Consider the following 72,089-nt stretch of genomic DNA (forward strand, 5'->3'; position numbering starts at 1 on the left):
CCTTTCCCTCAAAACAAGGTGACTTAGGGTAAAGCACATTTTCACAAGACTTCCCATAATTGAGAAGACATCTGTTAAACTGCAGGTGTCTTCTTTGTCTATCTCTTGTCTACTTGATAATAGATGATCTAATTTGTGTCTCTACACCGTTTCCTCCTTTATGTAGGTGACAGAGATAGAGTGATACCATCCTTCAACTAAAAGGAAAAATGACTTCTCTGCAAAATGTGACTGTACATCCCATCACGTTAAATGATCAATCATGAAGTTTTACAAACTTGCTTTGCAGCTCTTTTGTTATGATGTTATGATCCCAGTACGTATTCAGTGTAGATTTCTCACGCTTTTCATAATACATCTCCTGAATACATAGGGATCCGAGTGGTTCTTTCAGAACCCCAGTTGTGAACAAACTGCCTCATATACTGTGAGGACTTCATGTGCAAAATAAATCTGTCCTCCCCTCTCAGTTTCTTCTTCTTTCTCCTTTCCCATTCCTTTTTCTTTCACTGCTTGATTGCCACTTTGATTGCAAAGTGACCAAAAACCATTAACATGCAATGAAGGCATTCTTGATGAATTCTAAATTCTCTCTCTCACACACACCTGCACACGGTTGTATGTGAAAGCATAGTCTCCTATCCCTTTTAGACAATATAAGGGGTACTGGGGTTTAGAAATCAGGTTTTTGCTAGGCTTTTGTTGTAGTTCTTACATAGTGTTTATATGAGGGTGATTCTGCCACAAAATTATTTGCAAATGCTTATCTTATTGGGAATGGGGATATGTGGGGAGGGGAGATTTGGAGCCAATTTGTAATAAGCAAGAGCAGATTGACCCAGATTAAAAGATACAATTAGTCTGTCTGAACAGTAAACCTGAAAAGTACTACTTAGAACAAGTTATTGTTTTATGACAAAAGGAGACATCCTGGCAGAACAATAAAGCCAGTGCCACAGATAAGAACCTTGCAATTTACTCAAAACACTAAGGAAAAACCAGTTCAGAGATATAACAATCCCTCAAAAATAAAAAGATACACAAATGTTATCAGGATGAAGTTAAGTTCAATTACATGTACAAACTACAAATATTATACATACACGTTTAAATATACCAATATGAGTCTGTTTCTATATTGCATGAAGGATACCTTCCAACAGGGTTCACTATCTTTCCAGATAACTGTATCCCTTTTCAGAGTCTGATTTGTCTTGCGTACCCCAAGATTCAATTCACTCAAAACTATTTGCTTACTAAATCAGAAATAGAAATACAAAAGGGTTGTAGCACACAATTACTGACAAATTGGGGACTTTCTCATTTTGTCTGTATGAACTTCTAGTTTGCACTACTATACTAGTGATTTTGATGGAGCCTGTTGTAAAACTAGTCAAATATCTAGATGAGTTGATATATCCCTCTGCATACTCCTGGTTGAGAACCACGGCCTTACAGCAGTCTGAGAGCAAAATCCTGGTCAATTAAAGTCAATAATGAAACATCCATAGAGTTCAATGGGATCAGGAACAAATACATAGGTAAAGAACAAATTTCTTGTGGCAGGGACCACATCTTTCATGTTTGTAAAGAATCAAGCACACTCTTGGCAGTTAGGGTATGTCTACACTACAGCACTAATTTGAACTAACTTAATTCGAAATAAGATAATCTGAATTAGTGCATCTAGACCTAAAAACTAATTCGAATTAGCATTTTGCTAATTCGAAATAGCATGTCCACATTGAGTGGATCCTGAACCGAAGTTAAGGCTGGCTGGAACCAGTGCCGGCAGGGCATCAGGTTAGGACTTAGAGTGTGGAGCTGCTGCCTCATGCTAGCGGAGGGCTGTGCTTAAAGGGACCCGACCCCCACCCCGGACAGACAGTTCTCAGGGTTCCACGCTTGCTTGTCTACCTCGATGAGGGACAGCAAAGCAGTCCTGTCTTGGAGTGCCCTGAATGCCCACACTCAGCACATCACAGCACTCGGCCATCAGCCCGGCTGCACTTGCTGCAGGCTGCCATCTTGGTGTGTGTGTGTGTGTGTGTGTGTGTGTGTGTTAATCGGGGGGCTGTCAGGATCCAGGAGGCCCTTCAGGAGATCTTCCACCCCGAGGAGCCCACAGAGCCACCCCAGTCCTCCCCAATGGGGGGCTCGTGCCTCACCCCCTCCACTTATCCCTCCCTAGTCCCCCTTTCTGATGTAAAAAATAAAGGACATGTGTGTTCAAAAATAGAAACTCTCTTTATTTAACAAAACTGGGGGGGGGGGGAAGCGGTATTAACCTCTGGGGAGACTGGGAAAAGGAGGTGGGAGAAGGGAACAGAGAGGGTGGGAGAGGGGAGGAGGGAAACCTGGGAGGAGGGAGCTGGAAGGGGGAAACCAGGGGAAGGAGGAGGAGGGGAAGTATAAAACTATGGTACACCATATTTCAGTACTGTGTACAAATGTGGTCTCCTCACCTCAAAAGAGATATTGTGGCCTTGGAAAGGGTTCAGAAAAGGGCAACTAAAATGATTAGGTTTGGAACAGGTCTCATATGAAGAGAGGCTAAAGAGACTGGGACTTTTCAGCTTAGAAAAGAGGAGACTGAGGGGAGATATGATAGAGGTATATAAAATTATGAGTGGAGTGGAGAGGGTGAATAAAGAAAAGTCCTCCATTAGTTCCCATAATATAAGGACTAGAGGACATCAAATGAAATTAATGGGCACCAGGTTTAAAACTAATAAGCGGAAGTTCTTCACACAGCACATAGTCAACCTGTGGAACTCCTTGCCACAGGAGGCTGTGAAGGCTAGAACTATAACAGAGTTTAAAGAGAAGTTAGATAAATTCATGGAGGTTGGGTCCATGGAGTGCTTTTAGCCAGGGGGTATGAATGGTGTCCCTGGCCTGTTTGTGGAAGGCTGGAGATGGATAGCACGAGACAAATCGCTTGGTCATTGTCTTTGGGCCATCCCCTCCGGGGTACCTGGTGCTGGCCACTGTTGGCAGACAGGCTACTGGGCTAGATGGACCTTTGGTCTGACCCAGTACGGCCATTCTTATGTTCTAAGCTCTGGGCTCAGGTTCGGGGGTCTCACTGGACCAACTTGATTTTCATGCAAACCCGCTCCTATATATCTACTGTATATTCATACCCTCTGTATCCTGATGCCACCACCTTCTAGTTCTTTATTAACTCTCTAGCCTGCTAAATGTGGTCAAGGGAAGGGATTAGGGTCATCCTAGACTAGAGGCCCAAACTCTGCCTCTCTTGCTCAGACCTGAAGGCTCAGTTTGACCATTGAGGCCTATTTTGCTATGTCATATAACCTATCATGTGGAAGAACTCCAGTAAAAAAATATCTCCTCCCTGTCCTACCTTTGGGTGGAAGTCCACAGTTCTCCTCTCAGACAAGCATCTGGACAGTATGCTGGGTATCAATCATTCTTACCTAGAAGGACTGTCTGACTGTTTTTTTTTTGTAGTTCTTCCTTTTGGGAAGCTGTAACCATTGGTATACCGGGACCAGATAGCCTTCAGAAAACCAAAGTATTGCTTATTTTAACACTAGGGACAAAGCATTGAGAGGAAAAAAATGTTGTTTTAAATCTGTCTCTCTTACCGAAAGGCTTATCATCCAATGATGGCAACATGGGCAGGCTTGGTTTCTTCAGATACCCCTAGCTTCTCTCTCAGGCTGGTTCACCTGAACAGCTATCCCAGTCTTCATAATGTTCCTTTTTAAACCATCCACTGTTCTCTCGGCATCCTGTGTCTGTGGGTCTCTTCCCGATGCAGGTCAAACCAGTTTTGTAGATTGGCTAGAGAGGAGGCAAATTTTTCCAAGTTAACTATTGTGGCGTTGTCCCTTTACACCACTCAAGTGTTTGCTTAGGAGTTGCTCATCTTGAGCCTTTTTTTCTCCTTCCTACTTGTTTTTTCCAATTGCCCCTATTGAGTGAAGCTAACATGTACATACAGTAGGTTATTACAATAAGCAGGCCAATATACAGCATTCATAAATTATTGCAGAATTACAGAAAGTGAAAGACACCTTATTTACTTGAAACTGCATGGGGGATATTAGTGGACAGAACGGAACTGGAATTTGTCCAGGATATAAAGGCAAACTGGTGAACATTAGGTATGGGATATATCACCTCCATAGCACAGGAAACCTCATTGAACCAATGTTAATGGGTAGCAGGTTTAAAACTAATAAAATAAAGTTCTTCTTCACACAGCGTGTAGTCAACGTGTGGAACTCCTTGCCAGAGGAGACTGTGAAGTCTAGGACTATAACAGATTTTAAAGAGAAGCTAGATAATTTCATGGAGGTTAGGTCCATAAAAGGCTATTAGCCAGTGGATAGAAATGGTGTCCCTGGCCTCTGTTTGTCAGAGGCTGGAGAAGGATGGCAGAAGACAAATCGCTTGATCATTGCCTTCGGTCCACCCTCTCTGGGGCACCTGATGCTGGCCACTGTTGGCAGCCAGGCTACTGGGCTAGATGGACCTTTGGTCTGACCCAGTGTGACCGTTCTTATGTCCCTGTATTGCATTACTGACTCAAATAGAGAATACTACTCATTCAATCACCAGCAAGTACTCTTTAGTCCTGTATATATGAATTCTTTATTCTGGCTGCTGCTCACAAATCCTTGTTCCTGTTAACAGGTGCCTCCTGTGATCCACTGCCAACAATGGAACTCTTATTGGGAAAATATGACTATCCCGGGGGAAAAGTTTAATCTTGATATTAAACATTTTGTTTGTTTGTCAGCCTGTCATTGGAAGCTTGAAGTAACACACAGTAATTATCAGCCTTTAAGCATGAAAAGGAATAAATGCCAGGCAGGCTCTATAGATGTTTTGTCCAGAGCACAACTTCTGCAGAACTCTTCTGTCTCAGTGCTAGGCTGGCTGCTTGCTCCTTTGGTTTAATAGCCTTGATTCAGTTGGTAACTGGATGAAAAATTGCAGCAGGTTTCCCTGTTATGATTCTTTCATGCATCTCTGTCAATGGCAGTTTACATTCTGGGATTGAGCTCGTTTGTTTCCTGTTTGCTCACAGCTTCAGGGTTTTCTTGTTTGCAGCCATGAATTTACAACCCGTTTTCTCCTCCTAGCAAACCACATCTAAAGGGATAAAGGATTATAAGGCTAATAATTTGCAGCTCGGCAACTTTAGCAGGAAGTTACAACTACTGTAAAGGGGATGATGTCTAAATACTCCTATGGAGGGAAATGAGACAGAGAGAAAGTGTGTTTTGGGTGTGTGTTTGTGGAGAGGAGCATAAAATACAGTTGAGATGATAGGCTGAGAAGAACTGTTAAATCCCCTTTTTAAAAATATGTTAAATCCCATTTTTACAGGTTCTATCCCTCAACCCCACTCTGGAAATGTTAACCCATAGTTTTAAAGTCTAAGAAATGGATTGAAAGACTCAAAAGAATTAGTGCTTTCCACGTTCTGAAGAAAAGGACACTGCTGTGTCCAGACTACAGGTTGAACCTCTTTAGTCTGGCATACGTAGGACATGACAGGTTCTAAACCAGAGGATTTGCTGAACCACAGGAGTTCAATATTGTAGTGAGTGGGTCTCTCTTTATTTTGCCAAGACAAATAAACAGAACAATGCTTGCAGTGCTGCTTAGTAATATATGACTGTACTGATACACCCTATATAAGCCTATGCCTAGCTAAGGCTTATCAGCTCTTTTCATAACAAAGTGTAAATGTTGTTACACAATTTTATTGTGTTGGCACAAGGAAATAAGCAGATAAAGCATAAAAACCATGCTTATGCTTAGCAGCATTACCAACACTTCCACTGCTTACTGGGCTCTTAGAAGACGTGTAAGGATAAATGAGAGCTAAATAACAGCATAAAACACTGAGAGTCAGGACTGGCAGTTGCAAACAAACTTTATTTGCCCATGCCCAGGTTAAGTGGGCATCCAGCTAACTAAAATCACGGATGTTGCCAGAGAAGAGAGTGCTGGCCTACAGATTATTAACTGTATAAATAAGCAGAAGCACTTAAGGCCTGGTTCAATGCTAAGTGAAGTACATGGGATTATTTTACACTTGTGCTTCAGCAGGAAATAGCTAGCTTAATCGTCAAAGACACTAGTCAATCTATCTCAATATTCTAAGTATTTATATATGCTCACTGTCTTCAATGTATTTATCAAGGTGCCTTTGAGGATAATTTCCATTGTACAGACAAAGAATTAAGAGACATAGAAAGTAAATGACTGGGGCAGAGTGAAGAACTGAATCCAAGTCTCCCAAGTCCCAGGATATTGCACATAATCACTGGACTTCCTTCCTCGCTGAATTGGAATGTCTGTTCTTTGTTCCACATAAAAAGCCTATATGAGATAAAGGAATCACTCAAGGAGTGGAAGCTGGGAGTGGTGTGAGTATGACACTGGCTTAAATTGCACGGTTCTTAAATTGCAGCAAGGGAGGTTTAAGTTGGACATTAGGAAAAAACTTCTTAGCTGTCAGGGTGGTTAAACACGGGAATAAATTGCCTAGCAAGGCTGTGGAATCACCATCACTGGACATATTTATGAACAGGGTGGATACACATCTATCAGGGATGATCTAGATGGTGCTTGGTCCTGCCATGAGGACAGAGGTCTCGGCTTGATGACCTCTGGAGGTCCCTTCCAGTTCTAGAATTCTATGATTCTATGATTCTATAAAAATAAAACCCAGGATTAGGAAGTAAGTGAAATCCACACAACACTCTTTGAATGGGGTTCCTATTTTAATGTACTTGTTTCAAGCATGGAAGAACCCTATGACCAGATTCCTACTGGCAGGGAGACAGGAAAAGGATAACCCATTTCTGCCAACTGAGCCACACCAGAGTCTTCATGAAAAACTGTTGCTAAGTATTTTTACTCTTAACAAACAGCCTTTATAATTGGGATTTCTAAATAATCCTTCTCAAAGGGGATTGCAGCTGTAATCAATTTGTGGAGGGCTGTTTTAATAAGAAACTGCTCCAATAGGATTAACTATGAGACCCTAGACCTCTTTCCCCCAGTCCTTAAATTCCTATTTGAAACATTTAGATACCCCATAAATTATTTATTGGTCTTACAAGGTGTCATTCAAGCAAAGAAAATGATGCTTGACAAGTTGAAAACCATAGCCATTTCCACCAGTTTGTTAACAGCCTCCCCCAGATGTTATGCAAGGTCTTGTTTTTGCCTTCTCCTATGAAGTCATGAATTGTATTCTCACATTATGTCAAAAGACATCCCCCAGGGAGGTTCTGAAGACTTTAACCACCCAGTTTGCTTCAGGACCTGTTCCCCCCTTCCCGCCAAATTCCTCATGGCTGGTCTGTGAATAGTGTGAGGATAGGAAGTTGAAGGGGACCAATTTTTCCTCAAAGTACATAACAATCTAGTAAAATGCTTCTTTGGATTCAGAGTGGCTAAAATAAACACCTAGAAAAAAAAATATGATGTACAAGGTTAGCCTAATACAGGTCAGCAAAAGAGAAATCCTCCCTGCTACCGTAGAAGTGCCTTGCTCCTATCCTGAAAGAAATGTTCCTTGAAATATTCCAGGCAGAATGTAATAACACAGGAAGCTACAACAGAGGGCAGGTCTACACTATGGGATAATGTTGACCTAAATTACGCAACTCCAGCTATGTGAATACCATAATGTCTCCACTGCTCAGGGTTGACTGTAGAAACTCTCCCATTACGTGTCTCATTCTGGTGGAGAACTGGAGTTGACCAAAAAGCAATTGGCAGTTGATTTAGTGGATCTTCCTATACCCACCAAATCAACCCCCTGGGGGAATTGATCGCCGCAGCACCAATTCCTCAATAAGTGTAGAAAAGCCCAGAGACTCTCTAGAAATATTGGCAATTCTCTCCATACAAGAGACACAAAGAATTCTGGTGTGAAATGTTAAAAGAGGAGACCCAAAAGGAATGTTTTTTTAAAAGGGCCAAATTGTGAGGTGTTTACATATAGTAAATCAACATACAGTTGAAGCAGTCTTCGCATAGCGATTATTTGCACCTGGGTCCATGACAGTTCATGGTTGAGAGAGTTTCATTGGGCTGTTAACTTTTAAACCTTTTGTTATTTGTGAAGGGCAGGAGACCACAGGCACCTGGAAATGAGCACTTGCAGGTAAATGGTCTCCTCTCTGAATGGATTTAAACTTTTGTGCTGCAATGCTGGTTGCCTTCTTCTAGTTGTTGGGTCCTCTCTCCCAGCAGGTTCTCATACTCTCCCCTTGACATGCCCTATCATTACTTGCCACTGTCCCTCCAGATCTTGCAGCCACAATGATTAATTCATTGAAGAATGTGTTTCTTTTTCTTCACAGACACTATGAGATTATGGATTTGATCTATCTCTACCCAACTGTGCAGCCCAGCTCTCTACCATGTGATGGTGTGCGCTAATATATCACATAAAGCAATTAAAGACAATGGTTAAACAAGGACTTCAAAGTGTGAAGTCCTGATTTATAACATTTACTGATGTCTGAGGTAGTAGCCTAGCTGTACCAGATCAGTCAGTGTTCAACAACAATGTAATAAAACTGTCTAGAGGAGCAAGCTGAATGTCTTTTTGTGGGAGTGGGATCTAATTTTGAAAGTGTACAGTTTCCACAGATGGAAGAATTGAAATGGAATCCGCTCAAAAGCACAGCAATGGGGAAAGAATAGATGCACCCAAGTAGGGTTTTTTGTCTGTTGGACTTCCTGGTAGAATTTCAAGTTCACTGAGTGTCTTTGATGTCTGTGCTTCTTAGCAGATGATTGTTGAAAACTCCTCTTCCATTTTGTTCTTGTGTGCGTGGCACAAACAAGGACAATTAGCAATACATCTTAAAAGATGTAGTAGGACTGTGTTTGTCTGTGGCAGACTTTCTGCACACTTATGAACTGGTGTTGTCTTTTTAACAGAAAATCCCTTTGTGTTAAATCATGTGAAAAAGGAGAATAAACAAGAGAAAAATATGATTAAACAAATTGTAAGGGCAAGTCATCTGCATAAACATTCTTCAGCCACCTATTTAGTCTGAATCTTTGCTCAGAAATATTATATATATTTACATTATTTAAAGTGCTACCTGACACAAATATTTGCTTGATGAAGTACTAGACAAAAGAGATAACTGTAAGATATTGGTGATGTCACTGACACACTAAAGATTATATAGTAACATAGGGAATTTGTTGTTCCCATTATTATTTCAAGGTCTAAGAATGATTTTTAGTTGCTTGGTCCAGTTAATATGTAAGATTAGGAAATTCTGCATATTGATTTCACAAAGATATCCAAATGCATAGGTATGTAATTCTTTTTCCTTTGAAGAACTCGCTCAGATAACTGGCAAAGAATGGAAGTGGCAGGAATAGTCAGCCATAGGATTATAGTAAACCCTGAAGGAAAAAATCTCTCTCTTACACAACTTCACTTGCATCTGACAACATTCTGCAAGAAATGCCTGAGAATGTAGGCACTTCTATATGTCATGATTTCCAGGAGCTGGGGAATTCATGAGGTTGGGAGGCATATACAATCCTGGTCATTTATGAACAAAGTAATATTGTGGTTTTGGGTATACACAGAGAGGTAAATGAGTTTACAAACCATAGAAAGTAATACAATTCAGCATGCGTGTGTGTGAGAATAGGAGGAAGTCTTTGTGCTGCTATGTGAAAAGGAGCATACTGGCCTAAAAACCCCTTTTTGTTTATAATTTCATAAATGAAGTCAGTAGTCTGAGACAAGCCTGTCACATCTATGGCTTTGAACAAGGGCTAGTGATGGATAACGAACCTCCTCTCCCACTTTTATCAACAAATGTCAAAAAAGGCAAACAGCAGCACTGACATCCTGCCCAAATGACCAAGAGTGTTTCATTTTCTTTGCACTTCTGTTTCCTCTGTGCCTTTAATCAGGGCTGGGGGATGTAATTGCTCTGTCTGGGCACAGCTTTAGGCATGCTGTGCAACTAACAATTAGTTTAGAGACTGTGATCTATAAATTTTGAGAAAAGAGTAAGAGGATTTGGTGAGCTTGAGCTATCCTTTCTAATGAAGAAAAATATCACACCGGAAGGGACCCAGAGTGTTATCAAAGCAACTTAATATCATCTGGTAGTGATTTGTAGACCCCGATAATCTATTGTGATCATTTGGGGGTGGGAGAGGGAGCACACGTGCTCTACTGTTTATGAGATTCCCAAATGATGGCTGCCATCTGTGCAAATGCCACTCATATCAGCCACCGTCTTCATGGCAAATGGCTCCACAAGATGGTCCGAGAGAAGGGAAGCAGTACAGGAAAGTACGGCTATTTCTTGTTTGTAAAAATAAACCAACTGAGCCAAGATGTATGCAAGGAATTTATATCAAACAGCTGCAAAAGCAAGTTGCTTTGATGGGGAGGGAGTATTGGTGATGCAGTTGGACCACACTGAAAGACATTGCTATTAATTGTAGATCTCAGATGATATATGGCACGGATTATGCCACCGCAGTGGCCCTCTCAGCTCCCAGACATGCACAAGTTTTACTGAAGATTTTAAAATCTTGTTAGTTAAGCTAGTGTAAATCCTTGGGTGGACACTCTTAAATCAGCTTACATTGACTTGGCTTAATTCACCAATTCACTAGCTAAATTGATATAAATCAGGTTTAAAATCAAATTCATAGTGTCTGCACAAGGGTTTACACCAGTTTAACCAAATAGATTTAGTGTTTGACCATGATTTTAGTTAAACCAAGGCAATTTCTGAGAGCAAAGCAGAGCAAGGGAACACTTTAATATTCAGCTTGCAATGCTCATCCCTTTTATGTGTATAGAAAAATTGCTGGGACGTGGAAATCTCTCCTGATTGCAGGTAGTCAGCTTAATCGCCTAAAAGCTATTTCCTCACGTCTCAATGAAGAAACAGTGCATCAGAAGGGATCAGTATTTCATTTTTTGGATAAAATCTCATACAATAAGAGCAAAAACAATAATATAAATAATAAACTATGGCAAGGCAAGAAACAAAATGTAATGCCATTATATTGGGTCAGCATGACAACATCAGACAACTCGAGAAAGACACACACCTACTGAGGGTGGGGAGATAAAAAAGACAAAATCCTTGTGTATGTCAAACCTGCTGAGCTAGTTCACCAGATTCAATTTGACATTGGAGCAATCCTCACTTATTTAGCTGTTAATGGGTAGGTATGTCTACAGCAACCGCTGGGAAATCCTTTTCTTTGGTCTACATGCTTGAGAATAGTTACCTTCTCTTTTCATTAAAGCTGGATGCACTTTGAAACACCTGCCTCCAGGAAAACTCTCCAGCTGATCGGTTCTAACATGAGAATTAATTCAGGCTGCTAGAGTGCATGGGCAAGGCTCCACAGAACAGTGCATAGGCATTAGGCTTTCCCATAATGTGAACTGGCAATGATTGCTCCTTTGGGAATTCTGCTCAGCTGGAATTCAAGCTGCTGTATTTGACAACAACATTTCAAGGTGTGTGTCCTTTCCCTCTAAACAAACAGGCCAAGGTACAAGAGTGCATAAAATTGTGAAGCTTGTAAAGAAAGCACAGGGCAACTAATTTGTCAGGAATTGACTCACTATCAGTTTGAGCATTGCTTGTACAGACTGGCAACAGATACAGAATTTTGCAGCTAAAGAATGACATTTAATTAATAATTTGAACTTTCAAAATGTGGTTATAGAAGCAATGAATAGAAATGTCATGATTTTGGAATGGACTCCAAATAGGGGTTAATCCTGCTTGGAGCGAAATGAGTTGTATGTGCACTAGCTATTGTATGCCTAACGTATTTAAATGGATGTACTCTCTCGGATATGGATATTAGATGTCAAAATACAAAGTGCAGTTAGTATCTCACAGGTCATGATTACACACACAAGTTGCACTGATTTAATAACTCATTTAGTCAAAATTGGTGGAACGCCTGTGTGTAGACAAGGCCAAAGATACCATACAGTTTCAGAACTCCAGAAAGCAAGTGTCCAGCCAGAGCATGTTTCTGTGAAACTCTCTTAACTCCTCCCCCAAACATTTCAAAATTCTTTGCTAAGAACATGTACCTAGGCTGTTGTTCCAAATTACAAAATCATGTGGCCTTGCTTGCAAAACAAAAAAAAAGGCCTCAATTCAAGTATCAATGTCCATCTCACACGAACTCAAGGGACTGCTGTGAAGGTGTCAGTACATTCAAAGGCTTTTGTTCTCTTCCAATTAACCAAATGTAATATCAAACCAGGTAAGTCTCAGTTAACTCCTTGTGGCCTGGTCTACACTAAAGGGGAAAGTTGACTTAAGATACAAAACTTCAGCTATGTTAATTACATAGTGGAGGCAATGTATCTTAAATCGTGTTTTCAGGTCATCCACACAACAGAAGGTTAACTGGAGCAAACACTCCCATTGTCTTCCCTTAGTCCTCATGATGAGCAGGACTACCAGCACCGAAGGGGGCACCCTCTCAGTTCAAACTAGCGGGTCTTCACTAAACCCACTAATTTGAATTCTAGGAGATCAAGCTCAGGAGGGTAGATCTTCTCTGTAGTGTAGATAAGCCCTCTGTTCGCTCCCATTTCAGATCCATTCTACACACAAGCTTGCATTGGCTTAAAATACATTCTTAAACTAGTTTAGTTGGATGAGCTTTCCAGTTGAAACATTTTTCAGGCACTGCTGACATGGCTCGTTTTAGAAACAGATATAATGAAACGCTGTGTCTCTTTGCCAGTTCCGTAACTTATCCCATTGAAGGCAATATGCTTCTTGCTTTTTATCTCTGTCCTCATCCAAACCAAAACACACTGAACTCATTCAGACACAGTACAGACCTATTTGGTCTTTTAGTGCTAATCTATGCAATAAACACTTTCCTGATATAGCTACATTGGCAAAGCCTCCTATTGAAGATGCAGCCTATAATGGCATAAGGAAATTTTTGCTTGTCATCAAATCACCTCTCAGAATAACAAAAGTTTTACTGACAAAAGGAGTCCATAAGCTAAGGGTTGTGGTGTGTGTGTGTGTGTGTGTGTGTGTATGTTCCCGGCATAACTTTGTTAATTAGGGTTGTGGTTTTTTCACACTTTTAATCAACACAGCTTTCCCAGGAACACTTTTCAGTATAGATCTGGCCTCAAAATAACATTGGCCTTGTGGCCTGGCAGATAAAGTGTTGAATAAGGCAAAGAATTTGGGCAAATAGCAGTTAGATGTTTTCCATCCCCTTTGCAATTGAAGCTGGCCATCTTGTCCTACAAGACCATTCTTTCACTACTCGTATATATATATATTTTCCACAGACGTTACCACAGACCTGCAGGCTGAAAGTTAAGGTATTCACTGGTCCACAGTTGTAATAAGTAGTTTATATTCTTTGTAAGAGCATCGATTTAGATATCTGCAGGATTGGCCCTAGCACTTCTGATACCTCAAGGAAGAATAAGTTGTAGCTAATTTATGAGGTCAGAAATAGACAATTTTTGTCAGAGGTTTTCATTAACAAAAGAGAATTGAGGGCTTAAATTCTGTCCTCAAATGTTTAAGCACATTGGTAATGGAGAGCAGAATCTGGCCTTTAATGTTTGTGATCTTCCTCACAGAAAAGAAATCAAAAGAATCTTTTCTTTTCTAATTGTACTGGCTGGCATGATAGAACCCACCTAGCATTTGTAGTGTGGCTCAGTGTATGGTACTGATGTGGTTAACACTCAGCACGTTTAAGAGAAGTAATTTTTTTTAAGGAAATAGAAAAGCCCACAATACCAAAAGCTTCTAAACCTGGCCTTGAAGACCAATCATCTGAAGATAGAGTATCTACGAAAAAAATGGTTATTTTAAATCTGTGCTACATTTGAGTAGTGACCGGTTAAATAACATGGAATGACAAGCTTAATCAGACCTATGCCTAACAGGGATACTGAAATATTTAACAGCAGAAAGTGATGCAATTGACTCTCACGCTGTCTCTCTTCTTCCTCAATTTTTTTCTTGGTCTAGTTACTGGAGACAGTGGAAAAAACTTTTGCAATTACTAACTGAGGTGTGGTCTCCAGAAATGCCAGTTCAGTGCAACAGAGAAGAATAAAGTATGCAGAATATCAAAGTTCAGGGCTGTCTGTGATTCTGTTCCAAGCTGTAGGCCTCTAGCCTCCGTTTTTCCTGGGGGTGAAATCTCATGATACTCCCACCATTTGGGGTATGTCCACACTACAGAGTTTTGTTGGAAAAATGGCCATTTTTCTGGCAAAACTTGAGGAACGTGCATATTGCAATCGCATTCTTTCGCAGGTAAACTGAAAGAACAGAGGAGTTTTTCTGAGGTTGGTAATCCACATTCTATGAGGAACAAGCCTTTTTCCAACAGAGCTCTTTCAGAAAAAGGCATGAGTGGACGGGGAGGAGGAGTTTTTCTCAAAAGAAGAGGCCTCCAGGAAATAGCACAGGTGCCCTGGTTGCCACTCCATACAAAGTAATCACAACTCTATAGTTCCTGTCTGCTGACCCCTCTTAAAGCTGCAGGCACCCTGGACAAGCCTTGTGGCAGGAAGCTGGCTTCAGAGCAGCACCTTACCACGTGGCTCTCCCTGCCATAGTCTTGCCAGCCATGGCTGAGTCTGAGATTGAGCTCTCCTCAATCCCTGTGGTCCTTGCAGGGAGCAGCCCCAGGGATCCCAGGTCCCACCCAGGGGAAGCAAGAGGTGCACACTGTCCTGCTCCGCGCTAGAGATCCTGTCTGTCCTCGAACTGTGTGGCGAGGAGGAGACCTTGCAGAATCTCCAGTCCAAGCGCAGAAATGTGGACATTTATGACCAGATGGCCGACTCCCTGGTGGAGTGTGGACACCCACCCCGGACCTTGGAACAGGACATCGTGCTATGGTCCATGCACATGCAACCACATGCAGAGGACACAGCAGGCATCCCCTGAGCATACCCGGGATCCTGCTGCCAGGCTCAGGGGAGGCCACACATGTCCTGCCCCTTGGGATGTGGGGGGGGGGGGGGCATGCCGCCACAGCTAGAAGCAGGCTAGCTACAAGGGTGCAGGCACGATGCCACACAGAGCAAGGAGTGTCACACCCAGCACATGGGCATGCCTGCCAGGCTCTGGCAGGTGGCTGAGGTGGTGTGGCTCGGTCCTCAGTTCCAGCTGGTCCAGCTGTGGAGAACACACAGAGGGAGAGGCAGTCTGTCATCCCTGCAGACACTGTCTCTGAGGCTGTGCCCTCCTCTGTGAGCAGTGACCAACAGTCTTCAGCCCAGAGGAAGGAGACGTTCCAGAAGCAAGGTGCACAGCGGGCCATACCTCACAGGAGCCCCGCTGGGAGCAGCCTGAGCCTCCCTGGGATTCATGCACACAGGTGCGGCTCGCAGGGCTGTCTGCAGGAGCAGCTGCTGTCGCGCACAGGGACCCAAAGGCACACCAGGGTGCAAGAAGAGCTTATGTCCCAGCGCATCAGTATCCTTCACGACATCCACCAGACCTTGGCACACAAGGTCCACGCAGACTTGGGGTGGTGAGACCGTGCATGGGGCCAGTTGATGCAGCTGTGTGATAACGTGTGTGCCGTCGTGTCCCGCATGATGCCATACCCGCCTGATGCCGCTGCTCCTGGCTTCCACCCTCCTGCCCCCCATGCTATGCCCATTCTCTATCTACCTGCCCCCTGCTATGCCTCTGCTCCCTCCCCATGCCATGCCCATGCCTCCTCCCCAAGTGATGCCTATGGCCCCTTCCCCTGCCCTCCCACCAACTCTGGCCCCGCTCCAACCCTCCCTTATGTCCACCTCTCTGTGCTCCCTGGACCCACCCAACCACAACTCTGATGAGGTCCCCGCACCCGGGGTGGCACATTGAACCATCCCCATCCCTGTTATGAGCCCCCCTCCTCCTGCTCTCCTTTTAAGAATGTTTCATTAATACAGACTGCATTTTTTTTAAACCAAACAGGTGTATTTATGGAGAGGTCAGGGAAAGGGCAAAGGGAGGGGTTGTGGTGGGGAAGGGATAGGGCCGCAAGTCAGAGGTCCCTAGGGAGAGTTACTGGGGTCCTTGAGAGAACCACTCCCTCAGGGCCTCCTGGATGTGCACCCCCAATTGATGGGCCTGGTGGATGGCAGCTGTCCATGGCTGCTCGAAGGCTCGCCACTTGTGGCCGGTGTCTGCCTCCCACCCTGTGAGGAAGGCTTCCCCCTTCCTCTCCACAATTTTGTGGAGGACACAACATGCCGCGACAACCTCGAGGATTTTGTGCTCACCCATGTCAAGGCGGGTCAGCAGGCACTGGAAATGTGCCATGAGGCAGCCAAAGGCGCACTCCACCTGGATGCAGGCCCAGTTCAGGTGGGCATTGAATTGGTTCCTGCTGGGATCCAGGTGGCTGGTGTATGTCTTCATCAGCCACGGCATCAGGGGGTAAGCCATGTCCCACACGATGCACAATGGCATCTGCACATCCTCAATGGCAAGTTCACGGTGGGGGGAAAATGTGCCCGCCTCCTGCTTGTGATACAGGCTGGAGTTTCTGAACACTTGGGCATCGTGTGCCCTGCCCGACTATCCAACAAAACTGTCTATAAATTGTCCCCGGTGGTCGACCAGGGCCTGCAGCACCATCGAAAAGTAGCCCTTTCAGTTAATGTACTGGGCTGCTTGATGTTCTGGTGCTCGGATCGGGATATGAGTCCTGTCAATGGCTCCGCTGCAGTTCAGGAACCCCAGGGCAGCAAATCCAGCCACGATTGCATCTAGGTCTCCCAGATGGATGAACCTCTGCAGCAGGATCGAGTTGATGGCCCTCACCACCTGCAGAAGGAGACAAAGAAACACACAAAACAGAGAATGAGAGAGGGAGTGCCTGAGCCCTTGGGAGGTGCCCAACCTGCTCCCCTCCCATTTCCCCCCCCCACCAAACACCCCAGGAGCCACCTCCTATGAGGCTGCCCCAGCAGCAGAGCTGTGTGAGGATGGGACAACACAACCCCCCCTGGATGGGACTTCTCTCCCACCCCCACAGCTCCCCCTTTCCTGAGGGTCCCCCTTAACCAACACTCTCCTTCCGCCCTGCAGGGACTGTAGCCCGAGAGTGCCTTACCTCCATCAGGAGGGCCCTGACAGTGGACTTCCCCACGCCGAACTGGTTGCCCACCAATCGGTAGCTGTTGGGGGGTGGTGAGCTTCCAAAGGGCTATTGCGACCCACTTCTCCAGGGGGATGGTGGGCCCCAGGTGGGTATCATGTCTCCAGAGGGCGGGGGGGGGCGAGCCAGGCACACAGCTCCAGAAAGGTGGCCTTCTGCATGCAGAAGTTTTGGAGCCACTGCTGGTCATCCCACTGCTCCAGGACCAGCCAGTCCCACCAGTTGGAACTGGTGTCGAGCCTCCCAAACACCTCTCCTTCGTGGGGTGCAGTTGCCAGAATGGAGTAGCCGCACCCAGGGAAAGCGTTCCCAGAATGAGCTCGGGGTCAAGCTCGTACAGGACCAGGAAGGCAGCTGGAAGAAAGCGCTGCAAAACCTGCAGCATGGCGGTGTGGGGCCATCGCATGCCCAGGGGCAGCTCCGGCCCCATGGCTCAAAGGAAAAAGCTGTGGTGTCCAAAAAAACCAGGGCAACCACAGCAGGCACTGCAAGAGCTTTGCTGTCCCTTGAAGAGGTAGCAAGCACGCAGCAGAAGCAGAGCAATGGCTGTCCACGGGGGTCCCTTTAAGTGCGTGTCTCTGAAAGGCTCTGGCACCAGCCCTTGGAAACAACTGGTTACCTAAAGCCCTGGTTGATATGGTTCCGGGTGGGCTTTTACGTGAGAGAGTGCCCAATGATTCTGGGCGCTCTCTTTCACAAAAGCTCGTCGCTTTTTCAGTGCGCTTTTGTGTGTGGACGCTCTTTTTCGGAAGAAGTTTTTTCCGATGATCTCTTCTGAAAAAAGCCTTTTCCCAAAGAAGCCTGAAGTCTAGACATAGCCTCAGTCTGGGTCCCCTGGGATTCAGCATTCTGTATACCAGCCTCTATGATTCCTCATTAATCATAGCTGGGTTCAATCCTTCCTTATAAGAGCTGTAGCCAGAGCTGCAGTACAGTGACATAAATAGTCTTGTCAAAGCACAGTATTGTTTAAACTCAAGAGGAAGAATTAAAGCAGGACAAGAAAGGGATTTTTTTTAACACACCTACGTGCATCTGTTGTACTTTAAATCTAAGTTGCTTTAGTTTATCCAGCCACTCCCACTTTTGCAGCCGGGATTCAGTCTGTTACCCCCTTATTTCTCAGACGCACAGAATTTTACCTACTCCAAAGTTCTTTGTTCCAGTTTTCCAGCCTGGATTCCCCTTTCTATTGTTCCAAACCAAGGGTGTTGAATTCAGCATAGTCAAAGGTAAACTTCAAAGGGATTACCAGCAGTTTTGTCCTTTTTTGTATTGGGATCACAATGCTCCTGCAAGATATGAAAAGCAGTTGTAAGATCTTTTTTACACATTGAACCCAGAGAGATTCAGTGATTTTTCCCAAACCTACGCAGAAGAAAAAAGCAAAAACAACAACAAAAACATTCCAGGCAGGATCTGTTGTGGCTACAGTATCATACTCCCTTTGATAGCTGACCCTTATCCTCTGTGATAGCACAACACTCATCATGCCATGAAAATATATCACTTACATCTGGGTAGAGGAAAAGAAGAATAAATAAGATTGGATCTACTATATATTTTGAAGAGTTTGTTTGTGGATTTGTTTGTGCAAAATAAAGTCATACTTCATGATTACCTATGGATACCAAATTTGCATAAATTAACTTAAATTAACTAAATGCACCACTTTTTACATGGGAAGATGCTAGGTAAAAGGTTTAAATAATTATTTTTGTTTCTCATTGGAAAAAATCATGATTATTATGATCAGAATTCATAAAAATATTTGCTAACAAAATTAAAATTGAGTCATCTATTCAACTGTCATTTTATTGCAAAGAAAATTTTTACTGTTAAAAATCACAAAATAATTCAAATTTGTTATGGAAAGAGTAATGCAAGCTTTACATAATAGGCGTTACCTTTTTGGTGTTCATATTTGTTTTGTTATTTACTTTAAGAATGCATTCACATATTATCTATTAATATTATAAATATGATAAAGAATCAGAATTGATTGTTTGACATAATTATCTGAAGATTTTGATGCACCAGTGATTTATTTCAATTTTACTTTTTATTTCAATTTTTATTTAGACCAACAGCAGTTAATTTTCTTCACTCATTAAGAGTTTCTGATTCAAATTTACTATGTATGGTAATTATTAAATTAAGTGAACAATGTGTGAAGTTGAAATCCTACAAATTTAAAACTGGTTTTACTTCCCTTTTGCAAGCATATGAATAAAAAAATTACATACATTTAATTTCTTGAACTTTCCTATAAGTGTAATCTAAAAATAGCTTTCCCCAGGCAACTATAGGCATTACCTGGTAGTTTTGAATAAATGTTAGTAAGATTTAGGGGGCCAGAATCTGTCACCCGTATTCATACCTCATTTTGTGAAAAGTTCGACTGAATTAAAGAGTAAGCACTACTTTGTATAAACTAATATGGCTATAAGTAAAAAAAAAAAAAAATCTGAATTTCTTTCCCACATGAGAATAAAGATTATATGCCCAAATGGTCAAAATCATAAATCAGGCCCTCAAAAAATTATGAGATTGGTTCAAATATTAGGAGATTTTGAAACAAGAATCTAAATGTGCCATTTTTTTATTATATTCCATCTGGCTTTCAAATCTTCATCATACACTAGGGCCCTATATTGAAACTTTTCTTTGCAACCATAAAAGCTAGCCCCTTACTTGGTTAAAAAAATGAATCTGATATCTTCACAATAACAGAATTTTGAGAGCTGAGATTTTAACCAAATCTCCCCACCCCTGTATCAACTATTGCAAGAATTGTGGACACTAGGGGTGTGTCTAGACTACAGGGTTTTTTCGAAAAAAGGGGCCTTTTTTCTAAAAATCTTCCCCTCCGTCTAGACTGCCGCCGAGTTCTTTTGAAATTAAATTGAAAAAACAAGACGGTTTTTCGACGACAGTAAACCTCATTTTACGAGGAGGAACACCTTTTTTCGAAAGTGCTCTTTTGAAAAAAGGCATTCTTGACTGCAAACAGGGCTTTTTTGAATGAGAGCATCCAGACTGCCTGTGTGCTCTCTTTCGAAAAAGCAGCTTGCTTTTTCGAAAGGAGTGGTTGCAGTCTAGACGCTCTCTTTCGAAAGAGGCTTGTAGTCTAGATGTAGCCTACGACTATTGAACAATATTTGTAGTGGGCCAAAAGACACAAGAGTGCTTACTGATTAGCACTCAAGACTCCTCTGGTTTTTGCACAAATTGGTTTTGCACAAATATTGGTAAATTGGCTAAAAGCAAAAATTAATCACAGAGATACAACTAGATCATGCTCTTATATGTATGTATATAAAAGAAAAGCAGAATATTGGAATTAAGATCTCCCCGTTGACCTGAAAGGATTATATCCCCTTATTACACCCCAAGGAAAAGAATCATAAAATATAATTGTCAACCAGATTTCCTTTTTTCCCCTCCAGCCTTTAACTTGAAGGTCATATAAGTCTTCAAAACTCCAGCATGTTCTCTACTCCTACACACTTATTTATCATCACTCATCCACAGCAATGTAAAATACCATGTTTTCCAGTCTTTTAGGACTGTGGAGATATATTCTGCCTACATTTGGATCACAGTGATTTTCACTGTGACCAGCAGATGAAAGATTTTCCAGAGTATTCCAGTGAATGACATTTTTTTCCACAAGTTATTTGTCAACCTTTCAACAGGGCACCATATTTTTCCTATTAAGCCACTTGGAGCTATCACCCAGTAGCTAGAAGAGCTTGTGGCGCTTTGCTTGAGCTCATAAAGCACAAGGCAAAGTGTTGGTAACTCAAAAATGCACATTGCTTTAAATCAAATTTATTAAACAAGTGAGGCTGGCAGGATGTGAGATGCCTACTTGCTTTAGTAGAAGGATGACTAAAATGTTCCACTGCGGCAGAGGTTACACACACTGTACACGCTGTCTGTTGGGAGGAAAAGGAATTTTCCTCTAGTCAGAAAATAAATGTGTCCCGCATAAGCAAGAAGTGGGTCCTTAGAAATAAGATCTAATGCAGAGTCCCATTCACAGCATCATTTTTTTGCATTTGTAAGGTTTGTGCCAGCAGACGAGGCAAAGTGAGCAGAGAGAAAATACAACATGCAGAAACTCTAGCACTGTCCTATTAAAAGGCTCATCACATAACATATAAGGTGATTAGGGGCCGATACATTTTGTTTTGCCAATAAAGGAACCAACTCTGCTACTTCTTGTACTTTACCACTCAAAATCAACAAATCCTCCACCTCAATCATGCTTACTCCAGCTTGCCTGTCCAGGCAGTCCATACTTGAGTGTAATGGGATTCTTACCTCTTACTCTCCTGTATAGGCAAGCAGTCCACATTTCAATAGAGCCTTTAAAAATGATATAAAAATAAATAATTAATAATAATAATAATAATAATAATAATAATAATAATAATAATACTTAGCTCTGACAGATCCATAGCTATCAAAACAAGGCAGTGTTGATTATAGCTGTTTTATACATAGGGAAACAGAGCCACAGGAAGATGAAGTGACAAACCCAATAACAAACAACAGGGCTGTAGCAGAGCTGGGAATAAACCAATATTCCTGAGTCCCCAACGTGGTCTCCCATACTCTACCATCCAGCCTGGGCACCAGAGTATACAAGATGAAAGATTCTGCCAGGCCAGGGAGGGTGCTGTGGGATTTGGGTGTGAGGGGGTGCGAGTGGGATGCTTACTTTCTGCCCCCCCTTCCAAGGACGCACGTGGCTCCATGCTCCTTGCTGCTCCCAGGCACTGTCCCCTAGTGCTATGTGAATGACAAGGAAAAGTCTCAGGGAAAGCAGCTCTGCGTGCCACACACCCCCTCCCCCGCCCCCACAGCTAGGGGGGAGAGGGAGAAACTGCACACGTAGTCACTTCTTCTTCCATACCACAAGTGTTCCTGCATTAGGCTCACCCAGAGTACAGAGATTCAAGTGTAATCTGGTGTGTTAACATGCTCAGATGGACAGTGTTTGCTGCACCACGGTGCATGGGTTAATGAGGGAAACTGCATGGCTTGCGACATACCTGATGTGTGACAAAGAGAAAACTTCACTCTCTAGGGCTGGCAACTATCACAAGCACAAAATCCACACACCATTTAGCCCAATCTTCAGCTAGCTCTGATGAAACAATACTTATTTGCACCTGCTGAGAATCTGGATCATTACTGTGTTAGACATAACAAAGTCTGGTTTCACCTTTTTCCTGTTCGCTCTCTCCTGGTCTATGCTTACAATGAAAATCAAATAAAAATTGTATTATAGCAAGCCATTATCCCCCAGGACTATATATATTTAAGCATTTCCAACCCTATGCAACATAATTAACCATTACTTGAGTTATGGATTGCAAACCGAGGGTGCCGAAGAGCTGTAATATCCAACATTTGCCAGTATAATCCACAATGAAGGAGTCTATTTTTATAGGAATAAAACAATTAAGTTTAGCATTTTTTCACTTTTTAAATTACTGCTTTTTCATGGTGTGGTTCAAGGACAAATCATGTGGGCTTGTCAATAGCACAAGGTAAGATGGAGTAGACAAACTAAACTTTCTAGCTGACTTGTAACAAGAGAGTCTGAATGCACTGGAAATTAAATGTGAGGGGTGGTTTATGGAATCTTTCAGGCATATGTCCAGGGCAAGGAGTACTGGACAGGGAGAGGGGAGGCAGTTGCTCCCTTATGAAAGAGTTTGGTCATCCTACCTGTGCTATCACACAATGATGGATGACTCTCTGGCCACAGAAGCAAGAGTGCATGCTGCATCCTCTTGCAGTAAGTTAAACTGTTATAAACATTCATCTCCACTAGTAATGTAAAGCCCAATCCTGCATTCCATGCTCAAACTAAACTCCCACTGGAATCAAGGCTTACAAAGTAATATATCAATGTAAATAATTTTGGATAGCACTGAATTCCAATGTATTTATGCTTTAATTTAAAAGTAGACCTCAACCAAAATCCCAGAACAGAACTTTTCTAAATTTTTGATAAGCACCCAAAATCGGATTCAAGTGCCACATCTTTATGACAGGCTGAACTAAAATCCTGGATTTTAGACTTTGGAATATTTGAAATTTACAGCATAAACACATTTCACTTGCAAATGAAAAATAAATTATGTAGCTAGTAAGTAAGTGATCTATACTGTTCTCAGTGTCTAAACTATAATCCTTTTTTCCTCAACCCACTCCTTCCCCACCCATTCTGCTGTGGATACAACTCTGGAATGTTTCAGCATAGCCCAGGCAAGTTGATTGATTTTGCCACATGAGGCAGTATCATACCAAAACCACAGGAAGGGGGAAAGATAGCCTTTCTGGCTATGTCTAGACTACATGGCTCCGTTGACGGAGCAATGTAAAATAGTTTATTCAGCATAGGCAAAGAAGCAGGGATTTAAATAATCCCCGCTTCATTAAAATAAACATGGCTGCCGCGCTGTGCCAATGATCAGCTGATCCGGCACAGTGGGAAAGTCTAGACGCGCTGCGGTAGACAAGGGAAGCCTTTGTCGACCGCTCCGGTATGCCTCATGAAACAAAGTTTACCAGAGTAGTCGACAAAGGCTTCCCTTGCCGACTGCGGCGCATCTGGACTGCCCCACTGTGCCGGATCAGCTCATCGTCAGCACAGCACGACGGCCATGTTTACTTTAATGAAGCAGGGATTATTTAAATCCGCGCTTCTTTGACTATTCTGAATAAACTATTTTACATGTCTCCGTCGACGGAGCCATGTAGTCTAGACATAGCCTCTGAGTTTAGTCTCCATGCTCTTCTCGAAGGGGAGGTATGAAGCAGAGTCTCCAAATTATGCAGATCCTTACTAGTTTTTCAATGGAGGGAACTCCCCCCAAAATGGAGTGGGTTATCCAGCCATGCTGTATTAGGCTCCCCTTCTTCTCTGACAGAGGCTTCTTATAGGAGGCCTGCTACTCTTGATGGGTCCCACCCAGCTGCCCCCTATTCCTCCTTCATAAAGGGTGGAGAGGGCATAGAAGTTACAGCTTTTTCTCACTTCTATAATCACTAACTCTTTCTGGATTTCCAGGATGAATGACTACCAGTTTTGGAGGAGACCGTGTCATGTAGAATGGCTGCTCCATAGCTTTTCCTCTCCTGTTCCTTTAGTCTGCCTCTTGAATCTATGAAAGGAAATATTTGTACTGGCTCCAAGCCCCAATTTCATAGGTTTAAGAGCCTTTACAGCATCCCTTTATTCCCTCCCATATCCTACATGTGAGAAATAGAGGGGAGGAGCCATATTAAGTGATCCAGTGTCATCCTCCTTCTATCAAAGGAAAATATTTAAAGTCAGTGATTGTTCTGCTCATGTAGAAATTGCAGGTCTAGTCTCTCAGTAATGTTTTCATTCAAAGAGTGATATTCTTCTCAGCTCACATAGATGAAAAGTCTGCTGTATTGACTTCTACTCTATGTTTATTCCCAATTGATTTTCATCCAGCACTTCACTAGAGAGTAGCACATTCTGTAAAAGGATGGGTGCTTTTGAAATAATTATGAATAAATAATTCACAGTTAGAACATACTGAGGTCAGACCAAAGGCCAATCTAGCCCAGTATCCTGTCTTCCAACAGTGGCCAATGTCAGATGTCCCAGAGGGAATAAACAGAACAGGTAATCATCAAGTGATCCATCCCCTCTTGTTGAAGTTTTGAACTTCACAACAACCTCTGGTCAGGAGTTCCACATGTTGTGGATTGTGTGAAGAAGTATTTCCTTTTGTTTTAAACCTGTTACCTATTAATTTCATTTGGTGACTCTAGTTCTTGTGTTATGGGAAGGAGTATATAACTCTTCTTTATTTACTTTTGCTATATTAGTCATGGTTTTATAGACCTCTATCTTATCCCTCCTTAGTCATCTCTTTTCCAAGCTGAAAAGTCCCAGTCTTGTTAACCTTTCTTCATATAGCAACTGTTCCATACCCCTGATAATTTTTGTTACCCTTCTCTGAACTTTTTGCAATGCCAATGTATCTTTTTGAGATAAGGAGACCATATCTGCATGCAGTATTCAAGATGTTGGTTTACTATGGATTTATATAAGGACAGTAAGATATTCTCTCTCTTATTCTCTATCCCTTTCGTAATGATTCCCAACACTCTTTTCTTTTTTGACTGTTGTTGCTCATTGACGGAATGTTTTCAGAGAACTATCTACAATGACTTCAAGATCTCTCTCTTGAGTGCTAACAGCTAATTTATTCCCCGTCATTTTATATGTTTGGCTGGGATTAACTTTTCCACTATGTATTACTCTGCATTTATCAACATTTAAAATCATCCGCCATTTTGTTTCCCAGTCACCTAGTTCTGTGATCCTTTTGAAGCTCTTCACAGTCAGCTGTAGACTTAATTACCTGGAGCAGGTTTTTTTTTCATCTGCAAATTTTTTCCTCTTCCCGTTTAGCCCTTTCTCCAAATAATTTATATGCATGTTGAACAGGAGTGGTCCCAGTTTTGACCTGTAGGGGCCACCACTATTTACTTTTCTCCATTCTGAAAACTATTTATTCCTACATCATTAGCCAGTTATCAATCCATTACGGACTGTTTACGTTGCTTAAGAGCCTTGGGTGATGGACTTAGTCAAAGACTTTCTGGAATGTTTCTCATCAAATCTTACACATTTTATTATTGTCCATCCTCTCCTCTTTCCTAGAACATAGAGGATCCCCATGGGATCTCTTCGTCCAGTCCATGTGCTCCTCTACACCTGTCAACTTTCCCCTAACAATTAGTTGAAAAACTGCTCAACAAACTTTTACTTTTAAGTGCCAGCAATCTGGTTCCATTTTTATTTAGATGAAGCCCATCCTTCCTGTATAGCCTCATACTTTCCACAGTTGCTAATAAATCTAACCCCCTCCTCTCTGCACCATTATACCTATACCAGGAGCTCCTTGCACTGAATGTACACTTATGCCACATGTACTTAGGACAGGTAATCATGCATGCTCCATTTGGTGCAATAAACTGGTTAGCCCTCGCCCTCGCCCCGTTACTGGTATTATGCCCGCACTTTCTTTTTTACTCCTATAGCTAATTCCTTTTTAAATAGGGTTTTATTTAAAGCATATAGGTTTGGTTTTAGTTTAGTTTTAAAAAGTTTAGAGAATGTCAAGTGTTTCTAGCTCCCTTCAAATTCCCCATCTAAACTCACTTGCAAAATTCTCCTGTTAGCTGCTCAAGTTCACTAGCTCCTCTGGGTTTTTTTATGCTGGGATTTTTAAAGCCCTGGACTTCCTAAGTAGCCCTGTCCCCCAGTTAAGGCTTGATAGATATTAAAGTGATTAGGTATCAAAGTCCCTTGAAGAAGTTCTCAGCCTTGCCTAGCTAAATCTGAATTCTCTCAAGAACAATCTGAAGTTCTCAACATACTGTTCTGGGTTGGGTTCTACATGATCTTCCTTTGGGGATCAGAGACTCCAGGCTACATCTACATTGCTCTCTCTTGCACAATAACATATGCAAATGAGGCACAGCAATGAATATCGCCCTGCCTCATTAGCATACTTAATTAGCTGCCATTTTTGCACAAGAGGCTTTTGCGCAAGAAGGAGCGGTCTACACTGCTCTTTCTTGTGCAAAAACCCCCTCTTGCGCAAGAGACATTTTGCCTGAAAATAAGCGGCAGAACAGCTCTTGCGCAAAAGCCCCTTGTGCAAAATGGTGGCTCATTAAGTATGCAAATAAGGCACGGCAATATTCATCACCACACCTCATTTGCATATGGTATTGCGCAAGAAAACGCTATGTAGACGTAACCCAGGTGTGAACAGCTGACAAATTTTTTTCTTTTTGTGCATGTTCTTCTCGTGTCCAGGCTGCATAAACTAAGTTGTTATAGGACACTGAACATTTGGATCAGGGTTTTGTGAACTTTTAAACTGAAGGTTTTGGTAATTCGATGAAAGCCAAAAAGACAAACCAACTGTAACAATCTGAATTTCTTCTAGTCCAGAATGATTCTGCCTTGATCAATGACAATGTTTTTCACATGATAAAGACAACTTAGGAGCTATCCTAGTTTAAAAACTGTAGTGCTGATGCTATATGGTGGCAAACTAAAAAAGAAGCATGTCTTTTAGATGTCCTTTCTATTCTAGATGCTATGGAGGCTAAAGAAAGACTTTTTAGCTGTTCTGAACCTAAGCTTTCAATGTGACTGGATAGTCTCCCATCCATCCTCTTTGGGTAAATATCTTCTGATAGAAATAGCCCAACTGGTCTAATTTGTGAAAAGCAAATTCACAACTAAATGGAGCTTTTCTCTCTGCTTCTTCAATCACCCTGCATGCCTTCATTCTTCACTGAAGCAAATACTATTTTTCACTACTGAAAGTGGTATATTTTTCCCAAAACAAGAAGATATAACATATTTTTCTCACTATTGTAATACATTGGTGAAATGGCAAACAGACACTACTCCAGAACATCTTTCTTTGACTTAAATTTCCTATAAAAACACTATGTGATTTCATTAATCTTACCAGAAAACAATAAAAACACATTTCTTTAACTGTAGTTCCAGTAAAATCTGTTTTTGTGAAAAACTTTTAGGCCATATTTTCACCAAACTGCTCCTTTTTATTTATCTTTTTATTCATGTTTAGGAATCATATAGCATCTTTAAGATGCTAAAATTCTGAATTTGTTTGATTTTTAAATGATTTTTTTCTCAACAATTGTATGTAAATTTTTCATTTTAAAAATGTGTTAGTTTTCAAAAGATGACATCTTTTGTTCTTCTCTTTTCTTCCTTTTCTCCTGTTCTTTTCCCATTATGTCACTTAAATTATGATGAGGAGGTGGAGAGAAATAAAAAGGGAGAGAAGGGGGGAAAGTTTTAAATCTTTAGTAAAGAAATATAAAAAAAGTATCTGATTTTTTACCAGCATGTATTCTGAGTAGAGCTGATCAGGATTTTTTTTTAAAGCCTCAACATGGAGTCAGGACATGCAGATTATCAAAATCCAAATTTTTCCTTGTATCAGTTTTGGAAAAAGTTTCAATAGGCCCAGGATGGAATTTCTGGTCAGATAGAGAAAGAAACCCCACAATTGCTAATAGTCTTGTTGATAGGGCAGTCACCTGGGATGTGGGAAGTAGGAGAGTATGGGCTGCACTGAGATAAACCTATCAAAGTTTTTCATGGAAAATGGGAGAGAGACCCACTTACCCCTGAATAGGCATGAAAAACTTTGAAAGGTCTTAGGTTCATCCCAATATTGAATCAAAAAATATTTTGAATCCCAAAGTTTTGCAAGATAGGAAACCATTTCCTGCGCAGCTTGAACTATGACTACTAAGACACAGTGAGCCAAATCCGCTTTTCATTTATATTAACTCAACCCAAGTGAAGGCAATGATGACAGGCAGAACTTGGAATGCTCCAGTGACTGGCATGGACTTCCATGCCACGGAACACAAGCACAATGATAAAGAGGGTGAACATCTTCATGAGCTTTCTTTGTGTAACACTTTTACTCAGAGAAAGATGGATTTATTTGAGGTTTTGATCCCTTTTGAGGGGGCTGTGCCCTAGAACTGCATTCTCCCAGAGCTGAAGTGGTTCAGTGTCTGCATTGCTCTTTGGGGGAGGGAGGGCATTAACCCCAACTGAGTGCCTTGTCTGGGGGAGACAAAAGAATCTGGCTCAGCAGGACAGGATGGTGGATAGCCCTGGAGCACAAGCAGCCATGTGTCAGTGGCATAATCAGCAAACGGGGGAACAATCCGAAGGGTTCTTCTGTGACCTCACCCTGTCACAGTCACATCTAGGATATTACAATAAAATGGCACAATTTGTATTTGCTAATGTAAATTAAAAGTCAAACGTGCAAATTCTTATTTAAAAAATAAAACACAAGGAACTTAATGGACAAGCATCTCAAAAACAGAGCCAGATTCTGCCATCCTTGTTCACACTATTCCTAACTGAATCCCATTGATGTTCATGGAAAAACTCTCAGAAAGTTCATCTGAGATCGGGTTTAGATCAGTTTCATTAAATCAATGGGACTGCTAATAGAGAACCCAATGTGCTGCTCCTTGCTCTAAGCTTATGACAAACCCATGATGAGGACAGAGTAAAATCTTGTCCATACAGGGAAGTTGATTGCCATAGATATAATTATACTGTTATAGCTCTGTTGGTATAATGTCCCCTGTGGTCACAGTATTCTGAATGAAAGTGACTTTAAGATGAAGTATTCATACCAGAAATAAGTCTCTTTTATTCCAGAGTACTATGACCACATGGCATAGCCACAGTAACATAATTATTCTACCATAACTATGTTGGACAATTTCCCTACGTACATGAGTCTTAACATACTTCTCAGTGTGATTGAGGTAATTTGGGGCTACAATTTTTAGCTTGTGTGGGACAAGAAAAAAAGTGGTTAGTCTAAAAGTCTCAACTCCCTTCAGTATATTACAGTCCACATGAGCAAACCCCTTGTCATCTGCCAGAGATGCAGGAATGCAGACTCAAACTCAGAAGGAATCTCAATATTCTTGAAACAAGAGATTCTTCATATTACTACATTTTCTAGCTGTGCCTGTCAATCATGAAACTTCAGAAATGTCACAAACACCCACACACGCTGTTTCAAAAGGTATCTAATGTAGGCTATATAATACCATATTTCAAAATGGATTCAAAGCTTTTCATCTATCCAATAGTTAAGAAAAAGGAAAAACACAAACATGAAATGAAATGAAATATATTTGTTTTGCTATTAAAAGCAACACTATTACCCTTTTCCACATCCCATTTCATCACAATTATTTTTGTGGTTCATGTTATGGTCCCAATCCTTTAACTGAACCAGTGTGTGTATGAGAGAGGGGAGGGATCCTTCAACTGAATCTGTGTAGAGTCTATGTGTTCATGCATGATTCTAGCGGAGCATATCTGTAAAGATATGATCCTAAGATGCAATTTTTGACTTTAAAAAGGCTGCAGAGTACCAATTCATTCTTTTATGGTTTAGAGTGTGCGAAGTAGCAACTTCATCCTTATGCTAGACATACATTACATTAAAATAAGAGGAGGGAGAGAGCCATATGTTTGTGGAAAGTGCTTATCTGTCGCAGTAATAAATACAATACAATAGCTAGGTAGATCACAGTACAACTTCTTGTCCTTCCTGGATTCCAGTGGCAGGACAGATAAGAGAAGACCACAAGCCCAAGTTACATTCCTTAGGCCTAAATCAGCCTTGCACCTGTGTTGTAACATTGTTAATTAAGTACCAGCAATGTGTCTGAGACTGTACAAGACATAGAAGAGAGACAGACCTGTTGCTGCAGAGCTTCTCATTTCACCAAGAGCTTGTCTGTATGAACATTTAGGCTAGGTCAACATTTGGGTGGCATGTAGAATCTGGACACTGCACACCCAGCTAGCATGAGTATAAACAGCCATGCAGACAGTGAGCTATTTCTCAGGAGAGTAGATAGCACACCCCAAAATGATAAGACAAAACCCTATATTGCTGTGTACTTGCCCAAGTAAGTTGTAACTGGGCTTCCAGCCAAGGGGTGAAGACAGCATGAAGAGAAGCCAGGATATAAAGGAGCCACTAGCAACTCTGCTATCTGCAACTTTTCAGCCTTAACTAGGAAGAGTTCACAGGAGTGGCCCATTATCCCATCCTCCAGGGCTCTTCTCACCTCCCCTGACTGCTTCACCCACTCGCTGCTTGAGTCAGGGCCAAGAGCAGAAGGCATTGCCAAACCAGATCATATTAGTTTTTCTAGTCCAGTATCTTGCCTTCACAATAATAGAGGCTGCATAGGAAGGTGCAAGAAACACTATAATTAATAACTCTGGGACAGCCAACACATAATGCACAATCCCCATCCATTACACCTGCCATTTATTGGCTGCTATATGCATTGACACTTGAGGGTTTATATTCCTATTTTGTACCCTAATGTAACTGTGCACATTCTCATGTTTCAAGGAGCTCAGAGGGTCCCTCTGTGTATTTAATGTACCGTGATCTCTCAAACTGGCACTGGATCATACGAAGCTAGACCCACCTACAGTTAACTCCTCTGAACCTCCATGGCTCTAGCCCACGGGAATAGCCTGTTAAAAATATGGTTACAATCTCACTGCAAAATGGCAGTATTGTTTATTTGTGTTCTGAGGGCTTTCCTCTGGTATGTAGTACCAGCCTCCTTTGTGTCTGAGCGTTTGTTTCTAGAATGATAAGCATATGGGCTGTGTCTAGACTGGCAAGTTTTTCCACAAAATCATCTGCTTTTGCGGAAAAACGTGCCAGCTGTCTACACTGGCCGCTTAAATTTCCGCAAAACACTGATGATCTCATGTAAGATTGTCAGTGCTTTTGCAGAAATACTATGCTGCTCCCATTCGGGCAAAAGTCTTTTTCTGAAAGACTTTTGCGCAAAAGGGCCAGTGTAGACAGCAGAGATTTCTTTTCCGCAAAAAAAGCCCCGATCGCGAAAATGGCGATCGGGGCTTTTTTTCGGAAAAGCGCGTCTAGATTGGCCATGGACGCTTAAAAGCATCCTGCCAATCTAGACGCGATTTTCCAAAAATGCTTTTAGCGGGAAACTTTTCTGTTAAAAGCATTTCCGGAAAATCATGCCAGTGTAGACATAGCCATGGAGTAAAAGACTCAGATACAATATTTAAATCCAAACATCTTGTAATATCTTAGGGTACGTCTACATCACAGAGGAAGAGCGAAGCTACCACTGTCTATTTTCCAGGGTTTGAATTAGTGGGTCTAGTGAAGACAGCTAATTCAAACTGAGAGGGGCACTCTGGTCGATGCCGATAACCCTGCTTTCACAAGGAGCAAGGGAAGTCAAAGGAAGAGTGTTCTTCCTTTGACTTCCTGCAGTGTAGACAGCACCAAAAGCGAGTTAAACTGCTTTGACTTCCGCTAATGCAATTAATGAAGCTGAAGTTACATATCTTAATTCGACTTTGTCCTGTAGTATAGACATACTCTAATATATGCAAAAGACTCTGAAGACGCTATACATGCAGAACACACATGTAATGGCAGTAATGCCCTTACTAACCAAGCCTTTAAGATAAGTCATTCAGCTATGTCTGCATCTTGAGTTGAACAGTTATACAAGTCCCTAGCATCCTACCCTGCAATGTTAATAGAACATTTGGGCCATTAAATAATACTGAATCTATTTCTTAGTCTCAGCAAGCAGCTTTCAAATGACTGTGTTATTTATTCATTAGTGTTACATTCAAAGTGCTGTTTCCCTTGTTATTTTGGTGAAATAAATGAAAGAAAAGCAATACCACTCTAAACCCCAATTTACTGCTCTTGGAAGTCTGGAATGGCCACTCATAAAATTCTCTCTCTTTTCCTGAAGACTGTCTTCTCTGTCCTGCCTCAGACTGAAAGAATAACTGTCTTCAGAATCTCCCCTTATATATTGTGAGAAGCCAATGACAAGGCAGCTCTAACTAATTGTGTACACCAGGGATCAGCAACCTTTGGCTTCCTCCCTTTGGCTGAGAATGGCAAACTCTGGCCACTGGGAGTGGTGGCGGGCTGTACACGTGGATGCTCAAAGTAAACAAAGCATCTTGCGGCCTGCCAGTGGCTTACTCTGGTGGGCCGGGAGCAAAAGGTTGCGGACCTCTGGTCTACACAACTATAATAATCACTCTACTCTAGTAAGAAGGAAGGATGGCATTGTGATTAAGACACTGGACAGAGACACCTGAGGCTGGGCTACTTGCTCACCAGAGCAACACAGACTGGATGAAGGTAGTACCCTGCTCTAGACAAAGAGGTAAAATACCTTATTTCTCCCCCAGAATAAGAGGGGAGCAGAGAAGAAGTTGAAAGTAAACAGCCTTAATTGTCCTGTAAATCCAAAGGTGATTGGATTAGTAAAACATGTGACCATACCACATGGTCCTGGGATTCTATTTCTTGACCCAGGTAGGTTGGGAAATGTAGGACAAGATATTCCTGACCTGGGGGAAGACAAGAGGAAATTATCAGGCTTTTAGTCTTTGACTGTTGTGACATGCTCCAAAAGGTGGCTGGGGACTCAGATCAGAGTAAATAATCATTTTTGGCCTGAAGATTATGCCTAGAACAAGAACAGCTCTTTAGGGTAAAAATCTGCTTGCAATAAGTTTAATAATTGTTACCTGTGAGGCAGATGGCCATTGTGCATCTCTCTCTCTAATTAATAAAGAGGGCAAATAATCTTCATGACCTTTCTTTGAGTAAAACTTTTACTCAGAGGAAGATGGATTTATTTGGAATTTTATTCCATTTTGAGGGCTGGGTTCCCTTTTAAGGGTGCTGTGCCATAGAACTGCATTCTTCCAGAGCTGAAATGGTTCAGTGTCTGGATTGCTCTTCAGAGGGTTGGTAACCCCAACTCTGTGCCTTGTCTGGGGGAGACCAGAGCAAGAAGTTGGGCTTCAGTGGCATAATCAGCACACCATTTGGCAATATGGTACAACATGGCCAGGATCAGCACCTCATTCATACGTGAACTTAAAAAAGCATCCAGTAGAATTTTACTAAGCACTCAAAACCATTTTCTGATTCAGGAGAGTTTGCCATGCCTTGTGAAACCTCTCTTTGTGAGGAGAGATTTTTAAAGGAACATAGCGGTTTTTAATCACTCAACTTTCTCTGCTTGTCACAATAATTTGGGCACCTAACTTCAATGTTGTCTTTGAAAATCTCCCCTGTAATCTTCAAAGCCAATAGTATCGCCTCCCACTATTCGTTTCCCTAAGATCTAGGTTAAGCTATCAAGGCTACTTTAAGCTCCTGCAGTGTCAGGAAACTTGAATTTGCATCCCAAAATGCTCTAGTACAAGGATGTAAAGAAAAGTGGGCAGGAAAGAGCAGATATTTGACCCATGCCGATGTGTGTGTGTGCGCATACGAGTGAGTGTGTGTGTGAGACAGAGACAAATAAGAGATGAAGCCTGCTGTGTACTTGACTGTTTAAACACACTGACTCCGCTTTCAAATTGGCCTTGAAAAACTAACTGCCAAGCAGATGCAGACATGTAAACTTTAGAGGAAGGGCCAATGTGCCAAAAGCCAAGTTAGTCTCTACTGTCTAGAAGCTCAAAGCAGCACAAGTAGGCAGAGCTAAATTAAACTGAGGTCAGAATATAACCCCTTCCTGACTCAGATCCAGGCAGCAAGCCCCAAATGCTTGAGGACACAAAACGTGGTAGTTTATCTTGAAAGCTAACATACAATATCCAGCAATGGCATTGTTTCAATTATGAAACAATTCACATCTCAGCTGACACATGTAGTGAAGCTTGCTACTTGCCTAGTACATAATTTAAGGTAAAAGAAAAGAGTATGTTTCATCATGGTCTATCATATCTTTGTCTATTGTTCTGCAGTCTATTTGCATACCTAAAGGGAAATGGCCTCTTTAATTTCTTTCCCCTCTTCTAATCATCTGAGGCCTATTAAGAAGTGCTCTGTATCCTATAATCAGACAATTTATACAGTGTGCACCCTTAGGCTACAGCCATTATAAACAAGCTGGAACACTCCTTTGCAATGATTAGCATGGGAAGACACCATTCATAATTATTTTCTTTTCTGTTTTTGTTGGCAGATGGTTCCAAGCATCCCAAGCATGGCCTATTGCCCATCTCTTTATGATGAGTAGAGGAGGGCAGTCTTGGGGGTGGGGAAGAAAGCAAATGTGTGCCAGGCTAACTCACTTCAGGAATAAAAAATGTCCTTTGGGCCTCCCAACTGCCCTGCTGTCATGAGTCTGTGGTAAGTTTACTGCTCAAGTTAATGGAAAAGATGTCAATTAGATCAGAATCTTAAGTTAAAATCAAGGGAACATTTTAGATCTGAATCACATTTTGGTGCCACTTTATTCACAACATTCGTTCTTGATACACCTTAGGACAGTGGTCTCCAACCTTTTTAAGCACAAGATCACTTTTTGAATTTAAGTCAGTACAGGATCTACTTCAAACACAAATACCCCTGCCTCACCCCTTCGCTGAGCCCAACCCCCCCACTCTGTTTAGATGGGACAGACTGATATCAGTGCCTCCCTGCCTCTGTCTCCCTGACCCTGAACAACAAGCAGGAGTTCCCCACAGGGCAGGTCTGGGCAGAAGCAGCAGTGTGGGGAGGGGCAGTTAAAGTGCCAGCACTTGGTAGCCTCCCAGCCAAACCAGTTAGGATCACCTGTCAGAGTCTCCAAGATCTACCAGTAGATCCTGATCTACGGTTGGTGACCACTGCCTTAGGAAAAGCAGCTAGTATATCACACAGATGGATTGACAGCAGTCAGCTTTGCATGTCTGGAACTCAGGTATCCGATAGATCCTGACATAGGGCCGCACTGCCACTATGCTAAGTGAGAGTTCTGCTTTTAATTACTTTTAAAAACCAGTGGCCTATTGACCTGCTAGTGGAACCAGACCACTGACAACTAGTCATTTCCATTTGTTCTTCTACTTATTAACTTATTGGAAGATTTATCTGGTATTTATTGCTTGGGTCCTTCATTCAATTAATTTTTGCTTTTTTGGGGAAAAAATGAAAATGCATATGTTTAATTTGAATCATTGCTCTGGAGTGAGGCTGGGAAGGAGAGCTTCAGTATGCAGGCTGCTCTGTGGAGAAAAGACTACCCCGGCCCTCTATCTCAGCAGCATCTTGTGGTCAGGTGAGAAGCGCCTGTCCATGGCCGCTGCAACTCCAGTGGGAATAACTGGGGGAGGGATGCATGTCATATGGCTGGGGCAAATCCAGGCTTGTCTGCCCCCTGCACTCCCCAGCCAGTATGAGGAATGTATAAAACTGCACTTTCCTCTCACTCCCTGATGAAGGGGAACAGCCAGCAATGTCCCATAGGCATGGGTGGGGAGCTTCAGCCCTCCCCACTCCCTAAAGCTCATCTGGAGGGTGGGAGGCTTATGGCTGGGCCAGTCCCTGGTAGAGAGAGGAGGAGGGAAGAACCCTCAGCCAGCCCCTTTCACCTGCCTGGTCACTCTCTCATTTCTGTATGGGTTTATGAGAAGCAATCCCATTCCAGGCATATCCTATTTTCCTGGCACAATCAAACCTTTACCTTGCTTTAAGTATCAGAGGGGTAGTCATGTTAGTCTGGATCTGCAAAAGTGACGAGGAGTCCTGTGGCACCTTATAGACTATCAGATGTATTGGAGCATAAGCTTCATACAATAAACAACCTGTGGAACTCCTTGCCACAAGATATTGTGAAGGCCAAGATTGTAATAGGGTTCAAAAAAGAGCTAGATAAATTCATGGAGGCTAGGTCCATCAATGGATACTATGTGTTCATTTTTTTTAAATTGTATCCTTTGGTATATATGGTTGTGACTATTTTCTTCCACTATTTGATCTGAGGAAGTGGGTCTGGCCCATGAAAGCTCATCATCTAATAAACCATCTTGTTAGTCTTTAAAGTGCTACATAGTCCTGTATTTTGCTTAATCATAAGGGGGCAGGGATGATGTCCCTACCCTCTGTTTGTCAAAAGCTTGGAGTGGGCAACGGGATGGATCACTTGATGATTCCTTGTTGTCTTCATTCCCTCTGAGGTATCTGGCATTGGCCACTGTTGGAAGACAGGATACTGGGCTAGCTGGACCTTTGCTCTGGATGGATACTTTGGCCATTCTTATGTGCTTATGCAAGACAGTAGCACCAGATAGAATTATTCCTTTGTGGATATTGTTATTCCAGTGAATATCTGGCATACCCGCCAACTACATAGTAAGCTGTGGCATTTTTGGTTTAATCACTAAGCATCATACCTGTGGAAGTTTGTACTGGGTTATACAGTACCAATATACTGCCCAACTTGACTTTTTAGGATGAAAGGCATTTTGTAAGTGTGAGTAATTTTATTACCTGGACCAAATTTCCCAGTCACTGGAAGCAGGTTTGCCTATTAGTTCAGTGAATCAGTGCTTCAGTGCGTAGGTAGTATAAAAAATGACTATACACTTTGCTTTATTTCTGTGTTTTCAGCAGCGGGGGGTGTTTTTTTCCCCTTTGCAGACAGATACTGCAGCTCCACATTACACTCACTATTAGACTATATCAGTGTAAAGGTAAGTCAAATGCTGGGAGTTAAGCTACTTGACAGAGCCTCTTTATTTGTCTGTATGACTTAATAAACTCCCGAAGCTGAGGTCTTCCAAACCTCTCAATCATGGTGCAGCCTAGTTCCAACAGTTGTAGTAGAAACTTGGTGATGTAAAACATGCTTAACATGCCAAGCGCAAGTTTCAGATGAGGCAATCTGTTAGAAGCTTTTTTCCTACTTGAATGTTATACAGCATCATGCAGAGATTTATTTAGACCGTTTCTAATAGTATGAATACTCAGATCACCCCCCACAATTTCCTGGTCTTCCAGCCAAATGCAAAGACTCTTTTGCCATGAAACAGAAGAAAATTATTTCTTAGCTGCATTAAATTCCAGACAAGTTGTGTTTGTTGCAAGTATTTCATTTAGACGTCAAAATTTGGATCTCGATCCATATCTTTGGTTTTTATTGCAAAGATTATTACTAATACATGCTGCAGATTAGGAATAAAAAGAGGGAATATAGATGCCAGAAAACTCCTATAAGCATTTTTTTTTTGGCTAGGCCTATTCTTTTAATTTTTGAACATTCTCTTATTCCTCTATTGCAACTGCTGTTCTAAAGAACAATACAGAGCGAGGCATGTATTTTAGTGTGAAAAACTAAAAACTAAATGTAAAAACTAAAACATTGCTTAAATTAGATAATAAGGCTGCAGGCAGGATTTCCAGCTCCTGAAAAGCAATCCACGTATGCAAAAGAGTTGCATAAAGCAAGTTATGTTGTACTGTTTTATTCAGCAAGAAAATGAATGAAAAGAAAGAGAGTCTGCATGGGATTCCAGGATCACCACTGTGGTGAGGTTGAAGGGCCAGATTCCAACATCTAATGCACAGCTTGTATTGCCACACAAATTTTCAAAAAAAAAATAAAATCTGCTGACACTTGTAAATTGCCATGTTTGGATTTCCAACAAGATTTCACAACAAGCTGTCTTATTGCAAGTCATTAATTCCACTGTAAAAAAAAAAAAAGGCTGTAGCAATGTGAACTCATGGCAGGGTGTTCAACGGTGTTAGGATAACTCACCAGAGAGCATTCCCATTTCAAGGCCAGAAGGTTGTGTTCAGGTCCACACCAAGATTTGGGCTGAGGGTTTGTACCTTTTACACTTAAAAGTTGTGTGAAGCTAATGCTCCTGGACGGTGCCAAATTGACAAACCCCGGAGAGCAAAGTCACAACAGCTCCGACCTTCCACTCCTTGCTACCTCAATCACATGCCTCAGTCTTCACATGTAGAAACAATTTAGGGAAACACATGCTCACACAGTATCTAGCTTTGATGCTAAGGCTGCCCTCTAAGGTTACCATTAAATTGGCAGATTCATAGAGGTTAAGGCCAGAAAAGACTGTTAGGACCATCTTGTCTGACGACCTGTCTCACACAGGCCCAAGCACCTCACCCAGTAATTTGAATATCACGCCCATAACTGCTACTTGAGCAGTCTGAGATATTCCTTCTTCATTTAAAGACTAAAGAATCAGTGCCAGTTGTGGTGGGTTTTTGTGATGCAGACCACAACAGAAACAATCGGACATTTTGAGTCAAGTGAGATGTTTTAAAATTTATCTAGTGCCTCAGATGAGCTCATCTTTTATAAAGATGATGCTTAAACGTAACTATTTCTCAGATGCCAATCACAGAGAGCAATGACTTTCAGTCAGTATTGACCTGAGCAGGATTAAAACTCAACTGAATATAGCCTTGTACCACTTAACTAGTCCATCCAGTTCACAAATGGTTAATATTTAACCTGTAAACCTCCTTGCAGGAGGCATAAGGGATCTGTCGAAAAAGTCTGTCTTTTTCGACAGATCCCCCTCTAGACTGCCGCTTTTTGCTGACAAAGTGCTGAGTCAGCAAAACGTGGTGGCCATTTTTATGCAAATTAGGCACAGGATATTTAAATCCCTGCCTCATTTGCAATGTCAACCTGCCTAATCTGCATTCCTCTGCTAACAGAGGGATGAAGTCTAGACATACCCTGACAGCCCAGGACACCTGTTTCCTGCAGGTGTCAGTGTGGGTGAGCCATCTACTGATACAGGTAGGTACTTACATGATCCTCGTCGCAGTATATTTGGTTACCTCACAATCTTTAATGGTATTTTCCTCTTAGAGCAACCCTGTGAGGTAGGAAAGTACAACTTCCGTTTCACATGTGGAAGATGAGGAATATCCTCAAAATATTTAGACTCCTAACTTCCTTTGATTTTGAGGATCTGGGCCTAAGAGATTTGTCCTAGGTCACACAGGAAGTCTATGTGAAGAAGTCAGAAACTGAACCCAGATCAAAGTGGTACCAGCTGTGTGCCCCTATCTAAAGATCCCTTATGCTCATCATTCACAGCAATGTCTGCAGTTAGTATATATCTTCAGGCATGACTACATGCAGGGCAACGAGCTAGTTCAAAGACTGAGGAGGACACCACTGGATATGTTGTGTGGAGTTGGTCCTTGAACTGTGCATGCACGCATGCATACATGCACACACACTCTCATTTGGCTAGATGTCATTTTTACCAGCTCAACTGGCTGGTGACCAAAATGTTCAATTTTTGCAAGAATCAAGCTCTCTCTCTCTCTCACACACACACCAAACAAAACAACAACAAGTGGGCAAGCAACCTCACCCACACACCCAGATAGAGATGCCACAACAGACCTTGAATATCGAGGTATTTCTGTTTCCCAAGGACACACAGTTTGACTGAGGATTAAATGAAGTCTATTTCTGTCCTCATGATGTATGTTCAAATCCCATCAGATCCTCTAAGAGCAAAATTTCCCTTGTGTCATTGTCAGCACACTCTCAGCAAATCATGCTGTAATGTACACTTCTGTTTAGAAACTATTTCTGAGGACATTACAGCTACTCCTTTTGCCTACATAGGACTTGATCCAAAGCTCATTAAAGTCACTGACAATCTTTCCACTGGTTTCAATGGGCTTTGGACCAGGGCTACATTATCAATAGCTAACCCACTGCATTGTAAGGTGTTTTGTGACAGCTAGTATCTAAAAAGCACTCACTTGCATTTTAGTGACGCAGTATTAAGATACCTCATGCAGGAAAGCTAATACTAAATTAAGATAATCCCCAAAAGATCTTCTTCAGATTTTCAAACCAACAGCATTCAGACACAATTGTTTTGGGCCAATAGGTCGATTTTGTATATTATGTATGTGATTTCTGAGAAACGTAGGTTTTTTTCATTTGGCCAACCTCCTCTCGAACGTTTCACACATTGAATTCTGACTAGAAGACAGAACAAAGTGTCATGAAAGTAGCACTTTCATGATTTAGGACCTGTCATATCAGCAGTATTTACAATCTCAGACAGATAATATTGCTTCTTGTCAAGAAGTGCACAAAATCATATTCATAATTATTCAAATAAATCACTATATAATAGCAATCAAATTACTTAAAAATTGTGGTAAAGTCCTATATTACGTCTATTAGCAATGACCTGTTACCTTCTCCTATTTCCATTATAACATTACAACACACCATAGTTAGGTATAAAATTTAAAACTAATTAAAATGAATTTAAAAATAAAATATTTAAAGAGTTGTGAAACTAACCCTACTTTTATAAATAGGATGCACATAATGAATTTTGGAAGCCTTTCGCAGTCAGAAAGTGTGTGTGTTTGTATGGCTGCATGTGTGTTCTTAAATGCAGGTGAACTTCAGAAGTATAATACAAGAAGCCTACAAAATTATTCACTGTATAAAAAAATATTTTTTAAAAAGACCCTTAAATACTTTATTGTGAACATGGTAATAAAGAACATTACTGTAACACAAACTCTCAATGGGTTCTGTAAAATTACCTAAGCAGGTTACCCACTAAACTCCAACTGAAATCATCTGCACCTAGAGACACCTACACATCCTCAGAGATCTGCCCCTCAAGCATGTCCTTCACTTTAAGCACAAATAGTGCCACACTAAAGTTGGACTAGGTCACCCGTCTACAGGACTACACATCATACATATTTGGCTGGATTGGAGCCTAAGTTTCCTGAATTTATTTAAAGCCTTGATCCCAAGCCCATGAAAGTCAACTCCAGTCATAACTCCAGTCATCTGAAGAAGTGGGCTGTGCCCACGAAAGCTCATGATACCATCTACATGTTTTGTTAATCTATAAAGTGCTACCAGCCCATTTGTTATTTTTTTCTGTAACAGACTAACTCGGCTACCCCCTGAAGCTCTTGACTTCAGTGAACTTTCAATCAGATCCAGAGGTCTCAATGCAGGAAATTACTGAAGTGTATGTTTAACCTTAAGTACTTGCCTAAGTTTCATTAACTTCAAGTTAAACTTGTGCTTAACACTTTCCCAGATAGGGGCCCAAATTACTTAGATTTAGGATGCTCCTTGTAGGGGGAACATCAAGCCATTTATCTGATTACATATTGTGTAGAGTGGGAGTTAAATACTGTGGGCATATCTACATGGCAATTAAAAAACCCAACTCGGGCTCATGGGCTAAGCGTTTGTTTAATTGCAATGAAGATGTCTGGGCTTGGGCTGGAGTCTAGGCTCTAGGATCCTGAGAAGTGGGAGGGTCCCAGAACCCAGGCCATAGTCCAAATCTGAATGACTACACTGCAGTTAAACATCCCGTATTAGGGGAACCTTGCGATTATGCTGGCGCATCCCCATCAGTCCAGTATGGGACCTGTCTCAGATAGTCCTCTGGGCTCTGTGGGCAAAACAGTCAGGCAACCTGGGCCTTGAGCTCCTGGTTGGGACAGCAGAACAATCAAACAAACCAGGTCTTAGGCCCTCTGAGCAGGTCACAACAGCAAGCTGGGTGCAACTGCTGAGCAGGGCAAGACAAACCAACCTTCTTTGGCCCGATGGCCCTCAGTCTGGGGTAAGCAGTAGCACTGAGAGAGTTAGCCCTCTAGGCAAAGTGAAATCACTGTCTATGGTTCTTGGGCGGGGCAGAACAAACTATGGCCTAGTAGCCCCCCAGGCTGGGGTAAAGCAAGTAAACCATCTTATGACCTCACAGCCTCCATGCTGGGGCAGGCAGATGCGCTGGGGAAATAGCCTTCTGGGCAGAGCAGAATATTAATCAGCCTATGACTCTGGGTGGAGCAAAACAAGCACACAGTCTATAGGCCTTTCTTCCCTCTGAACATTCAGCAGCTTCCTCAATGGGCGGCAGCTTGACGTGCCCTGGCTGTCACACCAGGAATGCAATCTGGGTCATTAAGTTCTATAGCCAGGAGCATCGCAGGAAGTGGTAGGATACAGGGCGTCCGTGCTGTAAGTTGCCCCAGTGTACATCTGTTCCGCACTAAAGTCATTGATGCTTGTAGGAACTGATGCATTATAAGTCCTGCCATTCCCCACTCTTAAATCACAGTCCTCCCCAATTTGTGAAAATAGAAGGCAGCCACAGGAAGAAAATTCCCCGCTCTAAGTTGTTTCGCTATCAGTCCAAGTTTTGTGGAATATATCTTGGACTTATACCGAGGACGGCCTGTACATCCTTCCTCCTCCATCATCTCTCTCAATTGAGCTGGGCTGCGGTCTCCTTTTATTCATGTTCTCCACCTGGAGCATGCACTGAAGGGAAGAGGAGGCCTGGCCTCCTGGGATCACAATGATTGGTCCACGGCTGGCAGCTCAGCGCACGGATGATACACCCCGTCACATGGTCCCATAGCCTGAATGTTACAGACTGACAGGGCTACCTCAGGAGGCTCCCAGGATGGTGGTGAGTGAGCTGGGTGTTTGTAGTACAGATTACTGTGAGCCTTCTGTTTAAGAGCTACAGCTTGGACTCAAGTAAATGCAAACATTGGATTTATTCAATATATGTTGGCTATAATCAATATTGTGTCATGGGTGTCTAATTAGACTTGTCTAATGTCTAATGTCATAATTAGACAGTGTGGACACATCTTGTGATGGTCATTTAGGAGCATTTTGCACCCACATTTCCACAGATGAATACAAAGTGAAAGGGAGTGGCTGAGCAGGCTTTTATATTTTAAAATCACCAGTATAAAACTCCAAAACTGTTCAATATTTTCAGAAAATAAATTTGTATCCATCTTGTGTCTATGAAAGCACCATAATAATGTGATTTGAAGTAGGGAGGTTTTTTTGAGATAGAAAGGGAGGACATGGCAGGCTGACAATGTTATGAAATCATCCACAACACATGTCTACTCCTTTTTTAATAAAGCCCCCTCTAATATCACACTGTGAGCTTTGGCCCTCATCCTTGAATTACACAATTGGGGAGGAAAAATGACAAAATTCTGAAGGAAGATAACATAGATTCTTACAATTGTTTCTTTAGGCTACTCAGGGTTATATATGGTCATGCTAGCATCTGAATGGAGACTGTTTAGTATACTGTAGTTTCTTTTAACTTTACTTTTTTGGTTAGAACTGATGGGTCCCATTCATCTGATGAAATGAGAAGGAAGGAAAAACAGAAAAAGGGAAAAATTCACATTTTTAAAAATATAATTTCTCAAAATATGCCTGGCTTACAATCTTAGATAAAAATTTTGCAGAAATGTAGCAGGTGTGTTACTTTATGTGTATGAATAGTTCTACTTAACTCAAGGAAACTACTCATGTGGGTAAGCATGCTCATAACCATTTGTAGGGTCTAAGCATCGTGCAGTTTAGTAATGGAAACCCCCTTCCCTGAACCATATAAACACTACTAAATGAAGTCAAAATATAATAGATCAAGTCAGTTGGTATCTATCACCGCAGTTTCACTGATGTCACTGGAGCTATGCTGATTTATACTGATAGAGGATTTAGCCTAGTATATTTACAGTTTGACCATAGATATGTACCACAGCCAAAGCATTTGAAATGATATCTTCCCAGGTAGATGAGCCACAATATTGGTTATAGCCAAAACATATTGATTAAATCCAATATTTGTATTTACTTTAGTCCAAGCTGTAGCTCTGAAATGAAGGACTCACAGTAATCTGTACTACAAACACCCATCTCAGTCATCACCATCTTGGGAACCTCAGAGGAGTAGCCATGTTAGTCTGTAACTTTAAAAATGAGTTTTCCTGTGGCACCTTAGAAACTAACAAAAATATATAGGATCATGAGCTTTTGTGCGTCCTGGGAGTTTTTAGGAAGCCATCTGGTGTTTCAAAGGAAACAGAACATGTAACATTCTTTTAATTGAATGGGGGCAGCTCTTATTACTAAAAGTATCCTTCCACTTCCCACCATAGTCAAGAAGTGTACATATGTATAATGCTTCAGTTTATAGTCTACTAGATTTACCCGATGTTTCTTGGGTCCTTCATGGTAGAGGACAGAGAGTATGGATGGTGCAGGAGTCAAGGCAGGGGGTTGGGGACATGGGGTGCTCAGAGCAGGGAGATAGGGGTGTGTGGGGTTCAGGAGTAAGGGTAGAAGGTGGGGGACCTGGGCAGGGGCTGGGGAGTGCAGCAGTCAGGGCAGGGATAAGGGACTCAAGGCAGGGGGTGTAGGAATCAAGGCAGAAGGTTAGGAAGTGTGAGGGGGTGGCAGTGCAGGACTCAGGGCATGGGGTGGGGGACTTGGGACAAAGGGTAGGAGCACCTGGTGGTTGCTTCCTGGGGTTGGCTTGGAGAGGTGTGTTCCCCAGTTGGCGGTTGCTCCATGATTCTCTGGAGTTGTCAGAGAGACAGGGGAGCACTTGCTTGCTGCCTCCCTGTGGTTATTGTGGAGTATAACTAGGCCTGCTACCACAGCCCTCTGGTTCCATTTGATTGCACATCCCATTGTCCTGGCACAATCAAACCCTTATGATGCTTTAAATTACGATAAGAGGAAGCTGCATACCAAATTTGGTGGTCCACGCTCTTACCTTCTGGAGGCGTTCTTGAACAAACAGACTCACAGACCGCTGGACGTACAGACGGATGCACAAATTCTCTTGAGTATATAGAAGATAAACAGAATTATCATTACAGTGTCATTAATAATTATGAAATTGCATAAAAGCAATTCACAATACACATTTTACAGTAATGAGCAATGGTCATTTTGGTTTCACATTTCAAGCTGTCTAGTGATATATTCCCCCATCACCAGTAAAACAATAATTTAAGATTAGGAGGGAAGAGTGACTCACAGCCCTATTCCACACTCATTGTGCGCTTCCACTTAATCTATCATGGTTGCAGTGCTATTTTTGTGTGTCCAGATCATTCATTTACAGCTTTATTATAGATTGCCTCCAACTGTATCAGCCAGGTCAGTGTAACTGTGGGGCAAGATAACTATCATCTGACCTAGCTTCCACAATTATCTACTCAGTATACATGTGTTTAGAGGGGTTAAATTGGGTCAAACTAAGCTGTTTTATACCTAGTAGCAGAGGAAAAAGTTTTAATGCAAACATTCTAGGATACTGAGATTCCCTCTTTAAATTTTACAGCTTTAAATCCAGGAGCTCTAAGAGCTTTATAACCTGTGTTTAAACTTCATTAAACCAATGTGGAGTAAGCAATATTATACTCATTTTACAATTAGGCAAACTCAGTGAGGTTAGGTGACTAGCCGAGCAGATAGTCCTGACTTCCAGTTTGCTGCTCTAACCCCCACTAGTCCTGTGTCTTCTCTTTTCTTGACTCCAAGAAAACCTTACTTCCTAAGCTTTAGCTGCAAGTGCCCACTTTTCCATGTGTTCAGGAAAGTCCAGGAGGAAGCAACTGATTAATGCACTTCATGCTAACAGCAGTGTAAATGTAAGTTCACAAGATTATCAACTGTAAATAGAGAAGTATTTGTAGCTGAGTAAGAAGATCCTAACCTTTGTAGACCTATTTGTTTAAAAAAAACCAACAACAAAGAAACAAACCAAAACATACAAGTGGTGGTGGATTTTTTGCTTGTTTTTAGCCAGACTATTTCATTGATATGTACCTGTCTATATATATTTTTTTACAAATCACTAATGATTATCAATATGATAGTCACAATGGAAGCAGTCTTCCTTGTAGTCAGCCTTCTTAATTTTATTAATCCTTGTGACTAAGCTATTCACTGACCCAACAGTTTGTGTAGAACATCCCAGTCACTTCCATAGCCATGTCACCGACGCTGATCTGTGACATTACTACAGAAACAGCCAGCCGCAGCTGAATAAAAAGGAGGTAGCTTCACAATGGTCCTGATCCAAAAACAACTAAAGTCAGTGGGACTCTTTCCACCACTTTGAGTAGACATTGGATTGGGCCCTTTATACCTCAAATACTTGCTAATAAATGATAGGAAAATCTTCTCCCAGCATCTGTTGGAAACCCACCTAATCAGCTAAGCATTCAGGCTATGAGGACAACATCTTAATTTGTTCCATACATTAGTTATCTAATTGGGCTATGACATGTGCAGCCCCAATCCAGCCTTCATCCTTAGTACATTAGTAACCTTTAGACAGGCAAAGAGCTGCCTTAAAGGAAACAGAGACTACTAGAGCATGCTTTGGACCCCAGGCCCCAATCCTACAAACATATGGGCCCTCATCCCGCAACTGAGTGTACTTGGGCATCTCTTCATTGATTTCAGTTGAGGTGGACTGGCAGTCAAAGTAACTTAAAATGTCTTACAGGTACTATCCTATTGCAAACCCAGTGTCTTGCCAGAACTGTGCACCTGGGCTCACCCACTTATTTTCTCCTCTGAGGTGGACTGAAGCCATTCAACTGCAGAATTGAAGCCATGAGCATGAGTGTAAGTTTCCCCTTAAAATTAACGGGAGGATGCAGTGACAGATATGTGTAAGTGTTTACAGCACTGGAGTTTCATACTCATATTTGCTGGGACAATTATATATTTTCTCAGCACCACATCCCTTTCTGGTGCTATGTAGTAATAATAATGAGCATATAGAAAATGTGCATGACAGTACAAAGGAATTTGATAAAACATTTACCTCTGAGCCACAGGCTCTTTTATGACTTTCACCCCCCCTTCAAAAGGAGCATGAATGCACTGACACCCACACGGCACTCAGAAAGGAAGTAAGATCTGTTTCACAATGTTGCAGTCAGGGAAAATGTGTCAAGGTTTCTGGAGCTTTTAAACTTTTGACACCATTTATTAATTAAGTTGCTTAAATCCTGTGAAGAATAAGTCCTTGCTTTGTCTGAAACCATGAACATACCTCCTCTCAAGACATGACTTTCTTGTTTTAGTGTCCTGGTTTGTTCATAGCCTCTCACACACACAGCTACCCGAATATGTCTGCTATCATCGACTGGTAGCTGTTAGTAATACAAGCAAAAGACATTGCACTGCTGGTGCCAAACCTTTGAACAAAATTACTTCCTTTAACACAACACCACCTTAATTATGTGCTGGGGAACATAAAACAGGTCAGACAATTTGTACTGAGGCATCATAATTCCATCAATATAATGCTGACATTAGCAAAGATTTATGAATGGAATGTCATAACTATTTTTTTAGTAAACATATCAAGTTTCACTAATGGGTGGGGGTGGGCTGGAAGTCCTAATTAGCTTTTTTATTTTCCGTGCACCATCTAAGATGCAGGGAGGAAGTGGTGGGAGGAGGGAGGTCTTGTGACAAAAACAAGCCCTCAAACAGTGCAGCTATGGCCTGTAATTCAAGCAGATGTTCTCATAGAAGGGCTGAAAGGATTAAAGCCTCTTTACACATAATTCCATTTTGCTAACTGCTTTCTGTCTGCACATACTATTCACAGTGTGATGGGTGAAGTTTATTTTTTAAAAAGAGGGCAAGTAAAATAACCCACACAATTTGTGCTGCTAAATGCTAGGGATTTGGCAGTTTCACTGAGAATTTCCCACGGAGTCACCTAATTGGCTAAAAGTTTTGATGGAATTATTATAGCAATGGCCTATAGAGCTAAGGGTCTGTCCAAGTGTCCTTTGTAACTTCTGGGTCAAAAAAATTGAACTTGATGTAAGCAGGTAGATCTGCACTGCAGATAAGAAATTGTACTCTCACGACAGTTATTGCTATATATTTTTCTTGTAGATGCTAGAGGCTTTCCTCATTGTACTGGATTCTTCAGGTCTCTGTCCCAAAACACTTAGGCTACGTCTACACTGGTCCCTTTTTCGGAAGGGGCATGCTAATTTTGAAAGTGGGAATAGGGAAATCCGTGGGGGATTTAAATATCCCCCGCGTATTTAAATAAACATGTCCGCCGCTTTTTTTCCGGCTTGGGGAAAAGCTGGAAAAAAAGCGTCTAGACTGGCCCGATCCTCCGGAATAAAGCCCTTTGAAGTAGGAATAAAAGATCCTCCGGAATAGGGCTTTATTCCGGAGGATCAGGCCAGTCTAGACGCTTTTTTTCCGGCTTTTCCCCAAGCCGGAAAAAAAGCGGCAGACATGTTTATTTAAATCTGCGGGGGGATATTTAAATCCCCCGCGGATTTCCCTATTCCCACTTTCAAAATTAGCATGCCCCTTCCGAAAAAGGGGCCAGTGTAGACGTAGCCTTAGTGTATATGTACACTACAGTTTTGTCAGAAAAACTGCCATTTTTCCGACAAAACATGAGGAACATCCACACTGCAATTGGGTTCTTCCACAAGAAAATCGAAAGACCAGAAGGGGTTTTCCGGCATTGGTAATCCTCATTCTACGAAGAAGAAGCCTTTTTGCGAAAGAGCTCTTTCTCAAAAAGGCGTGTGTGGATGGGGAATAGGGAGTTCTTTTGGAAGAAGAGTGAAGAGGAAAAAGCACAGGTGCCCTGGCCATTTGGTCCATAGCAATCACAGCTTACATGCAAGAAAGCATACATTCAGTCTGGACTCTCTCTTTTGAAAAAAGCAGATCGCTTTTTCGATGCACTTTTGCAGTGTAGACACTCTCTTTCAGAAGACTTTTTTTGGAAGATCTCTTCTGAAAAAAGCTTCTTCTGAAAGAAACCTATAGTCTAGACGTAGCCTTACAATTTAACCAGGACAGAAAAGAGAGCGAAAGTAGAAACAGACAGGAAAGTGATTTGCCTAAGGGCCCACCAGAGATCAGTGGCAGAGGTAGGACTATAGCCCATGTCTTCTCAGACTGATATCCTGTCCAGGCTGCCTCTCATTTGTCTAAGCGATAAGGAGTCCTGTAGCACCTTATAGACTAACAGATGTATTGGAGCATAAGCTTTCGTGGGCAAAGACCCACTTCGTCAGATGCATGTGTCTGTCACTTTTAAAAAACAAAAAGATTACAAAATGTATACTGTAAGTTGTCACTGCCAGCAAAACTTGCTCTTAGCAACAAAAACAAAAAGACGAATGATTTTCTCAGTCACACTGATGAAGTCACTGGTGTAAATCCTAACTTGCCACTTTGCCTTCAGTAGATACACACTGGACATACATGATAGTAATTAAAAGCAGATGAGGAAAATCAATTTCCTGCACCCAACATTAACTGGACATTTTATGGGGCTTTTCAAAAGGGAACAAATCATCTATGGAGCAGCAAAGCTACTCTAGCCTTCACACCTGAAGAATTCCTCCCTCTGAAGGATAAGGACCAGAAAATCCACCTCCAGTTCATCCCTCCTGCATGCTAATGTGAAAGAATCATCCACAGAATAAATCTTTGCAACAGCAGCAAGAATTCCCTAGGCAGCCTCCTGGAAGCATGCCCCTACTCTTAGTACAATGGAAACAATGAGGGTCCTCCACTCCTGAAGAAGAAAGGGCAGGATTGTCCCTTAATGCATGTTTGGAATTAGGTTGTGCTGGCCTTCAGATTAGTGATGAATACACCCTTTTCTCTCCCTATTTCCAACATACAAGAGCTAATTTTTCCAAACTTCAGTGTTTAAAGATGGGTATTTCTTTAAAATCAATATTTAGCCTCCTAGTTAGGAGACCTGATTTTCAGAGATTCTGGAATATCCACAATTCACTGAGTTGGCTAATGTTTAGATTTTGACAACCAAGTTTGAAAATTTGAGCCTCCAGTCTCATTCTTGAAGTCAGACACACTTGCAAATGTAGGAGCTAATTTTTCAAGATGCTTGATGATATGTGCCTCAGTTTATGACATTGGAATGGAAACTAAATATTAAAGCCTCATCCAGAGATTGGTTTTAAATTGTCCCCAGTCTAGTGTACTGCCAGAGAAAAAGCTGGAAATCATCCAGGTGGCCTGGTTCAGTTTCTTTCAAAAGAAGATTTCCTGTAAGTAGTAACCAAAGACACCTCCTTGTTCTTGTGTTTCAAGTATGTGACAGAAATATCATATCCTTTATGTATCAATAGGCCAGGTGTTTCAGCTGCTTGTGTATATATTCACCTTTCATGTTTCACTAGTGACCTGAAGCTCTGCACAGATCAGTCTTCAAATGTACATGTTATATAGGTTTAGGCTTGTCCACTGCTTTTCGTACCAGTTCTGCTGGGGACTTCAAGCCATTGAATACTAAGTACAGAACAATGAGTTACAGAATCGTATTCTTTGTTAATATCAGCTTTGAATCCAGATATGATTGGCTGCTTTTGCCAAAATATTCCCAAGTTGCTTTTGTTTTGGGTGTCTCCGTTTTTGAGAGTCCAGCTCGAGTACACTGCTCTTTATACCCAGAAGGCATAGACAGTGCTGGGGGGAATAAGGTGTCTACTTCCACAAGATTTGTGCGGTAATATCACAGTGGAGGATTCTGAGGAGACATCTAAGAGAGAGAGTTATCATTCAAGTGTGATAGTATCTGCAATTCAGTTGTAATTACCTATGTTCATTGTTATTAAGAAAATCTGGAAGGAGAGCTTATTTTCTGCATCTGTGGGGAAGAAAGATGGTCACCAAAATGTGATTCAATTTCAAATAACACAATTTCATTCCTTTTTCTTACTGTGCTTATTAACAACTGCGTTTTCCCCTAGTTTTGCATATACTGTGGTAAGACACAGCAGCAGCAAAATGGCTGCTGTAACCAAAATGAGTAAATTAAACTTTTCAACATTTATTTTATAAGACCATAAGAATGGCCACACTGGGACAGCCTAAAGGTCCATCTAGCTCAATAGTCTTCCTTTCAACAGTGACAAATACCAGATGCCCCAGGGGGAATGAGCAGAACAGACAGTCATCAAGTGATCCATTCCCTCTCACCCATTCCTAGCTCCTGACAAATGAGTGTAAATGGGAACTGTTTTCTTCTTCATACAAATCTACAGTTTGCGTACCAAGGTTTGTGAGCCAGTTCCGGAGTGGTCTCTCCAGAATGGAGTAATATAAAATCTAGATTGAAGTCACTGGAATGAGAACCGCAATGACATTTTGAAATGTCTTACAACAGAGCTCCTTGCTGAATCACACTAAATATCCCAGGGCTTCCAGATAGCACTAGGGATGTGTGTGTTTATTTTTTTTTCTACTGTAGATCTTTCTTGCAAATTTCACACTGAGATAAAAAGTGCTGCATTTAAGTGGCTGAATGGCAGAAGGAAAATAAATTAAAGTAAGAGAATAAATAGACTGCTCCCAATAAGCAAGAGATAGAGATGGAGATATGATATTCAGAAGCTGCAGAAAGGCAACAGAACACTATGCAGCTATTGCATTAGACAAGGCATAGAATCAGAGACATGCCAGAAAAGACCCTGGAAAAGACCCTGATAGGTCATCTAATCCAGTCCCCATATTATCATATCATATATCATATAAACAATATTATCTAGACCGCGTATTATCTAGGGCTACGTATTATCTAGACCGCCCATGACATGCTTGTCTAGCTTGTTCGGAAAAACCTCTAGTGATGGAGATTTCACAACTTCCCTAGGCATTTTGTTCCAGTGCTTAACTATCTTGACACAAAGTTTTTCCTAATGTCCAACTTAAACCTCCCTTGCTGCCATTTAAGCCCATTACATCTCATCCTATCCTCAGTGGTTAAGAAGGACAATTTATCACCCTCCTACTTATAACAAACTTTTATATACTTGAAGACTATTATCTTGTCCTCCATCAGTCTTCCTGCACAAAATACTTGTGTCACCATGGATCTCAAGATGGAACACATAGATGCATTTTGCATGGACATGTGGATGAGACTATAGCTCTATCAGATCAGGCACTACCATTTCCCCCCCAGGCAACAGACATGTTGTGAGCATAATATTAATTCTACTTCATTTGCTTTGGCTTAGTTTGTTTGCTTTGTATCACATAGTTTTTGGGATTAAAAGAGGCACAGTAAAACCTTCTAATGCACCTAAGTCCCATTGAATTTCAATGGGATTTAGACCCCTAAGTCATATAGACACTTTTGAAAATGGTACCCAAAATCAACAACATGGGTTTGTATTGTTGTGGGGAGACATGAGGAGGGGGCATTGCCGCCATGCCTCTCACGGCTGAAACCTCACACCAAATGCACATAAGAAGAACCCATGTTTTATGTTCTTTTCTTATATAGATTATTGTTAAGGTTTGGCTTCATGAGAAACCAAGTGGCATTCTATAGCAATCATACAAGTGAAAAGTGGCTGTTTCTCCCACCCACCTATCATTGTCAGACAAAGATACCTAGAGCTCTCTCCATGCTTTCCCCATTGTGAGTTATAGTTAGTCCTTAACCTGAAGGTTTTTTCCCCTACTCTAAAAGATCCATAATGTCTGCAGTTTACAGGCAGGATGCAAGAATTTCTAACAAGACCCACATTGCTTAAAGCCCCTTTTCTCTTCTTAGATATTTGATCTTTTCAGTCATCATCATTTTAACTTACAATGTGACATTATGCCAAAAAGAAGGAATTCATAAATTAGATTCAATTTAGAAAGTTTTCTTCTCATTGTATTAATGACAGATCTTTAAAAAGACGACTGAAAATGAAATGCAATAAAAAAATAATTCCAGCTTTTGTGGCAGTTTTTTTTTCAAGTCTCAGAATAAAATAATTATGCTATCAAAGATTAAGGAACTAGCATTGCAAAACTTCAAAGTGTGCTTGGACGGATGTAAGAAACTCACCTAAATTTGTAGATTGATTGAGAGAAATCACATTAATCTGAAATAGGAATTTAAAGAGAATGAGTTAAAGACCATACAGATTGAAGAAGTATTTATTTGCATTAGAGATGGACACAGGACATCGAATTAGGATGCACATCTGAATCTGCTTTTCAAACTTGCCAAAGAACTTAAGGTTTCCAAACACTGGGTGAAACCCTGGCCCTACTGTAGTTAATGGAAATTTTGCCACTGACTTCCATGGGGTTAAAATATAATCCATCTGGTTTGTTTTATCTACTATGAAGATAAAGGCTATTTATAAAAATTGGGTGCAGTCCTGGGTTTGGATTTCAAACTCTTCCAAAGCTTGAGAGTACTTAGTTGGAAGGCTTTGTTCAGATCTGTTTCTGTGGTGAAAGGGATGATAAGTAGATTTGCAGACCTAGTAGATGTAGAAGAAGAGGATCATGTTTGTTTAGGATCATGGATGATGCCAAAGTGACAAAAAAGGGGAGGCTAAAGATCTCAGTGAAAAGGGAGACAAGGAAGACATAGAGCTGTGTTTCAGAATATTCCTCTTACCTAGGGAAGCACTTATGGTTCTGAGACTTTTCAATGAATGCAGATCACAACACCTTCTATGCATAGGAGACTAGTGATAGCACCCAAGAGGTACATTCCCTACCAAAATTTGTATTCCTAAATGTTCCCTCATGTGCTCTCCCTGTTCCTCTCGGTGTCCCCCTCTGCATCCCCTCTCTCCTTGGTGGCACTATGTTTCTCTTATTCTCTATAAAAGTGGAAGAGATGCGACAATGGATTCACTGTGTTCCTCTGCTGATCTGAATCTGCCAGGACAACCCTTTGAGGCAGGAATCCTTCACAGCTGGACTGGACTCCTTACCATGCAGATGATGTATTGCTCTGGACATAGTCAATGAATTCACTCAAAATACTTAGGGGCACTCTAATAATTGTGATCATTCTGACTGAAAAGTCTTACTGAATAGTTGTGAATTGACATAAAACAATTATCATCCTATTGCTTCCGCTATTGTTCGATTGGATTTAACGAAGGCCTTCAGCTTCGGAATTTTCTTTCCAGCCGTGACTGAATTTATCCTTTATGTCACAGTGGAAATTACATGTATTCACTTAGGCCAGTGGCGGGGAACCCTTTCTGGGTTGTGGGCCGCTGACCCACAGAAAAATCAGTCGGAGGCTACACACAAGTGAGAAGCAAAGTAAGAAGTCCCTGACTGAGAAGAAGAAAGACAGTCCCCACATTCCCTTTGCACACCAGTGCCGAGGGGACTCAGGCTAGTAGATTTTGTGTGCTTCAGCCCAGCGGATAGGTGGCAGAGGAGCTGGCGTGCCAGTGCAGGCTCCCCAATGCTGAGCTTAGGGGGCCAGATCTAGGCAATCCGGGGGCCTAAACCGGCTCCCAGGCCTGAAGTTCCCCATGCCTGACTTAGGCTTTTCCATAGTAAGACTGGAGAGTTGATACTTCAGTTTATCCTAGGATTGGAGGTCATTTCAATTTGCCATTGCCCCAGAATGCTGGGTATTAGTATTCATTATTACTTTATATGCCCTCAGACTGTCATGAATACATGAATATTATATGTAATAAAACATAAATATCTATATATTCACTTTTTTCTTTAACTATAGAATCATAAAGCTGGAAGAGACCTCAGGAGGTCATCAAGTCCAGGCCCCTGCCCAAAGCAGGACCAATCCCAACTAAATCAACACAGCCAGGGCTTTGTCAAGCTGAGACTTAAAAACTTCTAGGGATGGAAATTCCACCACCTCCTTAGGTAACCCATTCCAGTGCTTCACCACCCTCCTAGTGAAATAGTTTTTCCTAATATCCAACCTAGACCTTCCCCACTGTAATTTGAGATGATTGTTCCTTGTTCTGCCATCTGTCACTACTGAGAACAGCCTCTGTCCATCCTCTTTGGAACCTCCCTCAAGGAAGGTGAAGGCTGCCATCAAATCCCCCCTCACTCTTCTCTTCTGCAGACAAAATAAGACCAAATCCCTCAGCCTCTCCTCATAGGTCATGTGATCCAGCCCCCTAATTATTTTGGTTGCTCTCCACTGGACCCTCTCCAATGCGTCCATATCCTTTCTATAGTGGAGGGGCTGAGAACTATACGAAATACTCCAGGTGTGGCCTCACCAGAGCCGAATAAAGGGGAATACTCACTTCTCTTATATCTGCTGGCAATGCTCCTCCTAATGCAACCTAATATTCCATTCACCTTCTTGGCTACAAGGGCACACTATTGACTTGTATCCAGCTCTTCATCCACTGTAACCCCAAAGTCCTTTTCTGTCGAACTGCTACTTAGCCATTTGGTCCCCAGCCTGTAACAATGCTTGGGATTGTTCTGTCCCAAGTGCAGGACTCTACACTTGTCCTTGTTGAACTTCATCAGATTTCTTTTGGTCCAATCCTCTTATCTAGCTAGCTCACTCTGGACACTTTCCCTGCCCTCCAACGTATCTAATTTCTTCTCCTAGCTTAGTGTCATCTGCAAACTTGCTGAGGGTGCAATCCATCCCCTCATACAGGTCATTAATAAAGGTGTTGAACAAAATCCACCCTAGAACTGATCCTTGGGACACTCTGCTAGAAACTGACTGTCAACCTGACATTGAACCGTTGATCACTACCCAATGGGCTCGACAGTCTAGCCAGCTTTCTATCCATCTTACAGTCCATTTATCCAATCCATACTTCCTTAATTTGCTGGCAAGAATATTGTGGGAGACCGTATCAAAAGCTTTGCTAAGGTCAAGGTATATCACATTCACTGACTTTCCCATACCCACAGAGTCAGTTACCTCACTATAGAAGCTAGTCAGATTGGTCAGATAAACCTGACTTGCCCTTGGTGAATCCATGTTGGATATTCCTGATCATTTTCCCCTTTTCCAAGTGCTTCACAATGGATTCCTTGAGGATCCCCTCCATGATTTTTTGCAGGACTGAGGTGAGGCTGACTGTTCAGTAGTTCCCTGGATTGTCCTCCTTCAATTTTTTGAAGATGGGCACTACATTTGCCTTTTTCGATCATCCGGCATCTCTCCCGATCTCCATGCGTTTTCAAAGATAATGGCCAAAGGCTCTGCAATGACATTTGCCAATTCCCTCAGTATTCTCAGATGCATTAAATCTGGACCCATGGATCTGTGTATGTCTAGCTTTTCTAAATAGTTCTTAACTTGTTCTTTCTCCACCAAGGGCCTCCCACCTCCTTCCCATACTGTTGTCAGATCTAAGACTACTACAAAACAAGGCGGGGGGGGGGGGGGGGGGGGAGGAAGAGGGGGTTGTTATTGGGTCTACTCTTTTCATATGGTGAGTGAATATAGTACTAAAAGCACTTAGGATGTGATTTTCCAAGAAGCTTAAGAGAATTCAATAGGCACTTAACACTTTTAGGCTAGTTTAAAAATTCAAACCCTAGCCAATGTGTTTCAGATAATAGTCTTTGCACTAGTTAGTACATACATACTTGACTTTGTGGTGCTGAGATCTTGTTACTGAGTCTTTTTTCTTTCTAGACTGACTTTTATGGAACATTAATCAGGCCATATGTGGATGGGGGTTTGTGAAGGGTACAAAAACACCCCCTTTAGTCCCCTAAGTAAGCATACTCAGCTTGGCCAGGGGAAGGCAGAAGCAACACCCAGCCTGAGCCTTCCTCCCCCATGCTCTGGCTGGCCAGAGGAAGTCTGGGGCTGATTTCCCCACTTACTAGGTGAACCATGGGAGGTGCATTCATACCCTTGCAGTCCACATTTAGAAAAAAAGAACCTCCTCTCCCCAAGAAATTTCTCTGTACGGGCATGTTAATAACCAACAAACTAGAAGAGGAGACAAGCTCAATAGGTGATGCTGCCTCACAGAGAATTTTTTTCTATTGTTCTTTCTCCATGAGTTTTCACAGTTTATTTCTTTATGTGTTTTCTTATAAGAAACTTTGGCTTGCAGGTTTGGGCTAAAGATTTGGCAGCTTTCAATTTTTCTTGACTTCGAAAGGACCGTAGAAGTAAATGGGCCTTTCTCATTGATGACTTCACAGTCATCTTTGTGAATGCCGCATCATCACATGCTGTGAAGGGGAAAGAAGTCCAGTCACACTGAACTTGCATGAGTTATTTTAATCCTTTGCAGCTCAACCCTGAAAACATTCCATTTGAAATGCAAGTCTTTAGGCAGCTAAATATTAGGGATGTGCAAACCTCAAAGATGTCATAGGGTTGAATTGTATAGGCATGCACATTTTCAGATGCTTGTCCACAATTCTCCAAAGCTCTCTGGTCTGAAGATTGGCACTGAATATCAAGAGTACAGGTTTCTTGAGGAATTACAGGCTGCTTTCATAAAGAGAAAACTCTCTCAACTGTGGAATGGTGTCCAGCGTGGATGATGACATAAGAGTGTTCTACTGGACCTACTTGAAGGGTAGGAATGGAAGGTAGGCAGTCTTGATTTCCCTTGCTGGCTTTGCTACAGTGTTTCACTCTTTCTCTGGGCCTTAATTCACGCATCTATAAAATGGGGGTAAGAATTCAATATTGATTACCCAAAGCATAATCCTATCTCTGAAATCTTTGTGATCACTAATTAATTGCTGTTCATCAAGACAAGAATTGGAATTTGGCAAATAATACATAAGCAAGTCACCTCATTTTCTGTTTTCAAACTCATCCCAGAAGGAATCATGGTTTTCTTTAAAACCCATTTGCTATGTTAAACTTGGTCAAAAGCAGTTTTTGGACCTGTTTTGACTAACCCTGAGGTAAGGTGGTAGCTTTCTGTTCCTTGATTGACTATGTAGCTCTCTTTGAATCAGACTTCTTGGGCAAATACTTGAAATTACAAACTCTACCTTTGCTCTTTGAAGATATTCTATAATGTTTGTTTGAAGTCTGGTGTGGCCAAAAATTCATTTGCTGAAATTTTCATAGGAACAACAAAAGATCGAAACAGATAAAGCAAAGTTATAAATATGAATGGTTATAGAACTGGTTTTTCAGTATTCATCTAGATCCAGGAAGAAGACTTTTGTGAAAGGATAGTAGGTGTTATGACCATGAAAAACTACACTCAGAGGAGGAGGGAATCCTTAGCTCCCACCTGTAATGCCACCTGGGAGAGGAAGAAATAGGGTGGTACAGTGGATCCTCTGGTGAATATCTGCAAACAGATCATGCTCAAAGGGAAATTCAGGCTCCAGTTTACATTTGATTATTCTGAAAATTGAAAGTAATAGAATTCTCTGTCTCTGTCCTTGCCAGGGTGCGTTTTGGACACTAACTTACTGTGCATGTGCATGAACACTTGTCTGGAAAGCAGGATGGGGAGTCTGCCAATGCATGACACCTACTGGTCACAGAAGCAGCAAGTGAATGCGTGTTACTTGCATATGTCTCGGGAACAAACGCCAGCTGTAGAATGTCCATTTTTACAGCACGTTTATAGAGTTGCTTGAAACTGTGTGTTATCAACATGGTATTTGAAATGAGGCACCAGCAGGAGAAGGCTCCCTTCCTTGGTGTCTTCCCAATACTGAAAAGAGAGAGCAAATCAGAATAGGAGTCCTGGAATGAAACCCTCCCATTGACTTTGATGATGCCAGCATTGAGTTTAATAGTTAATTTAAGAGGGGAAGTGGGTTCTTTTTTAGAATATCGTTTTAATGCATTTTTAGCAATGGAGTTTATTGTGCTGTAAAGCACCCGCATGGCTTGGCAGAAGAAAGCATATTTTAGAAAAAAAAATATAAAGTAACATCACTAAAAATGGATCATTCCCAATTGGAATAGAGGAACCATTTTGAAAGGCAATAAAAATTCAATTAAACCATTTAAGATTTTGCTAACGGGGACAGAGGGACAAAGAGGTTAAATGGTTTGCCCAGTATCAAACAGGAAATCGGTGCTCGAACCAAGAACAGGACCCAGCCTTCTGAGTTCTCAGCAAATGCCTTCACAATCAAACTATACTTCCACCCCTGAATGAATAAGCATACACATAGCATAGGAGAGCAGCTGTCATTATACCAGCAGATGAGAGAACACTGAACAGAGATATCCAATAACAATGTTGTATAATATAATTGGCATAGCAGCTTTTATAGAAATTGTATCCCCCGATCCTTTACAGAGTTAAATAATACAGATTGAGAGTTAATAGAGTGAAAGAGGAATTAAGTAATATAGGCAAACAGGAAAAGAAAAGGTGTTTCAACTGAGGCATGAAAATAAATGCAGGTAATAATTAGCACTTATGCAATGCTTTTAATCATCAAAATGCTGTACAAATATTATTCTACTAATTTGCACAAAACCCCTGTAAGAAGGGTAAATATTACATAGAACATTAGGTTAGAATATAGTAAACTTTTACCAGATGGAAAAACTGAGGCAGAAAGGTTAAATGACATGGTTCAGGTGTGAATCAGTGTCAGAACTGACCCTAGAGCTCTGGAATTCTGGATCCTGGTCTGGTACTTTAATTTACTTCTGTAGGTGGAGAGATGGAATGGCAGAGCCATACAGGAAGGCCATTCCACATATAAGGGCAGAGAAGCAGATGGCGAGAAGTATAGTCAAAGGCAGCATGCTGAGCTGACTGAAGCACCTAATGGAATGGAAATTCCACTGCATGGACTGGGCCCCTTTAAAAACAAAGGTGGGCAGGGGAGATAGCCCTGCAGTGGCAATGCAGCTTAAAATTATTGGAAAAACCAGAAATGAAGCTCATTATAGATCAAATTAGAATCAAGATTTATTTTTATTTATTAATATTAGATCTATTTAAAAGACCTGCTTAATCTCAGGATAGGTGGTGCTAGTTATATATTAATATTCATCTAATATTAATAAATACAATGAATAAATAAAATAAATCTTGATTCTAATTTGGTTTCTAATCATATAGTTGTAAAGGGCACTTTTCAGACTAATAAAAAGAGAACCTAGAGCATCTTCCATAGATTTTACAAGACCTGATCCTGCAGAATTAAGCACGAGTAACTATATTCACAGGACTAATCTCTGTTGTGGGAATAAGGTTATTCACATGCTTGCCTGTGCTGAGTTGAGTCCTATGGGCTCTACTCAGGAAACTTTACTCACATGAGTATACGTGACAGATGGGAGGGGTCAGAGGAGGATACCAGAAGCAAGGGGTTATCTGGTTTTATAGTGCTAGCTCTGCTTTGTGTATGGCCATTTACCATTTAAAATTTTTTATTTTATTTTAAAATTATATTTGGTGTAGCCAAGTGAATCAGATGGCACCATGGAGATGCTAAAGGAGGCAGTTTTGGGGAATGATCTAAAGAAGAGAAGGAAAGTTGTGTAGCATGTGGGTTTTTTCCCAGATTCTATTAGCATGAATGTACAAATCGATAGGAGACCTGCTTTCTCTGTTGGCAGCCTAAATTTCACAGTGAAATTCCAGACAGGCATTAATCTAGAATGATGTTTGTACACAACATGCACACCGTATGAGCTCATTTTATCCTGTGCTAAAGCAGAGTTATTTTTGAATTTTTATGGATTTTCATTGGGTGTAAAATTTCCTTCTTATTGTTTGGAAACAAGGGGGATGCCGTTCCACTTATGTCCATCCTAATGCTCCCAAAAAGCACTCCTATTCTGACCACTGGAAATATACAACACTATTTGGTTGCATATAAACATTTCATATCCATTGAAGTTTATTAGGATTTTGCGTACAGCCAGATCAGGGCGGCAATTTAAGAGTGTAAGCCTGCAAAAATGTCCGTAACTTCACTCATCTGAATAGCCCCATTAACAAAATAATCTTTTTTCCAATTCTAAATTGAATCCATACCCCAGGATACTGTGTTTGTTTTAGCCTGGACAAAGTTCTGATATAGCTGTCCCTATATTGTACCAAACAGGAGAGGAAGAGAACTATAAATAAAGCTAGTATTTTTTTTAAAAAAGATCCTGACTGGAATTATGCCTGGTGTTGCAGTCTCTAGGTCCTTTGCTCTCCTGATTCTTCACATTCATAAATCATATCTCCTAGCCAGGCCTGCAATGACTGTGTCAGAAAACGACGGACGTGAGGGGCTAATTGAAGGGCAACATTTGTATCCTTATTCTTTATCCAGAGTACAGAACACAATCAAGAGCTTATTGAAAATCGGTGGGAGTTTAGCTCCTAAATCCTGTTCCAAAGCCCCACTGAAATCAATGAGGGCTTTCCATAAATTTCAACGAGCTCTGAGTGAACCACAATAAGTGAGTAAGGATTGATGGCATTTGTGATGGGGGGTACCAACCCGGCACTGGCCAAGGGGGGCTTAACCAGGCTTGCTGGGCTGAGAAGGCCCCTCCCCTGCAGCCCTGCTGGACTGCAGACCCAGTGTAAAGGCCAGAGGAGTAGCTCAGTTGGGGCTGACCGCCGGAGGGGCAGGAGCTCCTACAGAGCACAGGAGCAGATGCCCACACCGTCGAGAGCCAGAGCCGCTGCTCCGGACGGAGCTGCTGCACTCACCACAGCCGCTGTGCCAGTCATGGGCCGCTGCCACCGCCACACCAGCCGCAGCTGCCATGCCAGCCACCACACCAGCTGATGCACCTGCTGCAGCCTCTGCGCCAGCCGCTGCACCAGCTATAACAGCCGTGCCAGCCGCAGACACCACACCACCCATAACCGCTGCCACTGCCAACTACGCTGGCCAGGGGATTGAGGTAGGAAGCAGCCCAGGGAAGGGAGAAGGAGATGTCCCAGCAGACTCGGCACATTTTGGGGGGAACTCCCTGCCGAGCCAGTGATGGGAACCACCTACCACTGATAAGGCCCTGGGCTGGGGCCCGGTGGAGAAGGAGGCCCCACTTTGCCCACTTTCCCTTGCTCCCCAGAGAGAGAGCACCCACTTAGTGAACTATAGACTCAGCCACCAAGTCATACCTGGGGATGCTATAGACTTGGCCACTGGGCCGTACTTACCCCACAGACGGGGGACACTATAGACTCAGCCACTGGGCCATATTGATCCTATAAATGGGGGGCGCTAGAGACTTGGCCACTGGGCTGTCCTACCCAGCCGACTGGGGAGTGGTGGCAACCCAGTGCATTAGGTCCCGAGCTGAAAGGCCCAGTCTGCCGTTGCTAGATCATGGGGTGAGCTGTTGGGCCCAGGTCCCCAGAGTGGGGAGGGGCTACCCATCCAGTGACGGCATTGAAGACAACACAAAAGAAACAGACACGGTCATAAAGGCAAGGTCTACATCCCAAGACTTATATGTATGAAATATCTATCTCCCTCTTAGAGCTAAGTGCATTGTTTATATTATTTATTTTTCATGCTCCAAAAAGTAAATTAATCCACTTATTTTGAAAAGAATGTTTTTATACATTTGAAGTAATTTCCTTTGAAAAAGAAAAATGGTTCTTAAAACCAGGAACAGTAAAACTAGATTTTCTTTTATTTATATCTGAGCTGAGATTTTGTATCATTATTCATTCATAACTAGAATTCAATTTTTTTGTTGTTCACTATTTGTTTAGAGTATTTTCTTATGTAAGCAAGAATTAATACACCCAGACATGAAAAATATGCTATATTATCTTTTACTCCATTTCTTTAGAAGAATCTATATGTCTTCTTTAACTCCCCAATGACATTCCAAGCAGTCAAGGAAAACACAAATAAATACATATAAACCAAGACACAAACTCTAATGGGAAAAAGAAATAAAACACAAGACCTATACTAAGCATCTATAATGGAAGGGTGGAAATGACAATCAGAAGTTTGGAGTCTGCCTACTTTGGAGATTTACTAAAGGATATGTCTACACTACAGGGCAAGATACGTAACTTCAGCTACATTAATGGCGTAGCTGAAGTCGAAATACCTTAAGTTGACTTTTGGTGCTGTGCACATTGTAGGGAGTTGAAGGGAGAACGCTCTTCTTAAAACTTCCCTTACTTCTCATGATAGCAGGATTACCAGCATCGACTGGAGCACCCCTCTCAGTTCGAATTAGCTGTCTTAACTAGACCCACTCATTTGAACACTGGAAGATCGACAGTAGCAGCTTCAATCTTCTCTGTAGTATAAATGTACCATAGGGGAGGAATAGGTGCTATGGAGGGCACACGCAATCAAGCAGTGGACACAGCAGTTTCAGCTTGTTTTCACTCAGAAACTAGATAGTTATTTAAAGACTCAGAGTTGTTTTTCACTTCCCTGTTTGGGAAGACAGTGTCACAGTACTGTACTCTACTCTAAATATTAGCACTCTCCATTGTGCACTCCCAATGACAGAAACTGCATTCCTTTCTCATTAAAATTACCCTCCATCAAATGCTAATGTCCACTGGGTGTAGATGATAAAAGGCTGGCTATGAAATGGCAGCAGTTCTGACGTGGTTTCAGGGCCCACTGGATTTAAGGAACACTGGAAAAGGTAAAAAAATATTGCTGGCTTATTCTGGTAGCCCTGACTCACGTCATTGACTATTTGCACATTGACCTTTGCATCTCCTGCATTTCAACTTTATATTCACCAGCCTCATTCAAACTTCTGTTGCCTCTGTCCTGAGAAAAGGCTGTCTACCCATATCTATAGTCTGTCTCCAATTTCCTTAAGCTCAGCAAGGTTCTGAATGCACGAACACCAGCTTCCCTAAGTACAAGCTCCTTGCCGCCTTCCATTCCAACTTTCCATCATCCTTCTTAACCAAGGGAAATTACAGTGCCTGAAGATTTCAGTTTGGTTTTCACCCCCCATTATGTTCATGTTTTCAGCAGAGAGAGAGATGACATCATACTCGTTCTGTGATTCTACTTTGACTCTTTCCGTTTGATGTTTAACTGGTTCTAAATATACTTCAGTATTTTAGATTATTTGGTTCATATCTAATATCTGTCATTTAATTGTAAGCAACAGTAATATTATCAACATAATGTGCATTTGTATTATTTCTGGGAATTTTTAAATTTTGCATTGTTGTGCAGCTAGCGTGTGTGTGACAGCTGTCATATAAACAAAGACCAAAATGAATAAAAAATAAAGCTTTTAAATTCTGACAGATTCCACCATGATTTGCAACTTTACATTCAGTGCTGCTGAATATGGCTACACTATAGGCAGCAATCAACCACCCACTGACCCAAGAATGTAAAAGTGCTTGAGAGGGGAATTTTTGGCCAAGGATACCGGGACAAGGCCTTACTCTACAGCATCATTCTCATATATAGTGCTTTAAACAAGGAACAGCTACATTGAGATAGGTGTACAACAAATGTAAGGTACGGTAAGAGCTAGGTGCCTAGTGCTACAGAAAAGTGTCTTGGAATCTCTAATGTCTGTTTAAAGAAGAGGACAGTGGTCTTCAAGATCTTATTTGAAATGTACTTTCTTTTCACACTTGTTCTTCCCTTTGACCGCCTGATCCAAAGGCCACTGAAATCAACGGAAAGACTCCTTTAATTTCAGTGCAGCTAGAATCAAGATCTTACATTAATGTAAATGCAGAGTAACTCCATTTGAGCTAATGGTGTGAATTGAAGGGGAATAACGATACGTTTAATTCCACAATTAGATGCACTTTTTAGTGGCAGGCTTATATTTAAGGAAAGCAATGGCTGTGTTCTGTGTAGTCTTTTGAAGTCTAGCATAGATGTTCAGCTGTGAACTGAAAAGTAGCAGATATGAAATATTTGTAGTGGGCTATGATTTTTTACTACATTTAACAATATCCTTATTTAATATGATTGGATTAAATTACTTATGGTTTACCTTTTTAAAAAGAACATTAAACCATCAAAGGAAGTTTCAAATTCAAATACAAGAAAGATGAAATAGATAAAAATGTCTGGGAAAGAATTATTATCTATAGTAGCAACTGGGTTGTAAAGTTTGACCTTATGAATCAAGAAACGTGATGGCCTTTGGAAACCCGAGGCCTATGGTATGTCTGGGTCTGTCACAGTGTCCCTTTTGAATGCTCTTCAAAAGATATAAAAGCTGCCAAACCTGTCTTGCAACTAAAATAAAAGTTTATTCCTGCTCATCTATTCGCAGGATCACAACTGAAGAGCAGTTGTGACTTAATGCAATCCAGATTATACTCATCTTTGTGAGAAGGCAATTCTGAATTTCCTTTTCAGAATTCCATCAGAGAGCCAAGTTTTTTAAAAATTCCAGTTATTCCAGTCTATATTTATTATGAAGCCCAAAAGGTGAGGACATATTCTGTCATATTTTCCCACCAGGTTACCTGACTCGTGCTCTTAGGAAGCATTTGAGGTAAATGAATTAAGAACCTACATCATTCTGACGTTCAATGAGACCAGGGGTTCCTAAGTGGCTGCATCATTTTTGAAAATGGCAATAATAGCGCTTTTGAAGATTGTACCTTGGCACACTAGCTGCATAATAAATAGCAATCTAAAAACTAGAAGAAGCTATCCAGAGAGCTATACAGTGATGCAATACAGGGCCAGGTAATGTATATTTTTAAAGCCATTTTCTGCCCTTAAAAGGAGATGTACTGCTGAGAGCAAAGGGGTTCTATACAATTCAGTAAGTATCAAAGAGTTTTCTAGGGGTGCATCTACGCTGCAGGACTTAACTCAAAATAAGCTATGCAAATTGAGCTGTGTCAATTGGGTATCCTATTTTGAAATAGCTTCTTTTGAAATAGGGAGCTTCTACACCAAGGGTGGGCAAAAGGGCCTCCAGGGGCCAGATCTGACCTGCCAAGCAGGTTGATCCATCCCATGGAGGCCTGCCACTCTCTCATCCCCAGGCCAATTAGGGCCTGTGGGTGGGGGGCACGCACAAAGTTTCCTCCGCCATGAAAGGAGCATGCAGCGCTTCAAAGCGCCACACACTCCTGGCAGGGCAGGAGAAGGCTTTGCACGCTCCCCTGCTTCCAGGCCAATCAGGGCCTGGGCGGAGGGGGGGGGGGGGGAGAGAGTGGGGAGGAGAGAGCACACACAGTTTTGTCTGCCCTGCCACCACCCTGTGATGAATGCGCTGCACTTCTAAGTGTCGCACACTCCTAGCAGGGTGGGAGGAGGCTTCGCGTGCTCCCCTGCTCCCAGGCCTTTATTGGCTTGGGTGTGAGAGAGCACAGGAAGTCTCTTCCCACTGCCAGGGACATGAGTGCTTAGTGGGAAGGGGGGACAAAGGGGTTCCCCCACCCTCAGACCAATTATGGTCTGTGGGTGGGAAAGCCCGAAGCATCGTGGCATCCCCCCCCCCCCCTTCCATTAGAGGCCCTTCTGGTGTGGCCCCTGGAAAAAAATTATTGCCCACCCCTGGTCTACATTGCACTTATTTCAAAATAAAGCACTCTTGCTCTGACTTCCCTTATTCCTCATACAATGAGGGTTACATGAGGAATTAGAGTAAGAAATTCTCCATCTTGACAGTATTTTGACACTCTTTTGAAGTAAATACCTGCTGTGTAGAAGTGGAGTAAGTTATTTCAGAATAGCGCTAGTTATTTCAAAATAACGTTGCTGTGTAGATGTATCCTAAGTCAACACTAACATGCATTCTTAATGTTAAGCTCTGTAAAATCTATGTTTTGTGAATGCCCAGAACCTAAGAAGCTTTACTGTTTATTGTCCAGCATGTATGCTTCAAGATTTTACATTTGGTATATATAACTTGAATTAATATTGGCTTAGTCTAATTAAGGACCATCTCCTGATTTACCTCCTAACATGGCATCTGAGAAGAGGGAGGCATCTGAGAAGAGGGAGGCATCTGAGAAGTGGGAGGCAACTTTCTTCACTGTCTTACAATGAAATTAAGACTTTTAGAATGCTCACTTCTTAATATAGTCTTAAAACATACCTCAACCTTAACTTTATCTCCATCATGATAAAGCCATCAGCTATCTTCTTTCCTGGCAAGCAAGTCTGATGGCATTTTAACCTTCTTATTACTTATCTTAAAAAATCTTTAAGTCACTTAGGGCACATCTTCACTTGCCATGTTCAGGTGTTCAATTAGGAGGTCTAGTATAGATCCATAAATCAAATGCTGAGGGCAGTTCTGGCCGGCACCTGTACCCTCAAATGTCAGCTGCTGTGAATATATGTACACCTGAAATGTCAAAGTAGAGCAGCTGCAGTGCTGTAACTGTAACGCTGTAGTGTAGACATTCTCTACAGCAACAGGCGGGGGTTCTTTTGTCACAATAGTAAATCCACCTCTTCAAGAGACAGTAAGAGGAATTCTTCCACTGACCTAGTGCTACTACAGTAAGGTTTAGGTTGACTTAACTAACTCTCTCGAGAGGGAGGTATGTGTGAATATTTTACACCCCTGAGCAATCTAGCTAGGTTGATCCAAGTTTTAGGTGTAGACCAGCCCTGAGTCTTGCACCCAAATTTGATATGCATGCTAGCGCCAAAAATAGGAATGTGAATGTTCCGGCTTAGCATGGAATTCATGCTCTCTGAAACTGAGGGAGGAGAGGGGGCTTCAGAGCCTGAGTCTGAACATCAAAACTAGGGCTCTCCAGCTAATTTTACCATACTAGCTCAAGCTTAGTTTGCTGGAGTTATTGGCCAAAGCTGCAACACTCTCTTCCAGAAAGTGTTAGACCCTCAGTGGTCTTGAACTTAAAGTTAAACAAAAGTCTAGTGGATAACTCAGATGTGTGCACTCTTTGGAGAACTGCACATTGACTATCTGAAACCAGCACAGGGGTACAGCCAGGAATGCACTGTGGTCTACTGGTTAGACAAGAAAACTATTGGGGTGAAATCGTGGCCCCATTGACTTTAGTTTCCATTCTGGTCTCTCCTGCCAATGTGGGCACTAAATCTCTTGTGACTGAATTTACCCATCTATAAAAATGAAACTCATTTAGTATGACAAGGGTTAATTAATTGCTTATAAAATACTGGAGAGGGTTCCAGTGGAAAAGTATTATATAAAGGAGGCATATAAATGTATAATGTATTACTGATTTGAACTATATATTAAATACACTTGAAAGATAAAGCACATCTCTACTCTGTCCCTCTTATCCATAGACTTATTCCCTTCTGCTTTCAGGCCCAGACCATAGAAATCGTTCATAGTCCCTTGGCTCAATTATTGCCTCCTTCCAGGCTCTCTGCTGTCCCTTTGCATTGATTTAACTGCAGCAGATTTAACTGGTCCAGAGCAGTAAGAGATGATGTCATATCTGCCTGAATTAACAAGGTGATAAACTCAGCATGGTTCTGTAAGGTGAGCTGAATGGGTCAACAGATGGGTTCTACCACCATGTTTTCCCATGGCTGTCTGGGATGGATCCCAATAATTCAGCTCTTTGGGAAAAGCTCTTTGCAGTCAACTCAGATTACTTTCACATTCTTGTTTGGCATATATGTTAATATCCTTTATGAGGCCTTAACCTGGAAAGTCTGTTGACTCTTGAAGATTCTAATACATGTCATATGTCTTTAACGAATGATTGCCGTGGCTGTTTCTTTCTCCTTATTTATCTCTTATTCATGACATAAGTATATCAATTTATACTTTTCTATTTACTATTATGCATGTTGTGCACCAATCTGTGTCACTTGATCTTCCCATTATTAATTATGTTTCTCTATTTTAAAATGTTTTATTGCTTAATACTTCAATATACTGGCCCTATCTTTGTCATTTTCACTAGCCCATTTTGTTTTGTCTTCAGTCAATAAAGAATGCCGATCATAATGCTATTTATTTTGGAAGATACTCAAACTATAATGTGCATTTATGGCCATTTTAAGAACATGGATTTTGTAGATAGGCAGCATATCTAGTGCAGTGTGAGGTGTCATTAGAGGAGATGTTGGAACAAAATGATAAACTTAACAGTAACAAGGCACCAGGACCAGATGGCATTCACCCATCCTGCATCCTGAAAGAACTCAAATGGGAAATTGCAGAACTAGTAACTGTAGTTTCTAACCTATCCTTTAAAACATCTTCTGTAACAAATGACTGGAAGATTGCTAATGTGGCACCAATTTTTTAAAAAAGGGCTCCAGAAGTGATCCTGGCAATTACAGACCAGTAAGTTTAACGTTAGTACCAGGCAAATTAGTTCAAACTATAGTAAAAATAGAATTGTCAGACACATAGATGAACATAATTTGTTGGGGAAAAGACAACATGGTTTCTCTAAAGGTAAATCATACCTTACTAAGCTAGTAGAGTTCTTTAAGGGCATCAACAAACATGTGGACAAGGGGGATCCAGTGGATATAGTGTACTTAGATTTTCAGAAAGCCTTTGACAAGGTCCCTCGCCAAAGGCTCTTAAGTAATGTAAGTTGTCATGGGATAAAAGGGAAGGTCCTCTCAGGGACTGATAATTGATTAAAAGATAGGAAAGAAAGGGTAGGAATAAATTGTCTGTTTCAGGATGGAGTGAGGTAATTAGTCGTGGGATCCGTCCTGGGACCAATCCTATTCAACATATTCAATAAATGATCTGTAGAAAGGGGTAAACAGTGAGGTGGCAAAAATTGCAGATGATACTAACCTGTGCAAGATAGTTATGTCCAAAGCAGACTGTCAAGAACTTCAAAAGGATCTCACAAAACTAGGAGAATGGGCAACAAAATGGCAAATGAATTTTAATGTTGATTAATGCAAAGTAATGAATATTGGAAAACATAATACCAACTTTACATACAAAATGATGGGGACTAAATTAGTTACTACTCAAGAGAAATATCCTGGAGTAATTGTGGACAGTTCTCTGAAAACATCCACTCAATGTGCAGTAGCAGTAAAAAATGCAAACAGAATGCTAAGAATCATTTAGAAAGGGATAGAGTATAAGATAGAGAATATCTTATTGTCTCTACATAAATCCATAGTAAGCCCACATCTTGAATACTGCATACAGATGTGGTTGCCTCATCTGAAAAAAGATATCGTAGCATTGGAAAAAGTTCAGAAAAGGGCAACCAAAATGATTAGGGGTTTGGAACGGCTGCCATATGAAGAGAGATTAAAAAGACCGGAACTTTTCATCTTAGAAAAGAGACTAAGGGGGATATAATAGAGGTTTATAAAATCAAGATTGGTATGGAAAAAGAAATAAGGAAAAATTATTTACTTGCTCCCATAATATAAGAACTAGCTGTCACCAAATGCAATTAATAGGTAGCAGGCTTAAAACAAACAAAAGGAAGTTCTTCATGCAACACACAGTCAATCTGTGGAATTCCTTGACAGAGGATGTTGTGAAGGCCAGGAGTTTAACAGGGTTCTGAAAAAGAACTAGTTAAATTCATGGAGGATAGCTCTATCAATGGCTATTAGTCAGGATGGGTAGGAATGGTGTCCCTCGCCTCTGTTTGTCAGACGCTGGAAATGGGTGACAGGGATGGGATCACTTACTTACCTATTCTCTTCATTCCTTCTGAGGGGCACCTAGCATTGACCACTATTGGAAGACAGGATACTGGGATAGATGGGTCTTTGGTCTGACTGTATATGTCCCTACATATGTTCTCAGACAAACTTCCCATTAAAACAGGAAGGGTAACAGTTCCCTCACTCCACCAGGATGATTCAGTATTTTAAAAATTGTTTGGTTGGGCTTTTTTGTTTTTTGAGGTGGTGTGTTTGTTGTTGTTGTTGTTGTGGTTGGTTTTTTTTCAAAAGGGAAACCTAAGCTATCAATCAAGAATAGAAAAACACATTCCTTATTCACAGCCACCCAAAAGATAAGTCACCTCTTTGTGCCACACCATGGGCAATTTGCAGTAGTGGTTATTCTCTCCCCTTTGCTATTGCTTTTTCATGTTTTCTTTGTATTTGTTTATCACTGTGTTCAATTTTCAACCTATTTCTTCCTTTCTCTTTGGCAGCAATCTCCACTACCTGGAGCTTATCAAATTACACTTGCAAACTCACCATGCTGGAGTGTGTTAAGCTCATCCTTAGGGCCAATGGCTCTTATTGGGTCCTTCTCCTCTAGCCTACCTGTAAGCCACTAGGAAGTGTTATGGGTCCTCCTCTGTGCCACTTATTTGACAGCCACTATCTTGGTCCACAACAACAGGGACTGAAATAGAGATGTGCAGTGCTGAAAGGATGAACCCATAATATTTCTTCTGTATTTTCTAAAACTGTTTGCTGTAGAATTCTAAATAGTCAAGGTACAGCTAACACAGCAAATGCTCCTAAGATCCTAGCATTATCAATGACTGAAAATCATTAAATCCTAATTTGTCTTTCCCAATGGCTCTGACCTTGTGCCACTTGACTACAAAGGAAAGTCAAGTGAACTATGATATATTCATAAACACAACAAAAAATAAACACAGTACTATCCATTTTTGTTAAAGAGAATTATCATTGCCACCAAATACTACCACTTCATACTTTTGCAAGATAGCATCAGACTGGTAATAAACCAAACAACAGAAGGTAAGACAACTAAATGTGTTGATCCTTATGCTCAAGCTTTGTAGTTGATGAGAACTCCCCATACCTTTGCCCAAATTCTCATTTAACTAGCTCAACTTCAGAGTATATAGTATCTGCTCTGAGCAGTCACAAGTCAATGGGAAGACTTGTGCAGCAGAATACTGTACCCCCATTTTATCTGAGTGACTAAGCAATATTCAGGGTCTTGTGGGTTGTTTCCATTTGGA

The 72,089-nt window shown here is 41.5% G+C and overlaps 1 long non-coding RNA gene across 1 annotated transcript; it reads right to left on the reverse strand.

The window, feature by feature from the left end:
- Positions 1–15,233: 15,233 nt before the first annotated feature.
- Positions 15,234–45,601, reverse strand: LOC112545471 (uncharacterized). Its single transcript, XR_012906826.1, has 4 exons — positions 45,299–45,601; positions 21,529–21,573; positions 18,346–18,491; positions 15,234–16,865 (listed from the first exon to the last, which is right to left on the reverse strand). It is a non-coding gene; the product is annotated as an uncharacterized LOC112545471 (long non-coding RNA).
- Positions 45,602–72,089: the final 26,488 nt, after the last annotated feature.

The sequence above is a fragment of the Pelodiscus sinensis genome, chromosome 12, assembly GCF_049634645.1.
Source record: "Pelodiscus sinensis isolate JC-2024 chromosome 12, ASM4963464v1, whole genome shotgun sequence".
NCBI lineage: Eukaryota > Metazoa > Chordata > Testudines > Trionychidae > Pelodiscus > Pelodiscus sinensis.